This window comes from Microtus oregoni, unplaced genomic scaffold (genome assembly GCF_018167655.1).
Source record: "Microtus oregoni isolate MIOR12 unplaced genomic scaffold, Mior012 000006F_ref0000085, whole genome shotgun sequence".
NCBI lineage: Eukaryota > Metazoa > Chordata > Mammalia > Rodentia > Cricetidae > Microtus > Microtus oregoni.
In genome coordinates, this window is record NW_024543065.1 from 59,204,455 (window position 1) to 59,267,538 (window position 63,084).

A 63,084-nucleotide genomic window follows, 5' to 3' on the forward strand; every position below is an offset into this window, starting at 1 on the left:
CCAGTAGGACATAAGAAATTTATGTTCTGGCAGACTTCTATAAATGATCAGAGACCAAAGCTAAGAGTATGTATAAATGGCATTTTTATTGAAGGATTATTAGACATTGGGAATGGATGTAAGTATCATTACTCTAGAATCGTGGCATCTGAATTGGCCTCTTCAAGATGTAGATGTTCAATTTCTGGGAAGTGGAACACTATCTCAGGAAAAAAAAAGCATGAGTTGGGTTGAATGTATAGGGACAGAAGGGCAAATAGGAAGACTGTGACCATATATAGCAAATATTGCAGTGAATTTGTGGGGCCATGACCTATTGCAGCAATGGAATATGCAGATTAACATTCCTGCAGCCCCCAAAACTTATGTTTCTGAGGAAAATATTAGAAGGTATTATAGATGATGAACACCAGCCATTCGGGCTGTACAAGAACACAAAGCAATTGATAAACCTTTAGAGATACCAACAGCCATACCTATAAAATGTTTAACTGAGAAACCAACATGGGTTAAGCAGTGGCCTCTAGCTGAGAAAAAAATTGCAGGCTTTAGAACAACTGGTACAAGAGCAACTAGATGCTCAACATATTGAAGAATCTACCAGCCCTTGGAATTCTCCTGTATTTGCTGTTAAAAAGAAATATGGAAAATGGAGGATGGTGAAAGATCTTAGAGGTATCAACAAGGTTATTCAACCTATGAGACCTCTACAATCTGGAATTCCTCTGCTTTCTCTGTTACCAAAGGGATGGCCTCTCATAGTTATTGATTTAAGGGATTGTTTCTTCACTATATCTTTACAAGAAAAGGATAGAGAAAAGTTTGCCTTCACAGTGTCTACTAATAACAATTCTCAGCCTACTAGGAGATATCAATGGACTATCCTCCCACATGGAATGCTCAATAGCCCCACCCTATGCCAATACTTTGTCAGCCAGCCTTTGGAAATAATATGTAAGCAATTTCCTAAGTCTATAATCTACTATTACATGGATGACATTTTGTTATCTGATTCAAATATAGATACTTTGGAAAGGATGTTTGAAGAAGTAAAGATAGTCTTGCCTCAATAGGGACTACAAATTGCTCCTGATAAGATTCAAAGAGGAGATTCTGTTAATTACCTAGGTTACAGAATAAGTTTACAGAAAATTAGGGCACAAAAGGCACAAATTTGAAGAGACTAGTTGTGGACTCTTAATGACTTTCAAAGATTATTAGGAGACAATTCCAGTCTGGAATAACACCTAATCTAATAATTGATTTAAACAAAACTTTAGATGGTGATAAAGACTTGAATAGTCCCAAAGAATTAACTGAAGTGGAAAAAAATTGATGATTGTTGAGGAGAAATTAAGGAGGCACATGTGGATAGGGTGAATCCAAATCTTAATTGTATTCTAGTTATTGCCTTCCAGAATTTCTCCTACATGAATTTTAAAGCAGATAGATGATATTATCTTAGAATAAGCTTTTTACCACATAAACCAAGTAAAAAATTAAAAACTTATGTGGAAAAGGTCTCCAAATTAATTATAAAAGGTAAATTGAGACTTTGTCAATTAGCAGGTATAGACCCAGCAGAAATTATAGTGCCTTTTACTGCTGAAGAAATTTTTAAAAAAAGTTATGGGAAGACAATGAACCCTGGAAAGGGGCTTATGCTAAATTTTTTTGGAAAAATTAATAGCAATTATCCCAAAAGTGATAGACTTAACCTTATAAAGAGAACTACTTGGATTATTCCCTGAATTGTACTTGATGCACCAATAACTAGAGCCCATACATTTTATACTGATGCAAATAAATCAAGAAAGCAGGTTATAAATCAGAAGAATTAAGTAAGGTGGAACAAAGCCCTTAAAATTCTGTCCAGAAGGCAGAATTATATACTATTCCTAAGGTACTAAAGGATTTTAAAGAACCTCTCAATATAGTTGCTGATTCACAATATGCATAAAGAGTTGTCTTGCAATTGAAACTGCTGAATTTATACCAGATGGTACAGAATTGTCTTGTTTATTCATCCACATGCAAGACATAATCAGGAATAGGATTTGTCCTATATGCAAAACACACATCTGATCCCATATGGGTCTCCCAGGTACTCTAGCACAAGGTCATGCAGAAATTGATCAAATATTGATTGGAAGTGTGTTGCAGGTCTCTGAATTTCATAAAAACATCACATCAACAGCAAATGTTTAAAGAAAGAATTTTCTATTACATGCCAACCTGGTAAAAAGATTAGAAAGAGATGTCCTACTTGCTCTTTCTATAACCAAACACCATTGCCTGCAGGGAGTAACCCTAAGGGTACTCAAAGGAATGAAATCTGGCAGATGGATGTGTTCTGCTTTGCAAAGTTTAGTAAATTAAAATATGTACACTACACCATAGACACATACTCAGGTTTTCAATGGAAAACTGCCTTGAGCTCAGAAAAGCCTGATTCAGTAATCACACATTTATTGTAAGTTATGGCCATCATGGGTATACCTGCACAAATAAGATGAACAATGGTCCAGCATATGTATCTAAAAAAAATGAAATGCCTTTTTGCCTATTACAATATAAAACACATTACAAGTATACCAAATAATCCTACAGGTCAGGGTGTTATAGTAGGGTCAAATCATACTATAAAGGATATGCTGAACAAACAGAAAGGGATGGAAAATACCCCCAGAAATAGATTGCATGATGCTTGAATTTTCTTAATGCTAATGAGAAAGGAACAATAGCAGCAGAGAGGCATTGGATAATGAAAAAAAACTTCTGAATTGAATCAACCAATGTATTTCAAGGATGTGTTGACCTCACATTGGAAAACAAGAGATGTACTATGTTGGGAAAGGGGTTTTGTTCTTGTTTCCACAGGAAAAAATATGGATACCATGAAAATTAATAAAGATTTGCTTTAAAAAGAAGAAATATCTTAAAAAAGAGAAATGACAGCTCATCCACAATGGTGACAATCATACAGGTGATAAGCAAAGCTCATAAGGGTTAGAGCAGGGTTTTGCTCTTATCTTTACAAGAAAATACACATCATCAAAAATTCAAGAGACCCTGGATGTTTGAATTCTTACAGAAGGAAAAAATAACTATCCACTGAGGAGCATCTAGGAAACAGAATATGGTTTATGAATCCAGGTGTGGGTTACACTTACATTTACACACACACACATATTAATATATTCAGCTGGTTTTGGAGTTGGACAATAGCTCTGTACTTCTCTAAATCCAAGCTTGTTGTTAAAAGGAACATTCAGAGTTTCTGTCTCATATTGGGAGCCATCTGGTATGGGACAGAAGAAAAACTTTAGGAAAAATTTTACTTTCTCCATGCTTATTTTGTCTATATCATATTCTTCATTGAATGTATGTTTATATGAATGATTTTTAAGTTTTTCATGATAATCATAGATTTTCCTAGAGATCTTTTTCCTGCAGTAATCTTTGAAGTTTCCAGGAAGAAGATGGGGCTCCACAGCAACAACTCCACCTAGTTGAGATGATATTGTGGTACAGACAGTGCTATTATAAGACTGCTTTTTTAGGTACCAGCTGCTGAAATGGTGCACCTTCTCATATTCTGGCCAGAAACTCCAAATAAGAACTTTAAAAAACAAAACAAATAAAACCTATGGACTGCTTAGAAATTGTTTGCAACTACACTAGACAGTAATTTTGAAACTTAATCACCTCTTAATTTTTTAGGATGCCATTAAAATAAAATTGCCCCCATGACAGCTGGAAGCAATTCTAGAAGACAACGCCCCATCACAAAAAAAAGCTTGCCCATAGGGTTGTAAACACTGTTTAGTTGTTGTTGATTATTACTTGTACTAGATAGAGGGTTGAGATGAAAACAATGTTTCTTAAAAAAAAGCGGGAGAAGAGATAGTAATAGTGGGTAATAGAATAAATACTTGTAAGCTATTTATGGATAATTTACATTGGTATAATTTTGTATATCAATACAAGTTCAAATTATATCTGTTACTTTTGTTTATATTTGTACATGTATGCAAAGTTATTTTCTCAGATTGTATTTATGTATGTTTCTACCTCGGTTTACAATATTTTGTATATTGATACAACTTTTAAGATATATTTTCATATTGTATTATATATTAATCCTATCTCTAATCAAAATACTTATAGATTATTTACATTTTGAGGTCACTGTCCTCATTTGTTGCACACTTATTTACAGATTACTTAATATTCTGACATGAAGTTTTAGTTTTTAAGTTATACAGGTGTTAATTATTATAGGTCAATATTTGTTCAGGTTTTTTGTACATACAGTCAGATCACTTAGGTTCTTTAGATATATAGAGATTGTATTCTGTCTAGATAGGAAATCTTTTTTTATTCCTTTTTTTTTTAAATTTTTATTGAGAAAAAGAAAAAAAAGATTACCGCCTCCCCCCAGCCTCCCATTTCCCTCCCCCTCCTCCCACCCTTCTCCCCCTCCCTCCACTCCTCTCCCCCTCCCTCTCCAGTCCAAAGAGCAGTCAGGGTTCCCTGCCTGTGGAAAGTCCAAGATCCTCCCCCCTCCGTCCATGTCTAGGAAGGTGAACATCCAAACTGGCTAGGCTCCCACAAAGCCAGAACATGAAGTAGGATCAAAACCCCGTGCCATTGTCCTTGGCTTCTCATCAGCCCTCATTGTTCGCCCTGTTCAGAAAGTCCGGTTTTATCCCATGCTTTTTCAGTCACAGTCCAGCTGGGCTTGGTGAGCTCCCAATAGATCAGCCCCATTGTCTCAGTGGGTGGGTGCACCCCTCGTGGTCCTGACTTCCTTGCTCATCTTCTCCCTCCTTCTGCTCCTCATTGGGACCTTGGGAGCTCAGTCCAGTGCTCCAGTGTGGGTCTCTGTCTCTAGCTCCATCCATCACCAGATGAAGGTTCTATGGTGATATGCAAGATATTTGTCAGTATTGCTATAGGATAGGGTCATTTCAGGTTCCCTATCCTCAGCTGCCCAAGGAACTAACTGGGGACATCGCCTTGGGCTCCTGGGAGCCACTCTTAGATAGGAAATCTTTAACCACTTCAAGGATCTATACAACGTGGCATTTAAATAACTTAGGGTTTTGTTGATATGAGACATGATTGCTTCTGACTTCACTGCTATTCCTGAGAGAATGTTGAGCACTGAAGACACTCCACTTGGAGCTTGTTTTCTTCTTGGCAAAACTGGCATTTGGGCAAGGAACTGACAATGCCTCAACCACAAACAAGTGACATAATATCCAGAAATGGATAAGCAGGACCGTCAAATCTTGCCAAGACAGGGTAAGATGATTTTGAAATTTTTCCTGCCTCTGAAAATGGTCTGTCAGTTATACTAGGCCTTAGCCAATGTTGGTTGCTTCAATGTTGCAAAATGAGACTTTGGGCGATTGCTCAGGTAGCTAATTTTCTCCATCATATATTCCTTGCTTTGAAAGCTACTTGATTGTACTTCCTGCCTGCTGAAGTATTATTATTGCCCTTCTCAGGCCTTTGATGGGGTTAAAGATTAGATATTAGTAGTTACTGTACTCTGATCTAGCCAAGCCATTTCCTTTACAAGACTTAGACTCCATAGGATAGAATGTTTATTAAAACATTTAGCATATGTTCCTTGCTTAATATTGTTTATGCTGGTTGTAATTCTAATTATACTTGATATCTGTTCCTAATGTATATAGTTTTGTATTGGGTTTGGAACACTCTTATTTAAACAAAAGGGGGAGGTGCTGTGGGAGTACATTCTGCTCCTTCAGCCAATAGCCTTTAAGATACCAGCATGGTCTCTTTTGCTTTAAAAAGCAGCAGCAGCTGTGTGCTCAATCTCTTACTTCTGGCTCCCACTTCCAGATGCTAGAATGTGTTCCTGGTCATTCTGGGGGCTGTTGTCTAAGACAGTGATCTGTAAGTTTTTCCCCTTAAATAAATAACCCTTTTATTAATCATAATTCCAAACTGGTGTGGGATTGTTTTGTGACTCATGCCTTCACCTCTGGCTTTTAAAAAATCTTTATTCAATATATAAATAGCTGAGTAATATTACTATAGGCCATATTTACAATTTTACTCCCGAGTTGATCAGCATACTTCCTCTTTACTATGATCTGAATGCTCCTTCCAGCTGCAGTGTCGAGGTCCACTTATGGGCACTATTTTTCAGCACCAGCTGGCCTGTTCAAACAAGTGAGAAAAGGGGAATGAGGATTGAGAAACAGACATCAGAGAGAAGACATAATCAGGAGGGCTTCCAGTGAATACTGTAACAGCTTTGAGTTTATTTCTTATAGTTCTTACATACCCAAAACCACAGGGGAGGGCAAAAGGCTTGCTTACCAATGACACAAGGAATAAACAAGTGTAATTACCTCTTTAATACTCAAAACATCTAGTCATCACAGCCTTAGTTGAACATTTTGTTATTTGGCCTCAAGGAGCAAAGCATCCAGTGACCATGCCTTTGGCCAAACATCCTGTTATTTGGCTTTGACTACTTTAAACTCTAACACATATTCGGTCAAGATGGAAATGGGTTGTGGCTTTTCCTGGCCCCTCTCCTCGGGCTGCTGACATGCTATCAGCAGCAACTGTCCTCAGTAGTCATGATGTGTACTGCCTGTGTTCTCTGCTCAGACATGCTATGCCGTAGCAGCCAGCCTCACACTTCACCATCATTGTCAGCAGATTTTTTGAGACACTTGATAATATCTTAGAGGGGGAAATTAGTTTAAAATAAGAGAGAGATTTTCCCCATGTTAAAAAAGGGAAATGCTATTAGGATGGAGAGAGTAAGGTTCCTATATGATTTCAAAATGGATAGTTTAAAAATGGAACAATTAAATGAGGGGATAATTAACTTAGATGGGAATTACATAATGTCAATTATAAACATTATGGGTTTGATAATTCTTGTTTTAACCCTTAAAGTGTTGGTTGATATATGTGCCAAGACACAGACCTTAGAAATTTTGCTAGTGATAAAAACAAGTTCTACAACTAATGAATTACTAAAGAAAATAGTGAAATTATAATTGACAAGTTACAAGTCTTAGAAAATCTTATTAAAATGGGCAATACAGATATTCAAACACAGACAGAGGAATTTAAAGGAGAACCAACTGCACCATTACATTATAAAATTAGAGAAGAACAGTCCAAGGTTGTCAAACAACCAACCTTAATTTATTAAGTCACCTTATGGGAACAACTGCCAAATGACAGTATCCCCAAAGCTATGAAAGAACTGATTAGATTCCTGTGGAAATGTTAGAGTTGAGGAAATTTAAGGAAATGATAGTCGAAAATGGTATGTATTCAGCTTTTGTGCAGCACATGTTAAATTCATGGTCAGTTCTACCAGAATTGTCCCACGAAATGGTAAATACTTGATTACAACAGTTTTGGAACCTGTTCCTCAATTACAGTGGAAAACCTAGTGAAAAGATGAGACTAGCACCATTGAACACTGAAGAAGGGCTAGATGTGCTGAAATCTCCAAAGAGCAATATATACTTAAGATGTCTGTGAGTCTTCTTTCTATGGGCACATGTGAACCCAATGCCTATGCTGACAAAACTGAGCCATTTACTAAAGTTTTACAGAGCCCAAAACAAAGCTTTACTAGTTTTATACAAAAAATGACTTCAGCAGTAATAGAATGAGACCAAATTCAGAAACTAGAAAAAAAATAATTGAATCTTTGGGCTTTAAAAATGCTAATTCATGGTCAGGCAGTGGTTGTACACTCTTAATCCCAGGATTTTGGATGCAGGAGCATGTGAGTCTCAGTGATTTTTAGGCTAGTTTGATCTACAAACCAAATTCCCAGACAGCCAGGACAGTTACATAATAAAACCCTGTCTTGAAAACCAAAAAAAGAAAAGCATGCTAACTCACAATGTAGAAGGATAATTAGATCTTTTAAAGGCATTATCAACACCCATACAGGAATGGATCTGAGATACAGTCAATATTGAATCTCATAACCATGATGATATTCAGAAAGGAGAGGTAATTTCCAGAGATTTGAAGAAAAAAACAACACATCAAAAGTTTATTTGTGGTAAACAAGGTCACTTAAAAAGGGGGTATAGGCAGTAATTCCTAGAAACAATGTATTTTCTAGAAATAATCCAAACAGAAGTCTCCTCCCTTCTGGAGTATGCAGAAGGTGCAACAAAGACCAATATTGGACCAATGTATGCAGATCAACAAGAGACAGACATGGTAACCCTCTGCTATTGGAAAATGTTTTTTGGGGATCTCTCACAGACCCCGTGTCAAGTTTGATTCAGTTATTCCCTGTTACTATAGAAAAAACTCCTCCCCAGAGCAATTAAAAGACCTAATGCCTACTATAAAAACAAAACAATATCAACAACAACAACAACAACAAAAAACGTACTGACTGGATGATAGAACACCATTAGAAGATAAAACAAAAATTTCAGAAGAAACCATAAAGCAAATATTTTAAGCAAACTTCTATAATTGACCAAAGATCAAAGATAAAATGCAAGTAAGCAATATTATAATGGAGGGTCTTATAGACACAGGGGAAGATGCAACAAAAATTGCATCAGAATCTTGACATCCAAATTGGCCTCTTCAGTATGTAAATGTTCAGCTTTTAGGGCTGGAACTTTATCTCAAGTAAAACAAGCATGAGATGGATTGAATGTATAGAGTCAAAAGGATACAGACAAAAATTAAAGTCAAATGTGGTTATTATAGCAATGACTTAATGGGGACATGATTTGTTACAGCAGTGAAATGCACAGATTAACATTCCTCCAACCTCAGAAACAAACCATGAACTAACATATGTTTTGGGTAAAATATTAAAAGGTCTAATAAACAATAGTCATCAAATATTTAGGTTGTATAAAGCAGGGCACAACAGCTGCTGATCTTTCAAAAGTATCAACAGCTCTACCTTTAAAATGGTTAACTGACAAACCTGCCTGGGTGGAACAATGCCCTTGACATCAGGAAATTCACAGACCTTAGAACAGATGGTCCAGGAGCAGGTAAATGCTCAACATATCAAAGAATTGACCACTCCTTGGAATCCCCCTATATTTGTTCTTAAAAGGAAATCTGGAAAATGGAGAATGGTAACAGATCTAAGAGCTATTAATAAGGTGATTCAGCCAATGGGTATTTTACAACTTGGAATTCCCGTCTTCTCTATTACATAAAGGATGGTCTTTATAATTATTGATTTAAAAGACTACTTTTTTGTTGATCATTTATAAGAAAAAGATAGAGAAAAAATTGCCTTCACAAAACCTACCTATAATAATTCTCAGCTTGATAAGAGAATTCAGTGGAAACTTTTCCCACAAGGATGTTACACAGCCCCACCCAGTGCCAATATTTAGTATGACATCCATTGGAAGTGATTTGTGTACAGTTTCCTCAATCTGTAATTTACCATTATGTGAATGATATCTTACTAGCTGATTCAAATGTAGATATTTTAGAGAAAAAGTGTGAAGAAGAAAATTTTGCCTTGTTAACGATTACAAATTGCTCCTAAAATAATACATAGAGGACATCCTGCTAATTACCTAGAATATATAAGAGATTTACAAAAAAAATTCATCCCACAAGGTATAAATCAGAAGAGATCAATTGTGGACTCTTAATGACTTTCAAAAATTGCTGAGAGACACTAACTGGCTATGGTCCACAATTGAATTAACAACTCAAGAACAGAGTAATTTGTTTCAAAACCTACAATGTGACAAGGACTTCAGTAGTCCAAGAAAATTATCAACTGAAGCTTAGAAAGAATTAACTTTGGTTAAAAAAAAGAAATTCCAGCATGTACATGTGCATTGTTTTGACCCTGAACTTGATCATATTCTGGTTATTTTATCTTCTATTCATTCCCTATAGGAATTTTAATTCAGAAAAAAGATATTATCTTAGAATGGATGGATTATCTTTACCACACAAACAGAATAAAAAAAATAAAGATATATGTAGAAAGGTTTCTGAGTTGATTCTAAAAGGAAAATTGAAACTTTGGCAATTAACAGGAATAGACCCAGTATAAATTGTACTAACTTTTACTAATACTGAAATTTCCTCTTTATAGGCTGGAACTAATATTTTGTGAGAGATTAACAACAAGTATCCCAAAAGCAAGAGAATCCATTTAGTAAAGAGAACTAACTGGATCCTTTCTCACATTGCATGAGGAATACCAATTTCAGGAGTTCCTACATTCTATACCTATGTAAGCAAATCAGGAAAGGCAGGATATAAATCAGGAAATTTGAATAAAATGGCTCAAAGGCCTTATGATTCTGTCCAAAAGTCAGAATTATATGATATTTTCATGATTTTATTAGATTTTTCAGAACCTCTTAATATAGTTACTGACTCTCAATTTACAGAAAGAGTTGTTTCACATATTGACAGTGAGGCATTTATTTCAGATGATTCAAAATTAATTTTGGCCAGGCGGTGGTGGCGCACGCCTTTAATCCCAGCACTCCGGAGGCAGAGGCAGGCGGATCTCTGTGAGTTCCAGACCAGCCTGGCCTACAAGAGCTAGTTCCAGGACAGGCTCCAAAAACCACAGAGAAACCCTGTCTCGAAAAACCAAAAATAATAATAATAATAATTTTGTTATTTATTCAGTTACAAGAAATTATCAGAAATAGAAATAATCCCTCATATATAACAGATATTAGATCCCATATAGGTCTACCAGGTCCTCTAGCACAAGGTAATAATCAAATTGACAGACTGTTGGTAGGAAATGTTCTAGGAACCTCAACATTTTATAAAAAATAAAACCCAGTATGTCAAAGGAGGGTTTGTAAAAAAAAAAAAAATTCCAGCACTTAGCAACAATTCAAGGAAATTATAAAATGTCCTCCTTGTTTCTTGTATAACCAGACTCCACTACCTGCAGGAATTAATCCAAAGGGTACTTAAAGAAATTAAATTTGGCAAATGGATGTGTTTCATTTTGCCGAACTTGGAAAATTAAAATATGTACACCACATAGATACATATTCAGTATTCCAATGGGCAACTACTCTGAGTTCTGAAAAGACTGCTTTTGTAATCATAAATGTGTTATAAGTTATGACCATTATGGATATACCTGTACAAATTAAGACTAAATGATTCAGACTATGTCTCTATTAAAGTTTTTTGTATATTTCTTAGTAATTAATATTACAGGTAGCCACACAATCCTATAGGAAAAGCAGTTATAGAAAGACCTAATTGGCTGGGTGGTGGTGTAACTCACCTTTAACCCCAACAGCAGCAGCAGGCAGATATTTTTGAGTTTGAAGCCAGCCTGGTCTGCCCAGTGAGATCCAGAAATCTAGGCTTGTTCCACAGAGAAAACCTTTCTTGGAAAACCAAATAAATAAATAAATAAAAAAGTAAGATCAACTCAAACTCTAAAAGATATGCTTGATAAACAGAAATGGATGATAAAATCTCCAGAAATAGATTGTGTAATGCTTTATTAGCATTAAATTTTCTAAATGTTAATGAAAAAGGAAGGATAACTGCAGAGAGACATTGGATAATAGAAAAAAACTACTGAATTAAATCAGCCTTTATACTTTAAAAATGTGTTGACATCAGAATGGAAACCAGGTTATGTGTTGAACTGAGAAAAGGTTTTGCTTTTGTTTCCACAGGAAAAGAAAATCTATGGATAGCATCAACATTGGTAAAGATTAGATTTGAACAAGCAAGACATCTTGATTAGAAGAGGTGGTACTTCATTAACCAGTGTGACCATTCAATTTAAACTAACCTATAAGACAAACAAATGCTTTTCCTCTGATCAGGAATAACTTGCCAAAAGAGGAAGTCCCCAAAGAAAGGGTTGGGGATGGGTTTTTGTCATTGTTGTTTATTTGTTGGTTGGTTTTCTTCTCTTTCCAGGAGAATGAAGGCATCTGACTAAGGAATCTGAAGACCACTGGAAAAAAGAGACATCTGAAAGAAAAGGACAAATTAACAAGAGAAAATGTTCCAAGAAAAGGAGTAAATTGGCCTACTGGTATATGACATTTACAAAAGGACAACATTTTATAAATCATCCCAAATGTTTCTTTCTGCTGTTCTCTACAAACATCAAATGCAAATGGTTTTTCTGTAGTTCCAATTCAATCAACTGAACCTGAATTTGGAGTAGGAGCATGGCTCCCTCTAAGCATGCTTGCTGAAGGAAAATCCAAAATCTGTCTCATGTCAGAACAGCCACCTACTATGGGGGAGAAGAAAAGCCAAAATTAAAAAAGTATTTATTGCCACTAATCTCATAATTATTTTATTTTCAAGACTTTTCTTCAGATATACCTATTATTTCAAAATGCATATGTGTGTGTGTATGTTGATTGAAGTTTTGTAGGGTAAAAGGGGCAACTGGAACAGGTAAACCAACCAATCATTCAGCAACCTGACTCTGAACTCAGAGTCAGTGAAAGAAACAGACCCTGGATCTGAGACCTGAGCCAGGGAAAGAAACATTTTTATTCCTAAGTTCAGGACCAAAGAAACATGCCCTGACTCTGAAACCAGTGTCAAATAAACACACTTTGTCCCTAGAATCAGAATCAGTGAAAGACATATGCTCTGGTCCTAAGATTAGAGTCAAAAGGCTACAATGAACCAATGAAAGAAACACAGTTTGGCCATGAATCAGAGCCTTCTATGCTCCTGAGCAGGGAAAACTAGCCAATCCCTGAGCAGGGAAAACTAACCAATCCCTCTTCTCCCTGGGAAAACTCTGTCCTTAAGAAGCCCCATATAAGCTTCTCTGCCTGTTTATTTTGAGGCTGCTGTTTATCTCTCCCTGGCAGAGGCAAGCACCCTCCTGGACTCCTCCTTCCCAATAAATCTCTTTCACAAGAGTCTTGGGTGACAATCTTCATTTGGCATAGAATAGGAGAGCCTGGCTGGGACATCCCTTAAGGGAATGAGCTGAAAACTGTTGCTGAGATGCTCCCCTAGGGGGCCTGAGCAGGTGTGAACAGGACAGAAGAACAGAACCTTGCCAAGATGCTCCCTAAGGGGGTCTGGGCAAGGCTAAGGAGAAAAAGGAACAACTTTTCAAGGAGCCAGAGGAGATTTCTACATTTCTACAGGGCCTTCCACTTTAGTAGAGTATTAGCAAAAGAAGTCACATCTTGTCCAGAGAAGAAGCAGAGAGCTCTGCTAGGACTTTCCCTTAAGGGAACAGAGCAGATCTCATCTGTTGTGGCTCTCCAGGAGAAAAACAGGATTGCTATGTCCTGTGGGGAGACCATCTCCCATTACACATCAGCTTAAGGTACCTTGGCTTCCTGATAAGTCTGGATGCATTTTCTCCAGGACTGAGATGTCCAATTGCAGCTCCAGCCTCCAGAGCTGTCCTATTGCAGCTCTAAGTAGCCTGGCTTCCTGATAGTAAGGATATTTTTCCTCTAGGACGGAGCTGTCCTATTGCGGCTCCAGCCTGCAGAGCTGAAGCCCCATGCCTCTCCTTAATGTGCCAGTTTTTTTTTTTTATAACAGAGACAGTGCCTAACGCAGAGGTCAATATCTCTGTCTCCTAAAGGTTAACTCAGTTCACATCTATCCTTTATCAAGGATGGCCAGAACACTACTCTCAATTGCAGGGAGAAGCTCTGGCCTGTAAATAAAAGAACTAATTGTGAAATGACCTAAGCTTCCCAAGCATCTGAGAAAATAAATCACTGTGAATGAATGATTCTTGATCTGCTGAGAAAGCTGCTCATAGTCTGTTCTCATTCTCCTAGACTTATAACTTTATATTTCTTTATTTTTACATTCTTATTTTTGGAATCTACACTTTTATTTTTTTTATTTTTGGACTCTTCAGTTTTATCCCTCCTGAGGTGTCCTATTGTGACTCTACCCCTCCAGAGCTGTCCTGTTGTGGTTCCCCCTCCAGAGCTGTCCTATTGTCTCTCTACCCCTCCAGAGCTGCCTATTGTCTCTCTACCCCTCCAGAGCTGTCCTGTTGTGGTTCCCCCTCCAGAGCTGCCTATTGTCAATCTAAGTATAGTCTGGCTTCCCAAAAAGTCACGATATCTGCAACTCCACACCTGTAACATATTCCCCTACAAATTTATGCTCCAAATTGTCTTACAATCATTCAGTTCCTAAATAAATACACAGAGGCTTATATTAATTATAAATTCTTTGGTCTGTTGCACAGGCTTATTGCTAACTAGCTCTTACAACTCAAATTAACCCATAATTCTTATCTGTGTTTAGCCACAAGTCTTGGTACTTTACTCAGTAAGGCATTCTCTGAAAGACCCTCAGAGAGGACCTTTCCTCTCTGATGAAGACCCCAGAACCAGGACACTCCGAGACCAGGCCACAGGATGCAATTAGCAAGAGGTTTATTGAGTAAACACAGGTACCTGCGGGCAGCAAGTCTTTCGGAGGACTTGCGCGCCTGCAGACTGGGGGGAGGTCTTTTTATAGGGAAGAGCAAAAAGCAAGTTTACAGAAGCAAAAGCGTGGTTATCGGTTGACCGGAATGAGGCGGGGGCATGAATGGTTTCCTCTCTCAGCAAGGGTGTCAGCAAAAAGCAAGCTTACAGAAGCAAAAGCGTGGTTATCGGAATGAGGCGGGGACATGAATGGTTTCCTCTCTCAGCATGGATGCCTGGCAACAGTCATCCTGTTCCTATCTTATAGCTAACCTGCTTTGTTGATATCCTATCTTATTGACATCTTGCCTTGCAGTCTTCCTATCTCTATCTCCTGCTCTCTCAGGCACATGGGATGTTCTTACGAGAGCAGGCTGGCTGCTGATCCGGAGAGTTTTTTTAAAGCAAACAGGACGTTTCCCCCGGGAGCATGCTAGCTGCGGGTTTTGAGGAGGGGGTCTGTAGGGTCTTTCATCTCAGCTTGTTTCATCAGCATCTGGCTGGTAATTACATCTCTGCCTTTCCTCTTTGCAGAATTCCCCTAGTCTGCTTACCCTGCCTATACTTCCTCCCTGCTACTGGCCTATCAGTGTTTTATTAAACTAATATGAGTCACAAATCTTTACTGTGTACAAGGGCATTTTAACACAGCATATATATAATATTTTATGCTACTAATGGTCATATAGACTACTAAATGATTATAGAAAATGGCTTCCCCTACCTTCCTTTACATGATTTCTGTTTTGAGTCTCTCTGATGTAACTAGGAATTAAGTTTTTGTACTCTGATGTACATAACAGATTATGTTCCTTTAACCTCTTAAAATATGCTGTATATGGCATTTTAAATGTTTAAGTTTTCTGCAGTGACCCATGACCATGTCTAACACTGACCTTTGAAGTCTAAAAATGTGGATGGGGCCCCACAATGACGATTCCACCTTGACTAAAGTAGTGTCACTAAGGTGACAAACACCACCCAAAGATCAGCTTTGGACTACCAAAGTCCAAATACAAACACCAGAGAAGTGATACTGGACAGAAACAATATGAGTGCTGTGCATGTGGGAAACTCTCACCCACAAGTCCAGCCTTCTTAAACACCAAAGAATCCACACGAAATGAAACCTTAAGTCAATGGCTCCCCCTTTTGGTACTAGAAAACTCACTTTGAAGAAAGGCTTTGGAGTTCAGGAAGTACCCTGGTGTGTACTCATGTGTTATCACAAGAGGGCTGCAGGCATAGAATGACCCCGTTACAGTCTGCCACAAATACAACCATACCCTGGGTTTGATCAATAAAAGCAGGGGGCAGCAAATCCAAGAATGTCAGCATCTAAATGTGCTTCTGGAATGTTCTGCTCACTGTAGCTGTGAGAGGTGTGGGTACACAGGCTGTCTCAGGCCTTCCCTGGTTGTTTCTCTGTAGATACGAAGCACAATCGTAAATGACCAAATGTTGCTGGATTGCCTGGGCTATGTAGGAGAGAAAGTGGAGAAAGGAAAGAGATGCCCGTCCATGTGTGTGACCTAGGACTAAAGTCAATCTTTATTGCTCATGATGCTCTGTGTCCATCGATGTAGGCCTCTCTCCCAAAGAGGATAGGACAAGAGTGCATTTGCCAAACTTTCTGGTTTTTCAGTAGAGATAAAATCCTTATTTTTGTGCTTTTAACCATTCCATTTGTACTGAACCAGTTCTTTTATTAAAGTTCTGTTGAGCTTGAATAGATGTGCCCCATGCTGTGTGTAATTAAAGTGTAATTTAATGTCCAAACCCCTGAACTCTCCACTGCAGTCATGATGATGAGCATCTTCACTGCTCCTAATGTTCTTTCCTCTCCCCACTGCCCATCCCAGTGTTCACTGATTGAGTTTTACTATACATTTGTTTTCCTCTTTCAGAAGTTCATGGAAATAAAATTACTGCGGTGCAGGTATTATACAGTGAGAGAGAGTACAGCTGACAGTCTCTAGGCTAACACTCAACTTGCAAAGCTTTGGTGACCTGCCTTTGAATGGTCACTGTCATTTCTGTAAAAAACAAACAAACAAAAAAAAAAAAAAACCCTTGTCAACCCATAGTACTCACTTCTCCAAGGTGGAACTCCTCCACAGAAAACCTCAGTACTGTAATTAATCAAATATTGGGCATAACTCTGCCATGTACGGTTATACTGGATGACCTTTCGTTAGCCATATGATCTTGATATACTGGATATATACTGAGTGACTTGAATTCTAGAAAAGGCCACAGAGAAAGGAAATTCCTATCACTCATGCAAAAATGGGCAAAAATTCCAACACAGATCCAGTGCGATACTTCTCCTCCCACAGCCTACGCTGGCTTCCACAGATGCTGGCTTCCCAGTCACCACTGGAACGGAAGAGCTCAGAGACTGCACAGCACTGCCATGACTTTTTTTTCTTTACTCTTTTTCTATATTTACTAATTACAAACTTCGATCTTACATAAGCACACAAATGTATTTAACACACAAAGCCCCTCCCTCTCTCCCCTCCTAAAAAACATAGGCCCTTTCCTCTACTTACCAGTTTCAGATGTGTCCAGGCATTCACAGCCACGCCCCCTCTGAGACATATGCAAAGTAATAGCACCTGCTTTGTCAGGCTCATCTGATTTCTTTCTTTCTTTTTATTTATTTATTTATTTACTTATTTATTTATTTAGCTTTACGAGATAGGGTTTCTCTGTATAGCTTTACAGTCTGTCCTGAAACTCACTCTTTAGACCAGACTGGCCTCAAACTCACGGGGATCCACCTGCCTCTTCCTTCTGAGTGCTGGGATTAAAGGCATGTGCCACCACCACCTGGCAGACTTCTCCGTTTTTGTTGCCCTGGGAAATGCATGCCTGGTATCCTTGCTATGGCCAAAGAATTGTTAATTGTGTCTGTGCAGGTATATAACTGCAAACCTTAGAAACCTTGTGGGATTGAAGACCATACAGAGAACATCAAGAGAGCATAGGGGAGAACACTGGAAGAATAAATGGGCCCTGAGAAGACGAGTATAAGCTGATTGTTTGCCCTCAGAACCCATTTTAGTCAGTTTTCTCATGATGTACTGTTCCTTCTGATTCTGAGAGGTTTAAGGGGATGGCACCGCAATAAACTTCCGTGTAAAATAAGCATCGTTCCTGCATGATCCTAAAGATTTCTCCATTAGAATATAAGTGCTTGATTGTTGTGTTGTGAGGCACTTTTCTCTGGCATCATTAGTTCATCTGTTAAGGGACAATTAGATCCCTCGAGTTTGGACTGTTCCAAACGAAGCTGCTATGCACATTTCCCTCTTAGTGACTCCGGTGGATTAACATCCAGGCATCAAAGGCCTGGGTGTCTCATTTTACCCGTGAGGATTTCCCTTAGAGACATGATAGATAGCACAGGAAGCTCAGCAGTGAGAGAACATAGTACTTACATGTTCCCATAGCAGGGCCTACACCATGCCACACGGCCTCATGAGATGCAGGTGTTGATCAGGAGCCCTCATCCTTTGATTGGGATTCCACAGGCAGAGTAAACAGTCCTAGGATTTCCTGCTCTGAATAATCCCAACAGGTTTCAGATTATAGCCATGCCTGGTCCTGAGGTGTTGGTTTGGAAAAACACTAGCTTAGGTGCTGAAAGAATAAACCAGTCTGTGCACGCGGGAGTCGCTGGTTTCCACATGAGAGCTGTGTTCTTGGAGAGGCCCTGTGGTCTTCTAAGACAGACCAGCCTTCCTTAGGAAGCATTCAAGCAGTCACATAGGGAAACAGATGCACACGGCCCTCTGGTCAAAGGCTACATGCATGTTTATCTTACACACTGACAATCTGTGTCCTGTCCATGTGACTCAGTCCCTCACATGCTCACCAACATTGCTCTGCTCAGTTGCTCTTCTCAATATTTGCCGCTCTCATTAATTGTGCTATTATTTTGTTTCTCCCTAATCACTAGTGTTGTTCATGATGCATGGTTTTACCTCTTGCCATTCCTCTCCTTTTTGTTGTCTGGATGTTTTGTTTGTGCGTGTATGAGAGAGAACATACATGCACCTGCCACAGTGTGCATATGGGGGTCAAAGGACAATCTTGGGTGTCACTCCTCACCTACCTTATCTAAGACGGGTCTTTGTGGTTGTCTGGACTCCAGAATTCTGGGCATTCTCCTGTCTCCTCTCATCTTCTGACAAGACAACTGGAATTACGGACATATGTTTTCAAGTCTGACTTTAGATGGGTTCTGGGATTTGAACTCATGTCACCAGAGATGCACGGAAGCACTCTACCTATTGAACCTTCTTCCCAGCCTTCTCTCTGCTCTTTAGTTGCGCAACTATTCAACTCTCCTCATTCGAGTTTTTGGCTTATTATTAATTTTTGTTTTTGTTATTGAGGCAGGGTCTCTCTTTGTAGCCCTGGCTGTCCTGGAACTTACTATATTTACCAAGATAGACAAATGATGACCTTTCTTGCAGTCCAAGAGAATCTGATAAGCACACCCAAGTCATCTCCTGAGTCACAGCACTGTTATGGTCTGACCAATAAGGAGTGAGTTGACGTGTGATAAACCCAGAGGCATCTCGTTCGTATCCTGGCAGCGTGAGATGAAACCTGTGGCTGATTTCATGCCCTTTAGTCTCAGACAGCTCCTGTCTTACAGACTCACAAAGCTGCAGTGAGCCTTGTGTGGTGGGGGCCAATGCCTTTAATCACAGCATTTGGGAGGCAGAGATGGGTGGATCTCTGTGAGCTTGAGGCCAGCCTTGTCTCCACAGCAAAAAGACTGCAAGGTCTTCCGATGATACTTAGTCAGTCAGTGGCAGTAGCCCTGCTTTGAGTGTCTACTCAAGTCCTTTTTCTGTCTCTTAGAACTGAACACATCACATGGCGCCTGTACAACACACAGACATGGGACCCAGAGCAGAGCTTCAGGTGTTTATTGAACCAGTTTAACAGACTGAGCAAGGAGGGGACAGGTGTCTGGATTCCAACTTCAGGATGGAAAGTGGACAGGGCGGCAAGGTGGCTCTCAGATCAGCCATCATTTTTCAAGTAAGTTAAGTTTGGAAAGGAGCGCCTTAAATTTGTCTTTGGTGTCTTGGGTATAGTATTCTTTACATTCTGGGCTGAAGACAAGGGCTCCCTGGAAAACCAAACGACAGAAAGAGGCAAAGGTGGTTACAATCAAGGAGCAAAACCCCAGCAGGGCTCCCCAGTCACCCATGATGAGGATGCTCCTTCTGCACAGGGAAGAAAATTCCCTGCAGTGATTCAGGGCTCCAGCAACAGACTTTGCCCCAGGGAGCTGCAGTTCCTCCACAGCTGTCACGAGGACTCTGAAAAGCCACCCTAGCCAGGCAGGGATGAAGGGAGAAGGTCCCTAAGGCATGATGGGGGCTAGGTTGGAAAAAGGTCAAGAAGGCTGAGTTCTAGCTTCGATAATATCTTATACCTGAGGACATCTGTCAGCACATTGGCTGTATGGCGGGGTTAGAAATACGTCCCTGTGTGGATGTGCTGGAAGAAATTCCTTCTTGGAGAGTGCAGTGGTTTTGCAGGACCTGACACCCAAACTAAAAGTACTTTGGAAACAGAGAGTGAGGGATGCAATATTCTAAACATGCATCTCTGTAATCCAGTTGTGCTTAAATAAGACACTAAGAGAGACCAGGAGCATCTGGGGTGAGGAGCTTCAGGCACTCTCTGAGGTGGTGGGTGTGGCATCTAAGCCATTGAGGGAGGTTCTGGCTGTGGCTCTGAGGAAGCCGGTGGAAGGAGGGCTCCATCTGAGACAGGAGAGAAGAGTTAAGGGAGGCTCCAGAGAACGTGAGCCTGGCCAGTAGACAGGAGTTTCAGGCACCTTAGAGTAGAGCTGAGGGTGTCCTCCCTGTGCAGATCCACACCAAGGACTCTCCTGTGCCCCTGCCCTGCTGTGGTGAGAACGTGGTGGTCACCCATCATTGGAGAGTGCTCTGCAGGAACTTACATAGACAGACTGGATGCCACCAGCATGCTGCATGGACACGTGCTAGGGTGGGCAAGGGTTGGGTGCTCTGGTGTCAATTTCCTGACACACGTGACTATTGCCTGCATCATTTCTACACAGCATTCTACCATATGGTGCAGGAAGAATCAGGGTGGGGAGGAAGTTACCAAAACTTTGGCTTTCAGGATTTTGCCTTCCACTCCTGCATAATTGAAGCAATCCATGACTTTTTCAAAAGCCTTCCTTTCCCCGTCAGTAGGGTCAAACTTGTTAAGGACGGCATTCAATAGTTTCGTGTTACCAATGGAGACTGCAGCATAGGCTTCAAAGAAAGGAATGCATGCTTGCGCTGCAAACACAGACAGAAGAACATCATTAAGGAGCCCCAGGCTGGCAGAAATGGAGGCTCAGGGTTTCTCGACACTTCTACATAAATCTTAACTGACCTTCCACACAGTCCAGCCCTCCCAAAGGTTGCTGCCTCCTAGATACAGCACACAGTTTCCATAGAAACACACACAGCAGAAGAGGCGTGTATGAGTGTACCTGCCTGCACATCTGACCTTCACATAAATCCCACACATGACCCAACTTTAGCTGTACATGCAGCTAAGGGCCGATCATCACCACCTCACCTCGGTCTCCCCATTCCACCCATCCCAACTGTCACAATCCTGAACAGAGAGCATCAAGGGTCTTCTGCAGCACTCCTGGCTATTAACCTCCCGGGGACCCCTAGATCTCCAAACAGATCCATAAGGAAGGAGATGGAGTGAGCAAGGGTCAGAAAGGCCATCTGTTCCCGTTCTCACTTGTCTGGAAGCCCAGCTCCCCAGTCACCAGCAAGGCCAGCAGAAGCAGCGTCCCCTTCATGGTGTAGGATGCTAACTGCTCTTCTCACAGCAGATCCTGCTACCTTATAAACTGTTGTCTCCCTGAGCCCAGTCCCGCCCATCCCACCTCTATACCTGCCTCCCAGGAACTACTAATGACTTTGGGCAAGAACCTGGCACCTATGGATCCCCTTCCCATTAGCATGGGTGAGAGAGCTTAGGAGCCCCTCCCACTTTGAAAAACAAGTGATTGGAGACATCCTGTGTGCTCACTTTATGTACAGAAGTGGCTGTACCTTTGGCAGAAGATGGTTAGAGTTGACCTTTGTAAGCAGCCACATACTGAGACAAATGCTCTGTTGTCCTAGCTCAGCTGTCACCTGGGCTTCCTCTCCTGGCTCCAAGCATGTCCTGCTCAAGTTTGGAGGTGGAAACCACAGGGGTCAAGGATGGTTTCTGTCACTGTAGGCAGCCAACTTCCCAGAACACTGCATCTGCCTGAGTTCAAGATCTGAGCAGAAGTGTGTGTATCTGAGGGGCCTGGGGACACTTGCCACCTTAGCTGCTGCAACCTTTGGTCTAGACCTCTGAGGGCATAAGGGAACCATCTGCGGCTTTTAGTGACTGCCAGCCAGGATAGTCCCAGTGTGTTTGGTCATGTTGGATCCTCAGGGGCCAGTGATAATTTTGTTCTACCAGCTGCATTTGCTGCAAATTCCCCTCCCTGCCACGGGCGCTCATTCCTGTCTTCCTACTCTTGTCTGTCTCACGCCCACCAGTAAGCAGGCCTCAAAGAGGTCTAAACAGTAGAGTCAATGCGGTTACAGCAGATAGTAGTAGAGGGAGGGATTCCTCTCTGTGCCATGAACTCTCCATTGTCCACAGCCCCACAGGCCACTGTGGACTGGCCATGTATAAACTAGAGCGCTCCACTGTCCCTCGGCAGTGCTGTGTGTGTGGACTCTCTCAAGTTCAATTCAACCTACTACCCTCAGAAAGAGGTTTGCGGCTCAAATGACATTGTTCGCTGGGAATAGAGTTAATCATTCCTAGAGACAGGAGGTTTACTGTATGTGATTGCTAATCTTGATGGTCATCCTGACTGGGTTTACAATCACTATGGAATCAAAACTATCAATGAGGAGTGTAGAAACTAGGTTAAGTGATGTCTGACGTTATGTGTCCAGCGTGGACTAGGATAATGGACAAAGTGGAAAGGAGAAAGCAAGCTGGGTATTCACATCTCTCTACTTCCTGACTGTAGATGTGATCAGCCATGTGGAGTTCCTGCACCATGCCTGCCCCGCTGTCATAAACTGTTTCCCTGCAAACTGTAAGCAGAAAGCTGCTTCTTATCTGGGTTTTGTCACAAATTCACTAACACAGTAGTAGAGCGTTTCTTAGCATGTGCAAAGCGCTGAGGTTAATCCACTGCTCCACACACAAAAAGGGAGTGGCTAAGGAGATGGCTCAGTGGACAAGTGCTCATTATGCAAGCCTAAGGATGTGAGTTCAGATCCCCAGGACGCTGTAAAGAGCTGAGTGTGGTGGCTCCACCAATGCCATGGGAGCTCCAGGTTCAATAACAGACCTCGTCTCAAACAGTAGGGTGGGAGGCAGTTGAGATAGCTCAGTGATTAAAGGTGCTTGCTGCTAAGCCTGCTGACCTGGGTTCAAATCTCAGAACCCACATGGTTGGAGAAGAGAAATAACTCCTGCAATCGTCCTCTGACATACATACACACACACATACACAGAAGCACACAAACACACAGAAGTGCATGAATGCACACATGTGAATACTTTGAGAACTGGCACAGGGGAGTCTAAACGAGCTCCTAATGGTCAATATCCAATAATTTGAACCACAAACTAAGTAACACCCTACTGGATTATACTAGAATTGTGAAATAACATGAGTCCATGCTGGCATGCATGGTTGGATGAGCAGATAAATAGAATGAAAGACAGTGTTGTTCCAGAAGAAATCATGACTATTTCTAGATGTTCCTGTCCTCTGGGCAGGGGAATTACTTCCTTCAGTCCTTCAGAGTGAGCACATTTCCAAAGACAGAAGCAAGATGGCCAGGGGCATGGATCTGTCAGGGAAGTGCTTGCTGTGAAAGCATGAATACTTGAATTTCAATCTCCAGAACCCAATAGGAAAGCCAGGCACAATAGCATACCTTGTGTCCCAGCCCAAGGGAGTCCACCCCTGGAGGACAATGGCCAGGCAATCTTTTCAAAATTAGCAAACTCCAAGTTCAGTAAGAGAACCTGTCTCAAAAACTATAAGGTGGTCAGCTGTTAAGAGGACCAAGTACCCACATGACAGCTCCCAACCATCTGTCACTCCAGTCCAGAGGATCCAACACCCTCCTCCGACCTCAACAGGCACTGGACACAGATCATATGATATTCATGCAGAAAAAAATCTCCAGGCACATAATCAAAACTAAAAACACACACACATATACACACACATAGACATTGATAAGTTGGAGAGCTACTGAAGGCACCTGACTGTCTATCTCTGACTGCCATTTGCATACACATATGTATGCCATGTGCCTTAGATTAGATGGCTTTTTCTCAGCTGGTCCTGGTGGTGTATGCCTTTGATCCAGCACTCAGGATGCAGAGGCAGGTGGTTCTCTGTGAGTTCAAGGACATCATGATCTACAAAGAGAGTTCCATGATAGAAGTTACTACATAAAGAAACCCTATCAGAAATAATAAATTAATAAATAAATAAATGAGTAGATTGCTATTGCTGTGATTAAACACCATAACCAAAAGCTAATTGTGGGGGATAGGGTTTATTTGACTTATCCTTGCAGAACCATTCAACCTCGAAGTCAGGACACTCAAGCAGGGCAGGAGCCTGGAGGCAGGAGCTGATGCAGAGGCCCAGGATGGGTGCTGCTTACTGGTTTGTTTCCCATGGCTTGCTCAGCCTGCTTTCTTATAGAACCCAGGGCCACCTGCTCAGTGATGGCCCCATTAACAATAGCCTGTCCATCCTCCATTAATCAATAATCAAGAAAATGCCTGGCCAGGTGTTGGTGGTGCATGCCTTTAACCCCAGCCCTAGGAAGGCACAGGCAGGCAAATCTCTGAGTTTGAGGATAGCCTGGTCTACAGAGTGATTTCCAAGATAGCCTGGGCTACACAGAGAAAATCTGTCTGAGGTGTGGGGGAGAGAAAATGCCTCACAGGCATCTCTACAGTCAAAACTTATGGAGGCATTTTTCTTTTTATTTTATTTTCTTTTTCTTTTTTTTCTTTTCTTTTTTGGTGTTTCAAAACAGGGTATCTGTGCAGCCCTGACCATCATGGAACTCTCTGTAGATCAGACTGCCTCAAAATCAAAGAAATCCTTGCCTTTGGTTCCCAAATACTGGGACTAAAGGCATGTGCCAGCACTACCATGAGGAGGCAATTTCTTAATTGAGGGTCCTTCCTCCCCAATGACTTTAACTTTTGTCAAGGTGACTTAAAAATAGCCTGCATACCATGTATCCACACACACAAATGAAGATTTGTGTGAGTTCACACACACACACACACACACACACACACGCACACAAATAGGAAACTGTGAGGAGCTAGGAAAACAGTAGAGACATCTAGTAAGAGAATATTAATGGTTTGAGTGAGCAGTTCCAATCACTGGGGAAATGTGTACATATCTTGTGACCTCTGACATGTGGGGTCAAGGGTCATAACCTCTGTGACATCTACAAAAAGCCTGATGCCAGCTCTGACAGGTAGCAGGGGGCTACAGGTGTCAGCCAGCAGCAGACACATCTTAGCCACAGTCTGCCCTCGTCTCCATTCCTAATACTTCCTAGAGAGAGAAGGCCTCAGCTGGGCAGGGATATTGTGCAGGCCTCAGAAGCCCTCGGAACTACAAGGTCATATGCACAAGGAAGACAGGACAGAGTAAACAGCTAATAAGTGGAACTTGGCGCTTGGCACCTCTTTTCCAAAACAGTTACTGGATGCAAATCCTGTTTGGCTTGGCTAACCAGTAAGTCAGAAGGTTCTTGGTTCTCTGAGTCTTTGGAAAACTTCATCTGTCATCACTGATGGAGAAAAAGTGACAGCCATGAGCCTTTGACAACAAACTACTTAGTTCTGACTTAAGAGACACTTAGACTCTTTACTTTCAAAAATTAATACCAGACAAATTCTATAAGCACTTGTAAATTTTAAACAGGGAAGTGGAGCCAGAAGGCTGAGAGTTTGAAGCCAGCCTAGGCTCTGTGGGAAGATACTGTTTGTGTCATGGCTTTTTGGTTTTGGTTTGGTTTGGTTTTTCAAGACAAGGTTTCTCAGTGAAACAGTCTTCTCTGTCCTGGAACTCATTCTGTAGAACATACTAGCTTTGAACTCAACAGAGATCAGCCCGTCTCCCTCCCAAGTGCTAGAATTGAAGGTTTGTGTCACCACTGCCTGGTTGTTGGTTTCATGTCTTAAGAAAGGTCTTGTTTATGGACTTAAGAGAAGTGAACTAGACCTTTGACCCATATACCCAGCATCTGTGGAGAACTCCTATGTGCTGTCCCTGGGAAAGAGTGGCACATGCCTTGCTCTCCTGTGATGTTAGTCACCTAAGGGACACCAAAATCAGACAATGCAAGGGGACTTAGGGAAAAGACAACAGGGTTTAGAGCCCAGTGCTCTGGTGGAAGCTTGGTGTGTTCTAAGATAAGAGGGGTCCAGGTGCACTGAGGTGTATAATCCATGTTTCATTGCTATGACAAAACACCCATGAAAGAGACACAGGAAAGAAGTTAACTTGGTTCATGGTCTGGAGTCTTGAAAGTCCAAGACAGAGCAGCCACATCCACCCACTGCCTTGCCCTGTCTGAGCTCCTGGTGCAGAGCAGAAGGGGCAGCGAGGGGTGGGGGAGGTGGGGCTGGCAGAAGACAGTAGGAGAGCAGAGGCTGCACATGCTTTACAGCCACACACCGTGCACTGCCTCTCACCTGCCACACTGGGACCAGGGCGCAAGGTGGGGTTTGGTGCGGCCTAGCCATGTGGACGCCATAGCAGGCTGTCCTCTGATTTGGTGTTTTGGATGCAGTGTGGGGAAGGAAGCATCGAATCTCCCAGCCAGGTGAAGGGCAAGCACATCAGACACGAGGGCTGAGCATATGGACGTCCGGGCTCTCCCTGGGGTCATGCTTATGGTGACATGGTGACGTGCCTGGTACAGAGATGTTCCGGATGACAAACAGACCAGGGTAATGGAGTTCTGGTTTCCAGGCACAGAGTGGTCAGGGGACTGGCAGAGTCCAGAGAAATGAGGGGAAGACTGGGGCTTCCCACATGGAATCCCCGTTTGCTTGTGGGAGACTGAGGCAGATGTGTCCCGAGTTAACTGTCCGGGATCCCTTTGCTCACAAAGGTAGAAATGGGTGCAGGAAGGGGCACTCTCCAGCTGCTGCACTGGGCAGCTTTCATTGCCCTCCATGTGTCCCAGCAGGAGCAGAAGCAGCTGGCAGGTGGGAGCAGCAGCAGGAGGAACCCTCTAGTAAACAGGCCTCACACCAGCATTGGACCCAGAGCCTCATGGGTAGGAAGTCAGACCTCCTTGGCACTCAGCAGTGCTGTGGCTCTTGGCCCTTGTGAGGCTCTTGTGTCTAAAGACACCACAGCTCCCTGGACCTCTTTGTCAAACAGGTCCTGAAGTTTCTGTCCTGTGGGTCTGTCCCCTTTGATCTTCCTCAGACTCTGCTCCCTGCACTCTTGCTGTGACCTTTCCTTTCCTGCCCTGTCCCTGTCCAATGCTTCAGCCTGCACACATCAAGCTGCTTGCCTGCTGACTCAACTGTCATTCCCCTGCCTCAGCCTTTGCTTCACTGCCCCCTTCTCCACTGCTGTCCATTCAGCCCACAATGCTGAAAGTGGTGCAGGAAAAAGACAGAATCCTCTCATGAGGCCTACAATGTCAGTCCCGGGGAGAGAGTGCGAGCATGTCTCCCAGGACAGGGCATGGGTCTGAGCTGCCCCCCTCCATAGGCCAGAGGGGCACTGGAGCCTACCACAGCCTGCCTCTTAGCAGCCCCCTCTGCTGGGCCATTGAGAGACAGGGCGCTTCCTGTCTGACCTAGGTAGAAGTGGTTGATGGGTCATCTAGAATTCTGTGATAGTGAAAATCTGCTAGACACTCTGAACCAGCCAGATTGAAGCTGTGTCTTCAGAATCTGGGGTAACCGGCTGAGATTGCCCTCTAATTTCCTCAAGGAATCTATGGAGTATTCAAAGTCGCTGGTGCTGCCATCAAGGCCGTCATGCTGGGTTCTTGGTGGAAAGTCAAAGCAACTGGAGCAGGAAGATAGTCAGGCTGTGACAAATTAGGGGGTCAGATTGCTCCAAATCAGGCATCTTTGCTTAGTTATGAGAAAATGAACATGAGCCATTTGCAGTATGAACTTCAAGTGTATTTCTGGCTGGCCTGGAACTCCCTGTGGGACTCAGACTGTTCCACCTGCCTCTGGCTCCTTAGTGTTAGCATTGAAAGTATTGGACACAGCACCAGGCAGTTGTTATTAAATATTAACAATGCTTCCGACCAGGCCCAGGGAAAGCAGAATTCGCCATACATAGACATACCACACACACACACACACAGAGACACACACCCTCCATTCTCAGGGTTATGAACTCAAGACTACCCTGGGCAAGAATCTGTCTCCAAAAAAACCAGAAACATTAGCAAAGTATATAATAGGTCAAGTTTAGCTGGATACTGCATGCTTTTGATACCAGTACTCAGGAGGCAGAAGCAGGTGAATCTCTGTGAGTTTAAGACCAGCCTGGCAACAGAGTGAGTTCCAGGACAGCCAGAGCTATGTAGAGACCTAACATAAAGCACAGCAAGCAAAACAAACAGAATAATAACAACAGAAAGATGGAGTTGAAGGACGACTCCGACAGCAGGAGGACTTCAGGGTTAGAGTCAGCTTCAGTGGAGCCGTGAAGCAAGTGAAAGATGGGGGCAGGGGCGGAAACAGTCAGAGCAGGGTCCCCAAGTGGTCAGCAGTCTGGTCTACCCCAGACATTGACTACTAGGGAGGCTTTTTAATAACCGTTGTGTTCCCTGGAGTGATGGAGTGACAGAGACCTCACTCTGGAGGCCTATGGGAGCAACCTTGTCTTCTCCCTGCTCATCACTTCCTGGGTCTTCACATGACATGTGACCTTAAGCAGAACACTAAGGAGGGGACCAGGCTGAACCTGGGCCCTTTGTTGACCAGGATCTTACTCTCTTGCCAAAACACACATCTCCCCCTGACACAGCCCCAGGGAGGTTCAAGCAGGATTCTGGGAGGAGCCTGGAGAGCTCAGACCCAGCCCCTCCCCACTCCCTGAGCAGAACAGGGCAGTTACAAAAGGGGCCCCAATCTGGGTAGGAGCACCTGCTGCCATTACCATGAAGCTCACTGGTGCTCTCGTGTTGCTTGGGGCTGCCCTGCTCCTGACCTCTGGGGGAAGTAGGTACTAGGATGTGGGTGACCTCAGGGTAAAGTGGTTACTAGGCTTTGGTGGCGGGGATGCAGGGTCTCCAGGGCTCTCACAGCCTCACTCCCCAGGAAGGACATCTGTGTTCTGATGCAAGGATTTCACCTCTTCTTTGTGTTCCAGATTGTGGCATTTGCCCAGCTATAAATAAGGACCTTGATCTTTTTCTTGGCGGATCTGTGTCTGACTATGTGGATTACGTGAGCCAGTACATTAACGAATCTGCCGTATTGAAAACTGCTGAATTTCTGAAGATATGTGTTGATAGCAACTTGACAGAGGACGACAAGGCGAATGCAAAGAGTTTGGTGGTGAGTTCTCTGTGTGTCTGGATCAGAGCCTGTGGCCCACCTGCTCACCCCAGCTTAGGGATGGATGTGTGTTCCTCCCCAGCACTGCAGCCCCTCTGTGAATCCAGAAAGATGTCAGGAGGAAGGGGCAAGAAGGACACTGGCTGTACAGCTCAGTCAAGCCAGACCAGACCCCCAGGATCCCTGTGCCCACAGTACCACCTGGCCTCCTCAGGCTTTCTGGCTCAACCTCCCAAGTCCAGCAACATCAGTGCCTGACACCCCTTCTCCAGTCTGGATTTTTTATCCTTACTGTTCAAGTCTACCACACACCCCCAAACACTCATCTTTTTTCTTGTTCTCTGGATCTCCGAGGTCACTGTGGGGAATCCAGCCCTGGATGCTCAGCTGCAGAATCGTATCCCTAGAACTAGTCATTGTCACCACCCCAGCTGCATGCCTCTGAGGTCATCATGTGACAGGAATCAGTTGGAGTCCTGCCAGGCCCTCCCCAGCTGCTTCTCCATTCTGCCCCACATGTGCCCATGGTGTGCCGAGGGCAGGTGGCTCTTCCCATCAGGCTGGATTGGAGGCTGTTTACAAGGCTCGCCCTGGTGTGGTGTGCTGGAGACAGAATCGAGAGGAGACTCCCTGGGCAAGTTAGACCCAGGAGCTGTTGCAGAGTGCAGGTCCCTCCCAAGTAGTGTCCCGTGTGTGACTGCTGAGATCTCCTTCACCTCTGATGCTTTGCTGCCTTTTTCTTTACAGGAAAAAATAGAAGCTAACCCTCTCTGTTGATGATTCCATCTTTGCCAGAAAACTCAGAAAGCCACTTGTCTGCTCACCTGCATAGATGCGCCAAGCCCTACCCCTACCCTCCAGGTGTCTAAAAACAGGGTTCCAACAATAAAAACCTTGCAATTCACAGGGGAGCCTTGACTGTTTGGATTTGGGGATGGGCATTAAGTGGGTTGTGACATGGCAGGGACAACCAGTGGGACTTTGAACTGTCACTACTGAATTGCAGCGCTGCCAAAGTGCCCCTGCAGAATGCATTAGGGGACCACAGTCACTACAGCCAGAGTGTCTGTCACTTTCAGGGGCCATGGTCCATAGGGCACATACATGACATCCCCAAATGAAGTCCCCAGGAACATGGAACAGTGAAGGGCCAGAGAGGCCGAGTGTCTGCTGAGGATCACACAGGCTCCAGACAGCAAAATCTCTTCCTTCTTTTCCACTGCTTGGGAAAATGGCCAATTGTGTATGTATAGTGTTCATGAGTTAAGATGCCCCTCTAGGCCTCTGGGTCCCATCTGTTAAACCCGACCACAGCTGGGATGTGGGCGCTGTCTCAGGCCTCTGGGACCATGACTTACTTTGTTATTATATTTGTTTGGGGAAGGGGAATAAGTAATAGTGTGTGTGTGTGTGTGTGTGTGTGTCCATTTGTGTGTATGTGCATTTGTGTGTGTATATATAGAGGTCAAATTGCTCTCCTGCCTTGCAGGTCCCGGGGCTTGAACTCCTGTTGCCAGGGTAGGGAGCAAGTGCCTTTACCTGTTGAGCCATCTCCCCAGCCCCACAACTGACTTTATAAAGAGTCAGTTCACACACATCTGAATAGAAATAAGGGAATACTATTAACTCAAAGGTCATCAGGTGAACACAATTCTTGGGTCACACAAATCTGGTTGCCTGTGTAATCTGATTTTGTAGCATTGGAGAATATCTGAAATAAGGACTCTCTACGCTTCTGTGATTCCCTGCAATCCTTTTCATGGCGATCACAGAACGACGCCCCCTGTTGCAGGAGCGAGACCAGAACAGTAGCGATGCTGCTGGCCAAGTGTCTGTGCATACCCATGTTCCAACTTTAGGGTGTTCTCCCATGAAGGGTCATGGCTTGAGGATACTACATTACCCAGAAGCCTCAGCGCTTTGCGTCAAAGGAGGCACTTCCGGCTTCGCTTTATAGGCAATCTGAGAGTCTGAGTTCGTGCTGCCTCCTTGGTTAAGTAACTCAGAGATTCGAGAATATGCCGCCTAGATGACGCCGGTACCGGACAGCACGGGCCAGCGGAACTTCGCTGGGTCCCAGCCCGGAGCAGCTTCGCTCAGCCCCGAGTCTGCAGGTGGCGGCCGCCCTGACTAACTCGGCCAGGGATGGTGCCGAGGCCCCGGGCGGAGCTTGCAGACTGCCCTGCGATCATCTGAGGTCAGAGGCAGCCCCTGCCCAGGTCTTTTCAGCCTCACCAGGCTGATGCGGACTGGGCAGCCTGGTTGTGGGAGGTCCCGGCCTGTCACTCAGTGCCACGGAGGCTCAAGAAGTTTTCTCTACAGCAAGACTCACGTGTTGAGAGGCGTGCAGATGCGCTTCGGGAGAGATGGGAGAGTGAGCGGATGAGCCCAGGGCGCCGGTGGCATGGTGAGACGAAGATACTCTTATTTGTATATATGTATGTGTGTTTTGCTCGAATGTATGTCTGTGCAAGTAGCGTTCAGCTCCCAGGGAGACCGGAAAACGGCTTCAGTAGCTGGAGACTGAAGGTTTAGACCATAGAGCTGTCATGTGTGTGCTGGGAATCGAACTGGAATCCATGAAAGAGCAACCAATCTCTTAACCATCAAGCCATCTCCAGCCTTTTATACCTACAAACCAAGGAGAGTCGTGAGTCAATGGAAGGAAGGAAGTGCTGTCAGATGAAGAGGAAAGGTTGGCGGGATAATTTTTTTTGAAAGAATGTTACGAAGAAGGTTTGGGCCAAGCAATGGTGGTACTGAAAGACCTGGATAAATCCAAACCCCCCCCCCCTTGCAGGAAAAAATAGAGCCAAAAATCTAAGCAGGGAGAAAAGAATCAGAAATCTAGGATTAGCCGGTTCAGTGACTGTGTTTTAGGAACTAGCTGAAGATAAAGTTAGATTGTAATCTTCAGAATAATCTTTTTTTTTTTTTTTTTTTTTTTTTTGAGAAACAGGGAGTTGCCCCCTTGTGATCAACACTGGTATTTTCAGAATTTTCTGTGACACCCTCCCGGCCCCTCTCGGATTATTGGGCTGTGGTTTCTTCCTATAAAAACCCCTTCTCGGGCTTCTGGGTGCTGCCGCTGCCGCCGCTGTTGCTCCCGCCGCAGCCGCCTCCGCCGCCTCCGCCGCCTTGGAACCCGGGCCTGGGGGGGCGGTGGGGCATCACATGGAGCCCCCGCCCCCGGGAGCTGCCGCCGCCGCCACCGCCGCGCCACACGCAGGTCCGTCTGGAATGGCGTGAGCACTTCCCTAGCGATGGACCCGTCTGTGACGCTGTGGCAGTTTCTGCTGCAGCTTCTGAGAGAACAAGGTAACGGCCACATCATCTCTTGGACCTCACGGGATGGCGGTGAATTTAAGTTGGTGGACGCAGAGGAGGTGGCCCGTCTGTGGGGGCTGCGCAAGAACAAGACCAACATGAATTACGACAAGCTCAGCCGGGCGTTGCGGTACTACTACGACAAGAATATCATCCGCAAGGTGAGCGGTCAGAAGTTTGTCTACAAGTTTGTATCCTACCCAGAGGTTGCAGGGTGCTCCACTGAAGACTGCCCACCCCAGCCTGAGGTGTCTGTAGCCTCGACTGTAGCAATGGCCCCTGCTGCTATCCATGCAGCCCCAGGGGACACTGCCAGTGGAAAGCCAGGAACACCCAAGGGTGCAGGAATGGCAGGCCAAGGTGGTTTAGCACGAAGCAGCCGAAACGAATACATGCGCTCGGGCCTCTACTCCACCTTCACAATCCAGTCCCTGCAGCCACAGCCACCACCACCTCTGCATCCTCGGCCTGCCTCAGTGCTCCCCAACACTACCCCTGCAGGAGTACCAGCACCTCTCTCGGGGAGCAGGAGCACCAGTCCAAACCCCATAGAAGCCTGTTTGGAGGCTGAAGAGGCTGGTCTGCCCCTGCAGGTTATCCTGACCCCACCCGAGGCCACAAACCAGAAATCAGAAGAGTTGGGTCTGGAGCCAGGTTTTGGCCGTCCACTGCCCCCAGAAGTGAAAGTGGAGGGACCTAGGGAAGAACTGCAAGTAGTAGGGGCTGCAGGCTTTGGTTCAGAAACTGTCAAAACTGAACCAGAAGTCTCACCCTCAGAAGGCCTTCTGGCTCGGCTCCCAGCTGTCATAACGGAAAATACAGCACAGGTTTGTGGCCTCTCTGCCTCTGCCACTGAGATCGCCCAACCCCAGAAGGGCCGGAAGCCCCGGGACCTGGAACTTCCACTTAGCCCAAGCCTGCTGGGTAGCCCAGGACCTGAACGGACTCCTGGATCAGGAACAGGCTCTGGGCTGCAGGCACCAGGGCCAGCACTGACGCCATCCCTGCTACCCACACATACCTTGACCCCGGTGCTGCTGACACCCAGCTCACTGCCCCCCAGCATTCATTTCTGGAGCACTCTGAGTCCAATTGCACCCCGTAGTCCAGCCAAGCTCTCCTTCCAGTTTCCGTCCAGTGGCAGCGCACAGGTGCACATCCCTTCCATCAGCGTGGATGGCCTCTCGACCCCCGTGGTGCTCTCCCCAGGGCCCCAGAAGCCATGACTCCACCACCACTCCCTTTCTGGAGTCCCTCCATCCGTGCTCCTCAACTCTCCAACTAGCCATCTCAAGGAGAAACAGTTCAACTGACAGACTCATGCTCTGCTCGTGGTGGGGTGGATATCCTGGGAAAGAGAGAATCTTTCACTAAACTTCCACCCAAAATAGACAACTTCTTTCTTTTTTGCCAGGCTCCCAGTGGCCGCCTTTACACGTCTCCTACTTGAATGGTAGAGGCGGTTTATTTATTTATTTTTTGAAGGCCACTGGGAAGAATCTGGCCTAACCCTTTTAGGAGAGTAGGTAAGACATCTCCCCCATTTCTTCCCCAATTTTCTCCCTAAAACAAGACAATCAGGGTATGGCTTGAGAAGGACCTTTATTTATTTCTCAGCCTGCCCTTGGGGAGATGAGGGTGCCCTGTCTTTATTTTGCAATATGGGTTGAAGAGCTAGTTTGTTTTGTTTTATTATTCCTGGCCATATCTGAGTCCAGGAAGCACTTGTATGATTTAATGGTTTGGGAGTGGTAGCCAAGGAAGAATCACACTGTTCACATAGGAATTGCTACCTCCCCAACCTTCTCAGTCAGCTTGTTCTTTCTCAAGTAAGCTTTCAGCCAGGGAAGAATACTCCTCTTGTTCTTCCCCTGAGAAGCCATTCCTTTGTCTCCAAATTCCCTGGGGGCCTGCCTATTACCTCCCAATGGAGGGTTTTTTTTGGGGTGGTGGTCCCCGTCTGGGGGGCCCCTCCAGCCAGTACTCCAGGGCTCTCTGTCTCCCATCTTCTTCCATTTTGATAGTATAATCTATTTTTAAATGGGGCTTTTCAATAGGGGAGAGGGAAGCATCCCTTCCTATATCTGATGGGTGGGTAGGCGGGTGGGTGGGAAGTAAGGGATTTGGAGGTGGTCTTCCTGCCAACCCCAAGTGTTTATTTTTGATACCAAATGTGTATTTTCAGCTCCCTCCCTCCCAGCCCCCCAATTTCCTGCGGGCAGGTGCAAAGGACCCTTTTAAGTGTCCCTGGAGTTGGGAGGGAGGAATGGGGAACATGAAGCCTGTCTTGTATCAATTCTAGGCTGGAAGGAATGGATTCAAAAAACTCCCAGGCTCACCTCCTGTCAGCACTGGCCCAGACCAGGCCTGAAGACCTGGGGGCTGGTGATTTGGGGGACGGTGCTACACTCGTCTCCACTATTTGTTTTACTTCCCCAAAATGGACCTTTTTTTCTAAGAGTCCCAGAGAATGGGGAATTGTTCTGTAAATATATATTTTTAAAGGTGAAAAAAAAAAAACCCTTCTCCCGGTCACTCGGGGTCGAACTCCTTCCCTGCGTGGGTTATGAGTCTTGGCCCCAGTGCACTGGTACCTGTCAATAAACCTCGTGTGATTGCAGCAAGGACAGTCTCTTCGTGAGTTACTGGAGGTTGGGGGGGGGGGGGGTCGTGTTATCCTGAGACTTGAGTGAGGGTCTCTCCACACCGGGGGTCTTTCATTATCCACCTTTTAATTCCAGCACTGAGTAGCCAAAACAGTTGGATCTCTGAGTTTGATGCCATCCTACAGAGTGAGCTGCAGAACAGCCAGGACTATGCTGAGAAACCCTGTCTTGAAAAAAAAAATAAACAAACAACAAAAAAGAAGTAGGTTTAGGGCCATGCTGATCTGAGCTTGTCTAGAGAACTCTGTGTGAAGGTATTGAGTGTACGTCTGGAGTTCTGGACAGAGATTCCTATTGGAGACACCCCATTTAGGTGACCTATATGTACATAGATGTAGAAATTAGCTCTATTAAAAAAAAAGTTCAGGGCATGGTGTGAGCATTGCTAGGAGCAAGGCAGGTGGTTAGGGATCAGCTTAGGAGCACTGGACTCATCTCTCAGATTGAGATGGGATCACAAAGACAGACAAAGTTAAGTCATGTTCATGGGTTAGAACTGTTTCGCAGGGGAGTCACCTCATGTCTCTCTGGCTTTCCCTTTCTTCCCCAATCCTTCTGAGCAAGTCTGGAATTTTCCTATAGCAGTCTCTACAGCAAATGTCCACAAGTCCCAAACTCCACAGGCGCTTGGCTCCAAATGCCTGTTTTTAGCCCCTCAGCACCAAGCAGCTCTGCCTTCAGGTAGCTCTGTGCTTTCTCTTCCTGCCACCCACATGGCTGATTTCATAGTTTCCCTTGCAGGTTGCTGGCTGCTTGACTCCTTTTCTCCCCACAAGTGTGGGCCTTCCCTGGAGCCCCTCGTCAGGCTGCGGACACAGGGTCAGGAAAGCTGTTCTCAGCCAGGATGGACACCGCCTGCTTTTCAGCTCAGACAGGCTAAGCAGAGGCAGCCGGCCCCAGACTTTACCGTTATCATCAGCAGATTTGGTAAGACAATTGGGAACTGTTAAAGGGGGGATTAGTTCAAAAAACAAACGGAGAGTTGTTTTGTCCACATCCAAAAATGGGAAACACTGTTAGGATGGAGAGACTTAGGGGATAATTAACTTAGAAGGGATTATATAATGTCAATTATAAATATTATTGGTTTGATACATCTTGTTTGATCCCTAAACAAGTTGGTTGATATGACTGCCAAGAGATAAAGGCCTTAGAAAAGGTGACTACTGACAATATGCAAGCCCTACAACTAATTACTAAAGAAAATAATGGAATTTCATCTGATAAGTTATAAGACTTAAGACAATTCATTAAAACAGATAATGAAGATACTCAGATATAGAAAGAGGAATTTAAAGGAGAACCAATGACACCATTACATCATAAACTTAGAGAGGAACAGTCCAAGGCTGTCAGACAATCAGCCTTAATTTATTTAGTCACCTGGAAATAACTATCAAATGGCAGTACCCCAAGGCTGTGTCAGAGCTGGCTGGGTTCCTGTGGAAAGGTTAGATTTGAGGAGATTTAAGGAAGCTGTAGTTTCATATGGCATGCATTCACCTTTTGTTCAGTAGATGTTAAATTCATGGTCAACTGGTAATAGAATTGTCCCAAATGACTGGAAAGACTTGGTTACATTAGCATATTGGAACCTGGTCCACAGTTACAGTGGAGGACATGGTAAGAAGTTGAGGCTAGGACCACTGAACAACAAAGTGGGCTAGAAGTCTTGAAATCTCCCAAGACCAACGTCTTCAAGAGGGCAATTATGCTGATGTACAAAGTCAGTCTCTACATGATGACTATGACCACACCCTGACTCTGTGCCATGCAGCAACTTTGAATGCTTGGGACAAAAGAAATCAGAAAGAGGACTCAGTCATTTACTAAAGTTATACAGGACCCAAAAGAAACCTTCACTGATTTTTTTCCACAAAGATTGACTTCAGCTGTGAATAGAATGACACCAAATTCAGAAGCCAGAAAATAATTGAATCTTTGGCTTTTAAAAAAGTTAATTCATAAAGCAAATGATAATTAGGCCTTTAAAGGCAAGATCTGCTATAGAAGAATGCTCTTTTACACTGTAAATATTTGTCACTGCTATTGGTTTAATTAGATGTTGATTTCCAGTAGCCAGGCAGGATGTAGAGATGGGGCAACTAGACTAGGAGAATTCTCGGAAGAGGAAAGGCAGAATCAATCGCCAGCCAGACACAGAGAAAGCAAGATGAGAATACCTCACTGGGAAAAGGTACCAAGCCACATAGACAAGAATAATGGGTTAATTTAAGTTGTATGAGCTAGTTAATATAATCCTGAATTAATTAATAGTTTATAATTAATAAACTAATTAATAGTATATGAACAGTGTATAATTAATATAAGCCTCTGGGTGTTTCTCTTTTGGACTGAACGACTGTGGGAATGAATTGGACAGAAACTTCCATTGACAAAGGTCAGCACCCATACAGGAATGGATCTGAGATACAGTCAATATTGAAATCATAACCATGAAGATACTTGCATAGGAGAGGGGATTTTCAGAGGGTTAAAGAAAAAACAAAATGTCAGATGTTTTCATTGTAGTAAACAAGGTCATCTAAAAAGGAATTTTTCTAGACTGGGCATTTTTAAAAGCAATGTTTCTTCTAGGACTAATCCAAACAGAACACCCCTGCCTTCTAGAGTAGGCAGAAGATGAGGCAAGGCCCACAAGGACCAATGTATGCAGATCAACAAAGGACAGACAGGGTAACCCTTTGCCATCAGGAAATGCCTGGGGGACCTCTCTCAGAGGTCCTTGTCAAATTTAGTTGAAGGAAACTTCATCCCAGAACAATTATAGGACCTAATGTCTTTTTTTAAAAACCATATTGGGGGCTAGAGAGATGGCTCAGTACTTAAGATTACTGAATTCTCTTTCAGAGATCCTGAAATCAATTCCCAGGTCCCACATGGTGGCTATTAACCATCTATAGTGGGCTCTGATGCCGTCTTCTGGTACATGCAGATAGAGTGTGTGTGTGTATATATGTATATATATATATATATGTATGTATATGTATGTATGTATATATGTATGTATATGTATATATTACATAACTTTTAAAAAAAAGAAAGAAATAGGGACCCTAAGAGAGACATAAAAGGATCTATATAGGAAAGAGAAAAAGACAAAATCCCCCAAGTAAATTGGGAGTTGGGGGGAAGTACAGGAGAGGCTAGAAAGGGAGGGGAGCAGAGAAAGATGTATCACCCAATTAAAAAAAGAAATAGATACTAAAAACCATACTGCTCTAGATGATACATCAATTTTAGAAAACAAAAATTTCAGGAGAAACCATCAAATATTTTGGCAGACTTTTGTGATCAGAGACCAAAACTAAAAAGAAAAACAAATGACATTGTAATTGAGTGTCGTATAGACACAAGGGAGGATGTAACAATAGTTGTACCAGAATCTTGACATCCAAATTGGCCTCTTCAGGAAGTAAATGTTCAACTTTTAGGGATTAGAACTTTTTCTCTGGTGAAGGGAGAGCATAAGATGGGTTGAATGTGTAGGGCCAGAAAAACAGAGAGAAAATTAAAGCCATGTGTGGCTAACATAGCAATGAATTTGTGGATACGTGAATGGCTACAACAGAGGAAAACCTCCAATCTCAGAAAGAAACCATAAACTGGCATATGTTTCTGAGAAAAATATTAAAAGGTATTATAAAGAACAGTCAGTGACCATTCAGGTTGTACAAAAACAGGGCACAACAGCTGCTGATCTTTCAAAAGTACCAACAGCTCTACCTTTAAAATGGTTAACTGACAAATCCATTTGGGTGGAACAATGCCCTTTGACATCAGGAAATTCACAGGCCTTAGAACAGATGGTACAGGAGCAGGTAAATGCTCAACATATCGAAGAATAGACCAATCCTTGGAATTGTCCTGTATTTGTTCTTAAAAGGAAATCTGGAAAATGGAGAATGGTAACAGATCTAAGATCCATTACTAAGGTGATTCAGCCAATGGGCTCTTTACAGCCTGTAATTCCTCTGCCCTCTCGATTACATAAAAGATGGCCCATTATAATTATTGATTTAAAGACTGCTGTTTGTTCATTGTTTACAAGAAAAGGGTAGAGAAAAATTTGCCTTTACAATGCCTACTTATAATAATTCTCAGGCTGATAAGAGATATCAGTGAAAACTTTTCCCACAAGGGAAGTTACACAGCCCCACCCAGTGCCAATATTTAGTATGACAGCCATTAGAAATGATTTGTGTACAGTTTCCTCAATCTGTAATTTCCCATTATGTGGATGATATCTTGCAGGCTGATTCAAATGTAGATACTTTAGAAAAGACGATTGAGGAAGTAAAGAAAATTTTGCCTTGTTTGGAATTGTAAATTGCTCTTGAAAAATTACAAAGTGAAGATTGTGTTAATTACCTAAGATATATGATACATTTACAAAAAAAATCAACCTCAAAAGATACAAATCAAGAAAAATCAATTGCAGCCTGTTAAAGACTTTCAGGAATGTCTGGGAGACATCAACTGGCTACAGCCCACAGCTGGATTAACAACTCAAGAACTGAGGGATTTATTTCAAACTTAAAAGGTGACAATGTCTTAAATAGTCCAAGAAAATTTTCAGCTAAAGCCGAGGGAGAATTCGCTTTTGTAGAAAAGAAATTGCAGGATGCACATGTGGATTGTTTATATCCAGAGCTTGATCCCTTTCTGGTTATTTTACCTTCTACACACTCCCCACAAGAATTTTAATGCAGAGAGAAGATACTATCCTAGAATTTTATCTTTACCACACAAACAGAGGTAAAAAAATTAAAAACATATCAACAAATATACATAAAACAAGAGAATTCAGTTTAAAAAGAGAACTAACTGGTGCCTTCCTCACATTGTGCAGGGAGCACCAATTTCTGGAGGCCCTACATTCTATACTGATTCAAACAAATCAGGAAAAGCAGGTTATAAATCAGGAAATTTGAATAAAGTGACTCAAAGACTTCATGATTCTGTTCAAAAGTCAGAATTATATGCTATTCTCATGGTAGTATTAGATTTTCTATAATATAGTTACTGACTTTCAATATACAGAGAGTTGTTTTACATATTAAAATGGCTGAATTTATTCCAATTGATTCAGAATTGACCTTGTTATCTATTCAGTTACAATAACTAATCAGAATTAGAAATCATCCCTGATATATAACATGTATTAGATCCCATAGGGGTCTGCCAGGCCCTCTAACATATGGTAATGCTGAAACTGATAGACTGTTGGTAGTAAATGTGCCAGCAGCCTCAGAATTTCATTTAAAACACAATGTCACTAGCAAGGGATTGAAAAAAGAATTTTCCATCACTTGCCTATAAGCCAAGGAAATGATAAGAAAGTGTCCTACTTGTTACTTGTATAACCAAACTCCACTGCTTGCAGAAGTAACCCAAAGGGTACTCAAAGAAATGAAATTTGGCAGATGGATGTCTTTCATTTTGCCGAATTTGAAAAATTAAAATATGTACCCCACACCATTGGTACATATTTAGGATTTTGATGGGCAACTGCTTTCATTTCTGAAATGACTGATTCTGCAATCACACATTCATTAGAAGTTACGGACATCTTGGGCATACCTGTAAAAATCAAGACTGACAATGCTTCAGCATATATCTCTAGTAAGAATGAAAGTTTTTGCATATTACAACATAAAGCATATTACAGGTATACCACACAATCCTACAGGACAAGCAGGTATAGAAAGATCAAATTGAAGTCTAAAAAATATGCTACATAAATAGAAAGGGATGATAAAGACCCCAAGAGATAGATTTCATAATGCTTTATTAGTTTTAAATTTTCTAAATGCTAATGAGAAAGGACATCTACGAAGAAATGTTAGATGATAGAAAAAAAACTCCTGAATTAAATCAGCCTATATACTTTGATGATGTGTTGACCTCAAAATGGAAGCCAGGATATGTGTTACGTTAGGAAAGAGGTTTTGCTTTTGTTTCCATGGGAGAAGAAATGCTGGGGATTCCCTCAAAATTGATAAAGATGAGATTTGAACAAGAGAGACCTTTGATTAGAAGAGTTCATCAGCCAGTGTGACCATTCAATTTAAACTAACTCATTAGACTAACAAATGCTTTTCATTTGGTTGGCTAAAACTTGCCAAAAGGGAAATTCCCCAAAGTTGGGGTTGGAGCAGGGATTTGGTTTTGTTTGTAAAGGAGAATGAAGGCGTCCAATTAGGGAATCTGAAGACCACTGGACAAATGACACATTCAAAGTAAAAGGACAAATCATCCAGAGAAAATGTCCCAAGACAAAGACTAAATTGGCCTGTATGTGTATCACATTTCCAACAGGACAGCATTTCATAAATCATCCCAAATGTTTGTTTCTGCTGTTCTCTACAGACATATAGTACAAATGGTCTTTTTGTAGTTCTACTCCAATTAAAAATTAAACCTGGCTTTGGAATGGGTGAGTGGGTCTCTCCTTCTCTTACAACAAGCATGCTTGTTAAAGGACAATCCAAAATCTCTGTCTCATGTCAGAAGATTTACCTGATATGAAATGGAAGAAAAACCAAAATTAAGGGACTGTTCTTTGCCAATATTCTCATAATCCTTTGTTTTATTTTTACTCTTTAACATGTTTCTTAAAGTATAAATATTATCTCAAAATGTATAAAGTTCGCCGGGCGGTGGTGGCGCACGCCTTTAATCCCAGCACTCGGGAGGCAGAGGCAGGCGGATCTCTGTGAGTTCGAGACCAGCCTGGTCTACAAGAGCTAGTTCCAGGACAGGCTCCAAAACCACAGAGAAACCCTGACTCGAAAAACCAAAAAAAAAAAAATGTATAAAGTTCAATATCTGTATTTTTCACTTTGTCATGATATTAATGGTCTTCCAGAATACTAATTCTAGAAAAAGGTTTCCTCTACCTTCCTGTACATGATTTCAGGTTGGAGTCTCCATCAGGTAGCTAGGAATTAAGTTTTTACACTCTGGATGTACATAACAAATTATGGCTCTTTAACCTCTAAGAGATCTGCTACATGTGACATTAGAATGTTCAAGTTCTGCAGTCACCCTTGACCATGCCCATCAGTGACATTCGAAGACTCCAAAAGGAGGATGGGGCCCACAACGATGATTATGCCTAGATTATCATAATTCCACTGAGCTGACAAACACCCAAAGGTTGGTTTAGAACTCCAAACTGCTCAGGACAGTTTCAAGGTGGCTAGCTGAGTTGGTCCAGCCTTACAGACTACTGTAGTCAGGACTTGAAGTAAGCCCTGCATTTTCCCATTACAAGGAGACTGAACAACAAATGATACAGCTAGCTCTCCCAAGACATGACAATTATCCCAGTTTTTTTCAGGGTCCCCAAGAGATGCCATCAACCCCGGACAACAGGAAGTAATTTTAAGAACATGACACCCACATTCCTAAGAGGTGCAGTGGTTGGGTTTTGGTCATTCTGTAGGTTATGGATATTTGTCATCATTTAGAGGGATCGTTATTGATATTGTTATTGATAATGATCAGGAAAAATGCTGAACAAAGGAGATTAGATTCAGGGATCTCATTCTAAAAAGAAAAAGGTGGGATGTAGAAATAGGATAAAAGGGAAGATTATTAAATCTACTTTTAAACCAAAAATTGTAACTACTACTTTTAAATAGTTTACATTTGGTTTGAATTTTTATATATTTGAATTCATTTTTGTAAAATTTGAGTTTATTTTTGTAATACTGTATATATGTTTCTACTCTTAAGATATTTTTATATTAATACAAATTTAAGGTTATTTTTGTTAGAACATACTGTATATAGTTTTCTACTGTTGTTCAATAATTGTACCTATATAGCTCATTTAAACATGTAAATTTCTTAAAAGTTATTATTACAAGCTATTTAGGATAATATAAAAATGCACGTTAATAGTCAGTCACCTATGACATTCAAATTTGTAGTCATGTTAGGTATGTTATCAAGATCAAATGATATATTTTAGATAGACAGGCCATCTTCAAACACTTCATAGATTTACAGAATATGGCATTTAAGATGTTTTAATTATATAAGGTTTTTTTTAAGACAATGAAACATGTTTCTGCTGTCAGCACCAATCTACTTCAGAGAAGATGGTTAGCAACAAAGAAACTCCACATGATGTTTACTTTTTTGTGGCAAAGCTAGCCACTGGTCAAGATACTGCCCTTTCCTCAACTGCTGCCAGTATACTGTCCAAATTGAACAAGCAGGAAACAAAAGAAAATGACAGCTGAACTTTGCCAAGATGAGGTGGGGGCAGTTCTTCAAAAATCCTGCTTCACAGAGAAGTCTGTCAGATATGCTAGACCTGTAGGCAAGAGTTGGAAGCCCCAAGGTTGCAGAGAAACCTTGGGGGACTGTCCAGGCAGCCAGCTGTTTCTGTCATGTCTTAGTTTTGTGAAGTTCTTTGCTCTGCCCTTCCTGTTTACTCAGGTAATTTATATCTTTCTCAGGGAGTTGAAGCCTGCACAGTTATTCTGATTTTCATTGTTACCAAACTCAGAAAAAATTCTCACAAAAAATGGGTAAAATGTATGAGATTCCGAACAAAAATTGATAGTTTTGGATTGGTAATACAAGTTATGATAGAAAGTATATTAGGTACAACACTTTGGACTTACCAAGATAGGGTAGATAATGGAGTATTTTCTCTGAATTTGTCAAATGCTAATGGACTAGACATTGTTAATACAATTACTGCCTTATATATTTCTTTATTGTTATTGTACTAACTGCATATACTTTTTATATGTTACTTAAAACTTTTGATTTTTACTTAGACAAAATTGAGTAAATGATGTGTGATATTTTGTGTTCTGACAAATAAACCTTGCTTGGAGTCAGAGGTTGGAACTACTCACTAGTTAATCATAGAGGTCTGGAGGTCTGTACAGGAAGGAAATGGGAAGTGAGCAGGTGGGGCAGAGACAGGATCTCAGCCTTGTTGGTTGCAGGAATGGAAGAGGTAGGAAGTCACTGGTGCTGTTCCTTTGCTTCTCTGGTCTTTCAGGTTTTTACCATGATATCTGATTTGTGGTTTTTATTGATAAGATTTTTCTGATTTCAAGTGGAGACTGAGGCATATTTTCAAAGAGGATCAAAAGTCAAGGTTACCACAGCTGATTCAGTCTTCCAGAAAATCTACCCTGTGGGATATGTGGCATAGTCATGAAACATCTTGTTCTGTAGGCTGAACAGCAGGGTTACATTCCCCACAAACTGCATACGTGTGGACATGGGGAAGGCAATTCTCCTTCAGGGTAAGCACCTCCCAACACCAGCACAGTGGAAGGAAAGGTTTCAGTGACGACGAGGACAAGGATCCCTGTGTAAGAACCACACAGTCTCCAGTGCAGAAACCCCTTAGATATGTGAAGACGGTAGGGAAAACTCAGGCCTTCTCCAGCATGAGACCAGAAGGAGCTTACCCATAAGCTCTGGATGCTGGGGGCCCCTCAGTGGAGGTGGACATTGCAGATGCAGGGAATGCGGGGAACATTCAGCCACAAAAATGCTTCCCAAGGACCAGCATATCCAGACTGCAGAACGGCCCTATAAGTGCCCTGAATGTGAGAAACGTTCATCAAATGGTCCCATCGTGTCAGGTGATGTGGGAGTGATTTCTTTCTAATCTGTTGCTTTCATTGGTTAATTAATAAAGAAACTGCCTTGGCCCATTTGATAGGCCAACCCTTAGGTGGGTAGAGTAAACAGAACAGAATGCTGGGAGAAAGAAGCCAAGTCAGGCAGTCGCCATGATTCTCCCACTCCAGACAGATACAGGTTAAGATCTTTCCTGGTAAGCCAGCTCGTGGTGCTACACAGAATATTAGAAGTGGGTTAGATCAATATGTAAGAGCTAGCCAATAAGAGGCTGGAACAATGGGCCAAGCAGTGTTTAAAAGAATACAGTTTCCGTGTAATTATTTTAGGGTATAAAGCTAGCCGTGCGGGCAGCCGGGTGCCAGGAACATAGCCTGCCGCTCCTATTACTACAGTCAGGGATAAGAAAGCTCACACTGGAGAAAGGCTCTCTGCGTGTCATGAATGTGGGAAAACCTTCAGCCAAAGATAATACCTTGTTCAGCATGAACAGTTCCACCCTGGGAACAGCCCATATTCCTGCAGCAGATGTGGAAAAGTCAGGATGAATCAGGTTATTCAGTGCTTAGAGAACCCTGGCTTGTACAACCTCATGTGTTATCCCTGGAGGATAGCAGGCAAGGAGTAGGCCTATTACAGTCTGCCACAAATACATCCATTCCCTGGGTTTGATTAGTAAACATGGAGGGCAGTAAATCCAAGAATGTCAGCATCTAAGTGTGCTTCTGGAATGTTCTGCTCACTGTCACTGTGAGAGGTGAGGGTGCACACACAGTCTCAGACCTTCCCTGGTTGTTTCTCTCTTGATACTCAGAGCAATGGCAGATATTCAAATGTTGCTGGATTCCCTGGAAACGTGGGCCAGAATGAGGAGAAAGGAAAGAAATACAAGTCCATGTGTGTGACCTGGGACTCAAAGCCAATCTCTATTGCCCATGATGTTCTGTGTCCTTCAAAGTAAACCTCTCTCCCAAAGAGGGTGAGACCAGTGTATATTTGCCAAAATTTCTGGATTTTCAGTAAAGAGGAAATCTCTATTTTTGTGCTTTTCACCAACCATTCCATTTGTACTGCACCATTCCTTTTATTAAAGCTCTATTGAGGGTGAATTGACGTGCCCTGTGCTGTGCGTAGTTAAAGTATAAAATATGGTAGGTTATATGAACTCATCACTGTAGTCACAGTGTTGAGTGTCTTCATTGCTCCTAATGTTCCTTCCTCCCACTTTATAGCTCTTGTTTTATTATTTTAATTAATTTATTAATTTTAAAGATATACTAGTGCTCTGTGTGCATGTACACCTGCATACCAGAAGAGAGCATCAGATTCCGTTAAAGATGGCTATGTGTCACCAAGAGGTTACTGGGAATTGAACTCAGACCTTCTGGAAAATCAGCCAGTGCTCCTATCCACTGAGCCATCTCTCCAGCCCCTTCTCCCTTTATAATCACTCTCTCCTTACTGCCCATCCCAGTGTTCACTGACGGATTTTACTCAGGTGTCATTCCTCACCTACCTTGTCTAAGACAGGTCTCTGTTGCTGTCTGGATTCCAGACAGACTTCTTTGTATTCACCTGTCTCCTCTCATCTCTCAACAAGAGCACTGAATTACAGATATATGCTGCCAAGTCTGGCCTTAGATGGGTTCTGGGATTCGAACTCATGTCACCAGTAAAGCACAGAAGCACTCTACCCATTGAACCTTCTTCCCAGACCTTCTCTCTTCTCCTTAGTTGAGCTTCTACTCTAATAGTTTTCCCCATTTGAATTTTTGGTTTATTATTAACTTTTGTTTTTATTTTTGAGGCAGGGTCTCTCTATGAAGTCCTGGCTGTCCTGGAACTTTCTATGTATATCGGGCTATGGCAAATGATGACCTTTCTTGCAGACCAGGAGAGTCTCCCCAGTCATCTTCAGAGTCACGGCACTGTTATAGACTGACCTATAAGGAGCCAGCTGCCCTGTGATGAACCCCAGAGGCAACATATGAGGTGAGGAGTTATGCACCTCGTTTCTATCCTGACAGCCTGAGATGAAACCTGTGGCTGCTTCCATGCTCTTTGTCCTCAGACAGTTCCTGTCTTACAGACTCACAAAGCTGTGCTGAGCCTTGGGTGGTGGGGGCCAATGCTTTTAACCCCAGCACTTGGGAGGCAGAGATGGGTGGATGTCTGTGAGTTTGCGGCCAGCCTGGTCTACAGAGCAACAAAAAAGGCTGCAATGGCTTTCCCATGATACCTAGTCAGTCAGTGGCAGTCGCCCTGCTCTGAGTGTCTACCCGACTCCTTTCTCTGTCTCCTAGATCTGAAGACATCACTTGACGCCTGCACTACACACAGACATGGTACCCAGAGCAGAGCTGCAGGTGTTTATTGAACCAGCTTAACAGACTGAGCAAGGAGGGGACAGGTTTCGAGATTCCAGCTTCAGGATGGAAAGTGAACAGGGCAGCCAGGTGATTCTCAGATCAGTCATCATTTTCCAAATAAGTAAACTTTGGAAAGGATTCCCTGAAATTGGTCGCTGATGTCTTGGGTATAGTATTCTCTACATTCTGGGCTGAAGATGATGGCATCCTGAAAAACCCAAAGATAGAAAGGGGCAGAAGTAGTTACAGGCAAACTGCAGAACCCCAGCAGGGCTCCCCAGTCACCCATGATGAGGCTGCTCCTCTGCACAGGGAAGAAAATTCCCTGCAGTGATTCAGGGCTCCAGCAACAGACTCTGCCCCAGGGAGCTGCAGCTCCTCCACAGCTGTCACGAGGACTCTGAAAAGCCACCCTAGCCAGGCGGGGATGAAGGGAGAAGTTCCCTAAGGCATGATGGGGGCTAGGTTGGAAAAAGGTCAAGATGGCTGAGTTCTAGCTTCGATAATATCTTATACCTGAGGACATCCATCAGCACATTGGCTGTATGGTGGGGTTAGAAATATGTCCCTGTGTGGATGTGCCGGAAGACATTCCTTCTTGGAGAGTGCAGTGGTTTTGGAGGACCTGACACCCAAACTAAAAGTACTTTGGAAACAGAGAGTGAGGGATGCAATATTCTAAACATGCATCTCTGTAATCCAGTTGTGCTTAAATAAGAGACTAAGAGAGGCCAAAAGTGCCTGGGGTGAGTAGCCACAAGCACTCTCTGGTGGGAATGGTGGTGGCTTCTAAGCCATGGAGGGAGGTTCTGGCTGTGGCTCTGAGGAAGCCGGTGGAAGGGGGGCTCCATCTGAGACAGGAGAGAAGAGTTAAGGGAGGCTCCAGAGAAGGTGAGCCTGGCCAGTAGACAGGAGTTTCAGGCACCTTAGAGTAGAGCTGAGGGTGTCCTCCCTGTGCAGATCCACACCAAGGACTCTCCTGTGCCCCTGCCCTGCTGTGGTGAGAACGTGGTGGTCACCCATCGTTGGAGAGTGCTTTGCAGGACCTTGCATAGACAGACTGGATGTGGACCAGCATGCTGCATGGACACGTGCTAGGGTGGGCAGGGATTCGGTGCTCTGGTGTCCATTCCCTGACACATGTTACTGGCTGCCTGCACCATTTGAACAGAGAGTTCTACCATATGCTGCAGGGAGATCAGGGTGGGGAGGACGTTACCATGAATTTGGTTTTCAGGATTTTGCCTTCCACTCCTTCATCATTCAAGCATTCCATGATTTTTTCGAAACCCAGCCTTTCCCCATCAGTAGGCTCAAACTTGTCAAGGACGGCATTCAATATTTTCTTGTTTCCGATGGAGATTCCAGCAAAGGCTTCAAAGAAAGGAATGCATGCTTCCACTGCAAACACAGACAGAAGAACATCATTAACAGAGTCCCAGGCTGGCGGTAGTGGAGCATCAGGGTTTCTTTGATCTTCTACAAATTTCCTACCTGACCTTCCACACAGTCCAGCCCTCCCAAAGGCTACCGCCTCCCAGATACTACAGCACACAGTTTTCATAGACACACACACAGCAGAAGAGGCATGTATGAGTGTACCTGCCTGCACATCTGACCTTCACATAAATCCCACATATGATTCAGCTTCAGCTGGATATGGAACTAAGGGTGCATAATCAACACCTCACCCCTGTCTCCCTATCCAGCCCATCCCAACTGTCACAATCCTGAAGAGAATATTTCAAGGGTCTTCTGGAGGACTCCTGGCTAGTGACCTCCCAGGGACCCCTAGATCTGCAAACAGATCCATAAGGAAGGAGATGGAATGAGCAAGGGTCAGAAAGGCCATCGGTTCCCGTTCTCACTTGTCTGGAAGCCCAGCTCCCCGGTCACCAGCAAGGCCAGCAGAAGCAGCGTCCCCTTCATGGTGTAGAGTGAGTGCTAAATGCTCTTCTCAGAGCAGATCATGCTACCTTCTAAACTGTTGTCTTCCTGAGCCCAGTCCTGCCCACCCCCATCCCACCTCACGCCCGACCCTGCCTCCGAGCAGTTCCAAATACCTTTGGGCAAGAACCTGGCACCTATGGATCCGCTTCCCACTTGCATGGGGGAGTGAGCTTAGGAGCTCCTCCCACTCAGAAGAACCAATGGCTAGAGACATCCTGTGTGATCACTTTATGTACAGAAGTGGCTGTACCTTTGGCAGAAGATGGTTAGAGCTGACCTTTGTAGTCAGTCACATGCTGAGCCAAATGCTCTGTTGTCCTGGTTCAATCTCACCTCTGCTTCCTCTTCTGGCTCCAAGCATGTCCTGCTCAAGCTTGGAGGTGGAAACCACGGGGGTCAAGGATGGTTTCTGTCACTGTAGGCAGCCAACTTCCCAGAACACTGCATCTGCCTGAGTTCAAGATCAGAGCAGAAGTGTGTGTATCTGAGGGGCCTGGGGACACTTGACATCTTAGCTGCTGCAACCTTTGGACTAGACCTCTGAGGGCATGAGGGAACCATCTGTGGCTTTTTGTGACTGCCAGCCAGGATAGTCCCAGTGTGTTTGGTCATGTTGGATCCTCAGGGGCCGGTGATGATTTTGTTCTACCAGCTGCATTTGCTGCAAATTCCCCTCCCTGCCACGGACGCTCATTCCTGTCTTCCTACTCTTGTCTGTCTCACGCCCACCAGTAAGCAGGCCTCAAAGAGGTCTAAACAGTAGAGTCATTGCGGTTACAGCAGCTCACAGTAGAGGGAGGAATTCAACTATGTATCATGATTTCTCTGTTGTCCACAGCCCCACAGGCCACTGTGGACTGGCCCAGGCAGTGCTGTGTGTGTGGACTCTCTCAAGTTCAACTCAACCTACTACCCTCAGAATGACGTTTGCGGCACAAATACATTGTCAACTGGGTTCGTGTTAATCATTCTTGAAGACAGGAGGCTTACTGTGTGTGATGGCTAATCTGATGCTCATCCTGACTGTGTTACAATCACCATGGAAACAAAGCTGTCTGTGTGAGACTGTTTATGCTAAGATAAGTGATGTCTGACTTTATGTGTCCAGCGTGGACTAGTGTCATGGATGGAGTGGAAAGGAGAAATCAAGCTGGGCCTTCATTTCTCTCTACTTCCTGACTGTAGATGTGATCAATCACTTCGAGTTTCTGCTCCAAGCCTACCCCACCATGCCTGCCCCACCTTCATGGACTGTATCCCTCAAACTGTAAGCAGAAAGCTGCTTCTTATCTGGGTTTTGTCACAAATTCACTAACACAGTAGTAGAGCGTTTCTTAGCATGTGCAAAGCGCTGAGGTTAATCCACTGCTCCACACACAAAAATGGAGTGACTAAGGAGATGGCTCAGTGGACAAGTGCTCATTATGCAAGCCTAAGGATGTGAGTTCAGATCCCCAGGACGCTGTAAAGAGCTGAGTGTGGTGGCTCCACCAATGCCACGGGAGCTCCAGGTTCAATAACAGACCTCGTCTCAAACAGTAGGGTGGGAGGCAGTTGAGATAGCTCAGTGATTAAAGGTGCTTGCTGCTAAGCCTGCTGACCTGGGTTCAAATCTCAGAACCCACATGGTTGGAGAAGAGAACTAACTCCTGAAATTTGTCCTCTGACATTCACACACACAAACACACACACACACACACCACATATACCTTGATACATTGGAGAGCAACCGAAGGCACCTGACTGTCTATCTCTGGCTATCATGTGCATACACATGTGTATGCTATGTACTTTAGTTAAGATAACTATTGCTCAGCTGGTCATGGGGTGCAGGACTTTAATCCAGCACTCAGGATGCAGAGGCAGGAGGATCTCTCTGAGTTTAGGCCATCGTGGTCTACAAAGCGAGTTCCAGGATAGGAGTTGCTTCATGGAGAAACCTGATCTTGAAAAACAAAATAAATAAAAAGTTTGCTATTGCTGTGATAAAACACCACGACCAAAAGCAATTTAAGGATGATACGGTTTATTTGTCTTATACTGGCAGAACCATTCAACCTCAAAGTCAGGACACTTGAGCAGGGCAGGAGCCTGGAGGCAAAAACTGATGCAGAGACCATGGAGGGAGCTGCTTACTGGTTTGTTTCCCATGGCTTGCTCAGCCTGCTCTGTTATAGAACCCAGAGCCACCTGCCTAGAGATGACCGCACTATCAACGGCCTGAGCCATCCCCCATTAATCACTAATAGAGAAAATGCCTGGTCAGGGGGTGGTGGTGCACACCTTTATTTCCAGCCATTGGGAGGCAGAGGCAGGCGAATCTCTGAGTTCAAGGAAAGCCTGGTCTACAGAATAAGTTCCACGATAGCCGGGGCTACACAGAGGAAATCTGTCTGAGGTGTGGGGGAGAGAAAATGCCTTACAGGCTTCCCTGCAGTCCAAACTTATGGAGGCATTTTTCTTTTTATTTTATTTTATTTTTTGGTGTTTCAAGACAGGGTTTCTGTGTAGCCCTGGCCATCCTGGAACTCTCTGTAGACCAGGATGGCCTCAAAATGAAAGAAATCCTTGTCTCTGGTTCCCAAATACTGGGACTAAAGGCGTGTGCCAGCACTACAATGGGGAGGCATGTTCTTAATTGAGGTTCCCTCCTCTCTGATGACTTTAGCTTGTGGCAAATTGACTTAAAACTCGCCAGCATACCGTGTAACCACAACACTAATGAAGATTTGTGTGAGTTCACAGACACACACACACACATGCACACAAATAGGAAACCGTGAGGAGTTGGGAAAACAGTAGAGACATCTTGTCAGAGAATACTAATGGTTGTAGTGAACAGTTGCAATCACTGGGGAAATGTGTACATGTCTTGTGTCCTCTGACATGTGGGGTCAAGGGTCTTAACCTCTGTGAAATCTACAAAAAGCCTGATGCCAGCTCTGACAGGTAGCAGAGGGCTACAGGTGTCACCCAGCAGCAGACACATCTTAGCCACAGTCTGCCCTCGTCTCCATTCCTAATACTTCCTAGAGTGAGAAGGCCTCAGCTGGTCATATTGTGCTTGCCTGAGCAGCCCTCGGGACCTGCAAAGACCACAGGACAGAGTGGACAGCTCATAAGTGGGTCTTGGTGCTTGGCACCTCTTTTCCAAAACAGTTACTGGATGCAAATCCTGTTTGACTCGGCTAACAGGTAAGTCAGAAGGTTCTTGGTTCTCTGAGTCTTTGGAAAACTTCGTCTGTCATCACTGATGGAGAAAAAGTGACAGCCATGAGCCTTTGACAACAAACTACTTAGTTCTGACTTAAGAGACACTTAGACTCTTTACTTTCAAAAATTAATACCAATATGGACGGAAGGGGGAGGACCTAGGACTTACCACAGGGCAGGGAACCCGGACTGCTCTGTAGACTGGAGAGGGAGGGGGAGAGGAGTGGGGGGAGGGGGAGAAGGGTGGGAGGAGGGGGAGAAGGGTGGGAGGAGGGGGAGGGAAATGGGAGGCTGGGAGGAGGTGGAAACTTGTTTTTTGAATTATTTTTTTTAAATTAAATAAAAAAAAAGGAAAAAATTAATACCAGACAAGTTACATAAGCACTTGTAAAATTTAAACAGGGAAGGGGTACAGGAGGCTGAGAGTTTGAAGCCAGCCTAGGATATGTGGGAAGATACTGTTTGTTTTATGGTTTTTTGTTTTGGTTTTTTTTTTTCAGACAGGGTTTATCACTCAAACAATCTTGGCTGTTATGGAACACACTCTGTAGACCATGCTGGCTTCGAATTCAACAGAGATCAGCCTGTCTCCCTCCCAAGTGCTGGGATTGAAGGTGTACATCACCGCCTGGCTGTTGGTTTCATGTCTTAAGAAAGGTCTTGTTTATGGACTTGAGAGAAGTGAACTAGACCTTCGACCCATATACCCAGCATCTGTGGAGACCTCCTATGTGCTGTCCCTGGAATAGAGTGGCACATGCCTTGCTCTCCTGTGATGTTAGTCACCTAAGGGACACCAAAACCAGACAATGCAAGGGGACTTAGGGAAAAGACAACAGGGTTTAGAGCCCAGTGCTCTGGTGGAAGCTTGGTGTGTTCTAAGATAAGAGGGGTCCAGGTGCACTGAGGTGTATAATCCATGTTTCATTGCTATGACAAAACACCCATGAAAGAGACACAGGAAAGAAGTTAACTTGGTTCATGGTCTGGAGTCTTGAAAGTCCAAGACAGAGCAGCCACATCCACCCAGTGCCTTGCCCTGTCTGAGCTCCTGGTGCAGAGCAGAAGGGCAGCGAGGGGTGGGGAAGGTGGGGCTGGGAGAAGACAGTAGGAGAGCAGAGGCTGCACATGCTTTACAGCCACACACCGTGCACTGCCTCTCACCTGCCACACTGGGACCAGGGCGCAAGGTGGGGTTTGGTGTGGCCTAGCCATGTGGACGCCATAGCAGGCTGCCCTTCTGATTTGGTGTTTTGGATGCAGTGTGGGGAATGAAGCATCGAATCTCCCAGCCAGGTGAAGGGCAAGCACATCAGACATGAGGGCAGAGCATTTGGAGGCCGGGTTCTCCCTGGGGTCATGCTTATGGGGAAGTGGTGCCGTACCTGGTACAGAGATGCTCTGGATGACAAACAGACCAGGGTAATGGAGTTCTGGTTTCCAGGCACAGAGTGGTCAGGGGACTGGCAGAGTCCAGAGACATGAGGGGAAGACTGGTGCTTCCCACATGGAATCCCCGTTTGCTTGTGGGAGGCTGAGGCAGGTGTGTCCCGAGTTAACTGTCCGGGATCCCTTTGCTCACAAAGGTAGAAATGGGTGCAGGAAGGGGCACTCTCCAGCTGCTGCATTGTGCAGCTTTCATTGCCCTCCATGTGTCCCAGCAGGAGCAGAAGCAGCTGGCAGGTGGGAGCAGCAGCAGGAGGAACCCTCTAGTGAACAGGCCTCACACCAGCATTGGACCCAAAGCCTCATGGGTAGGAAGTCAGACCTCCTTGGCACTCAGCAGTGCTGTAGCTCTTGGCCCTTGTGAGGCTCTTGTGTCTAAAGACGCCACAGCTCCCTGGACCTCTTTGTCAAACAGGTCCTGAAGTTTCTGTCCTGTGGGTCTGTCCCCTTTGATCTTCCTCAGACTCTGCTCCCTGCACTCTTGCTGTGACCTTTCCTTTCCTGCCCTGTCCCTGTCCAATGCTTCAGCCTGCACACATCAAGCTGCTTGCCTCATGACCACTCAACTGTCATTCTCCTGCCTCAGCCTTTGCCCCACTGCCTACTGCCTCCTTCTTCATCACTGTCCATTCAGAAAATGACCATGAGCCACTTGCAGTATGAACTTATAGTGTATTTCCTGCTGGCTTGGAACTCCCTGTTGGGACCAGGCTGACCTCCAACTCACACTGGTTCAACTGCCTCTGGCTCCATAATGTTAGGATTGAAAGTATTAAACACCACACCAGGCAGTTGTTAATGAATATTAACAATGCTTCCTACCAGGCCCAGGGAAAGGAGAATTCGCCATACATAGACATACCACACACACACTCCATTTTCCCGGTTATGAGCTCAAGATGAAGCTGGGTAAGAACCTGTCTGCAAAAAAAAAAAAAAAAAAAAAACAAAAACAAAAAACAGAAACATCAGTAAAGAGTGTAAGAGGTCAAGTTTAGCTGGATACTGCATATTTTTATCCCAGTACTTGGGAGGCAGAGGCAGATGAATCTCTGCAAGTTTAATATCAGCCTGTCTACAGATTGAGTTCCAGGACAGCCAGAACTATGTATAGAGACCTAACATAAAACACAGCAAGCAAAACAAACAGAATAACAACAACAGAAAGATGGAGTTGAAGGACGACTTCGACAGCAGGAGGACTTCAGGGTTAGAGTCAGCTTCAGTGGAGCCGTGAAGCAAGTGAAAGATGGGGGCAGTGACAGAAAGTCAGAGCAGGGTCCCCAAGATGTCCGTGGTCTCTGAACTGGCCAGACATACACATGACCCCTTGAGCTTGTAAATAAACAACAAGTTCCCCAGGGTGACGGGGTGACAGAGACCTCACTCTGGAGGCCTGATAAAGGGACCTGGCCCTCTCCTTACTCATCACTTCCTTGGTCTTCACATGACATGTGACCTTAAGCACAGCAGTAAGAAAGCGACCAGGCTGAGTCAGGGCTACTTGTTGACCAGGATCTTATCCTCTTGCCAAAACACACATATCCCCCCCAAGGGAGGTTCAAACAGTGTTCAGGGAGGGGCCTGGAGAGCTCAGACCCAGCCCCTCCCTGCCCCCTGAGCAGCCCAGGGCAGTTACAAAAAGGGGCCCGAGGTGGGTAGGAGCACCTGCCGCCATTACCATGAAGCTCACTGGTGCTCTCCTGTTGCTTGGGGCTGCCCTGCTTCTGACTTCAGGGGGAAGTAGGTACTAGGGTGTGGGTGACCTCAGGGAACTGGGTACTATGGTGTGGGTGTCAGGGATGCAGGGTCTCCAGGGCTCTCACAGCCTCACTCCCCAGGAAGGACATCTGTGTTCTGATGCAAGGTTTTCAAAGAAGGATCACCTTTGTATTCTAGATTGTGGCTTTTGCCCAGATTTGAAGGAGGAGCTTGCTCTTTTTCTTGGCTCATCTGTGTCTGACTATGTGGAATTCGTGAGCCAGTACAGGAACGAATCTGCCACAGTGGAAGTTCTTCAAAATCTGAAGATGTGTGCTGATAACAAGATGACAGAGGAAGACAAGGAAAATGTGCAGAGTTTGGTGGTGAGTTCTCTGTGTGTCTGGATCAGAGCCTGTGTGCCCACCTGCTCACCACAGCTAAGGAATGGAGTGTGTGTCTCTCCCCAACACTGCAGCTCCTCTGTGAATCCAGAAAGATGTCAGGAGGAAGGGGCAGGAAGGACTCTGGCTGTACAGCTCAGTCAAGCCAGACCAGACCTCCAGGACCCCCGTCCCCATGGTACCGTTGGCCTTCATCAGGCTTTCTGGCCCGCCTCCCAAGTCCAGCTACATCGGTGCCTGGCACCCCTTCTCCAGCCCAGATCTATTATCCTAACTTTTCAAGTCTACCACCGCACCCCCAAACACTCATCTTTTTTCTTGTCCCCTGGATCTCCGATAGAGATCCAAGCCTGGGACACACAGCTGCAGAATCTAATTGAATCCCATCTTGTCCTTAGAACTGTCAGGATTGTCACCGCCCCAGCTGCATGTCTCTGAGGTCATCATGTGACCGGGATCAGTTCATTGTGGGGCCACAGCTGCCCGCAGGCTCACCTGAAGTCCTGCCAGGCCCTCCCCAGCTGCTTCTCCATTCTGCCCCACATGTGCCCATGGTGTCCCGAGGGCAGGTGGCTCTTCCCATCAGGCTGGATTGGAGGCTGTTTACAAGGCTCACCCTGGTGTGGTGTGCTGGAGACAGAATGGAGTGGAGACTCCCTGGGCCAAGTCAGACCCAGGAGCTGTTGCAGACAGAGTGCAGGTCCCTCCCAAGTGGTGTCCCGTGTATGACTGCTGAGATCTCCCTCACCTCTGAGGCTTTGCCACCTTTCTCTTTGCCGGCGAAAATAGACGCTAACCTTCTCTGTTGATGATTCCATCTTTGCCAGAAAACCTGCATAGATGCGGCAAGCCCTACCCCTACTCTCCAGGTGTCTAAAAACAGGGTTCCAACAATAAAAGCCTTATAATTCACAGGGGAGCCTGCACCGTTTGGTTTTGAGATTGGGCATTGAGTCAGTTGGGACATATCAAGGACAACCAGTTGGACTTTGAACTGTTCCTGCTGAATTGCAGCGCTGCCAAAATGCCCCTGCAGAACACATTAGGGGATGTAGGAGACCACAGTCACCAGAGTGTCTGTCACTCTCATGGACCATGGTCCATAGGGCACATACATGACATCCTGGAATGAATTCCCCAGAAACATGGAACAGTGAAGGGCCAGAGAGGCCGAGTGTCTGCTGAGGATCACACAGGCTCCAGACAGCAAAATCTCTTCCTTCTTCCCACTACTTGGGTCAATGGCCAATTGTGTATGTATCGTGTGTGTAAGTTAAAATGCTCCTCTGGGCGTCTGGAACCATCTATAAAACCTGACTACAGCTGGGATGTGGGCGCTGTCTCAGGCTTCTGGGACCATGACTTACTTTGTTATTATATTTGTTTGGGGAAAGGGGATAAGTAATAGTGTGTGTGTGTGTGTGTGTGTGTGTGTGTGTGTGTGTGTTAAGGTCAAAGTGCTCTTTTGCCTTGCAGGTCCCGGGGCTTGAAATCCGGTTGCCAGGGTAGGGAGCAAATGCCTTTACCTGTTGAGCCATCTCCCCAGCCCCACAACTGACTTTGTAAAGGGTCAGTTCACACACATCTGAATAGAAATAAGGGAATACTATTAATGCCAATGTTATCAGGTGAACACAATCTTGGTTGCCTGTGTAATCTGATTTTGTAGCTTTGGAGAATATCTGAAATAAGGACTTTCTACACTTCTGTGATTGGCTACAGTCTTTTCCACGGCAATCACGGTACGACATCCCTTGTTGCAGGAGCTAGACCAGGACATCCGGCCACCAGCGAGGCTGCTTGCCAAGTGTCTGTTCATACCCATGTTCCAACTTTAGGGTGTTCTTCCAAGAAGAGGGTCATGGCTTGAGGATACTACATTACCCAGAAGGCTCAGCACTTTGCGTCCTAGGAGGCACTTCCGGCGCCTCTCCTAACAGGTATCTGTTTAGGCAATCTGAGAGTTTGAGTTTGTGCTGCCTCCTCAGGTCAGGTAACTCAGAGACTCAAGGAGACTCGAGAATACACCACCTAGATGACACCAGTACTGGACAGCACGGGCCAGCGGAACTTTGCTGGGTCTCAGCCCGAGCGGCTTCGCTCAGCTCCGAGTCTGCAGGTGACGGCCGCCCTGGCTCGGCCAGGGATGGTGCTGTGGACCCAGGCGGAGCTTGCAGACCGCCCTGTGCTCATCTGAGGTCAGAGGCAGCCCCTGCCCAGGTCTTTTCAGCCTCACCAGGCGGCATGGACTGGGCCGCCTGTTTGAGGGAGGTCCCAGGCTGTCACCCAGTGCAAGGGAGGCTCCAGAAGTTTTCTCTACAGAGAGACCCACGTGTTGAGAGGCATGGAAATGAGCTTCGGAAGAGATAGAGACGCAGAGGTTGAGCCCAGGGACTTTGATTCTGAGGGCGCTGGTGCCATGGAGAGCTAGAGATTATTATTTGTGTATGTGTGTGTGTTTAGCTCGAATGTATGTCTGTGCAGGTAACGTTGAGCGCCTCGGGAAACCGGAAAAAGGCTTATGTTCCTGGAGACTGAAGTTATGGACGATTGTGGGCTGCCATGTGAGTGCTGGGAATCGAAATGGAGCCCCTGAAAGAGGAACCAAACTCTTAACCACCGAGCCAACTCCACTCTTTTATACCTACAAACGAAAAGGAGTCTTAAGTCAATGGAAGGAAGGAAATGCTGTCAGGTGAAGTGGAAAGGTTGGCTGGATAATTTATTGAAAGTAATGTTAAGAGATAGGTTTGGGCCGTGCCCTGGTGATGCACACCTTTTAATCCCAGAGCTAGTGAGGCAGAAACATGCGAACTTCTGAATTTGAGACATGAGACCAGCCTTGTCTACAGAGGGTGATGGGGAAAGAGGGGGGTAAGAAAAGGGAAAAAAGTAAGAAAAGTAAAGAGAAAAGAAGTAGATTTGGGGCGTGTTAATTTCTGAACTGGTCTAGAGAACTCTGTGTGAAGGCATTGAGTGTATGTCCAGAGTTCAGGACAGAATGTCTGACTGGAGACTCCTATTTTGGTGACCTATATGTAGACAGAAGTAGAATTTAGTTCTATTTAGGAAAGGAATAATGTGGACCGTGGCAGCATTGCTGGGAGCAAGGGATATCCTCCCCCATTGGATTAGGAACCCTGAACTCATCTCTCAGACTGAGATGGGCATCACAAAGACAGACAAGGTGAAGTCATGTTCATGGAGTAGAACTGTCATTGGCAGGGGACCAACGCTGCCAAGAGACTGGCTATGAGATGGGTAGGAAAGCAGAATAGTAAAGGTGACAGTGAGGCAGGGACCTGTATCTGTGACCACGCCCCACACTTTTGTGGCAACCCTGCTGGGTCCTGGAAATCTTCACTTGGGCTGGTGGGTAAATGAGAGGGTTAGGGATAACTACAAGACCAGCAAAGCAGGATTTTGATGGCTGAGATAATGGGGGACAGCCTGTGAGCAAGGCAAAGTTCCCCCAACTACTGTGCACCAGGACGGGTCTGATACAGGATGGCATCCAAGTTACACAGGCCATGTGTGCAGGATGCCTTAACCTTAGGTGTGAGCCGCAGGGTAGTGTATCAAAGGAGATGAAAAAAAGTGGGAAAGAGTTGATCAACAGAGTGATGTTCTTGAAGGGGGTGTAAACTGTTATTCCCAGAACCAGGAGAGGAAAGGAAGCCTGGATTTGTGCAGGTAAGGGCAAGCAGATTGTGGAATGTAGACAGTCAAGCAGTAGGCTGAGACCTTCATATCATACCCACTGTTTAGATGGTATTTATCTGCTCCAGTGGCGACAGGATGACCAATGAGAGAAGGAAGTTAGGGCAGCTCTGGCCCCCACCTTCTCTTCTCCTACGAGGGTATGCATCGTCACAGTGGCATAGGTAGCTGCTTTGCAGTTGTTGGATAAACCGAGAGTAGAGATTCTGTTTAAGGGAATTTCTCTCATCACCACAGTAGGGCAGTGTGAGCTTTCAGGATGTGACCCTGGACTTTCCTAGAACGAATGGAAGCTTCTGGATGAGACACAGAGGGGATAACTTTGCCTTGCAGCCAGACTGGGTCAATTCTCTGCACTTCCTCCACCTCCTGGCCTGGGCTCTTTCCCTTTTTCCCAGGAGCTACTCTGCTTCTCATGGTCATCTGTAAATCCTACTTCCTTCTTGGTTTTCTTGCATAGGTGCTGTGGGTGGCAAATGGGCTGAGTATTTGCTTATCTTATTCAGCTACTCTGGATAGGAGTCTTCAAAGACCCAGAGATCCACCAGGCAGTTCTTCCTTCACCCTGGCAGAACCACTGACTGAAACTGTTCCTCCTGCCCGCATCTGCCACTCCCCGCCTGCTGACATTTTTGTCTTACCTGATTTCAGAGACCAATGGGCTCTCCCTCATTTTCTCTCTCTCCAGTACATGCTAGGCAAGTGTTCTACTGCTGAGCTGCATCCCCAGCCTTTAAAGATGCCTTCTCATTGCTGGTTTCCTGTCTAACGCTATGTAGGAGCAGGGTCACCTGTTCTGTACTGTCTACTTTACCTTCATTATCCTCTGAATAGGACCTGTGCCTTCCAGGATTCAAGTACTTGTCCAGCTGGAGGAACAAGCCTGGGTGACTGAAGGGGCAGATGTGACCCCAGGTCTATCAAGACAGCCCTGGAGGAGGGCTAGCTCTGGAAAGAAAAGAGTGAGGGTGGTTGTGTGTCAGGGCTGGCTTGTGATTGGTACCAGGAACCTCCCCTCTGCATTAGCCAGTTTAATGAGTAATAGCAGAGATAAGTCTGAAGGGAGCCTTCGTGATACAGCCATCAACCACAGGCTCACAGCCATCTGGACATCCACACTGGAGACGTGAGCTGTGGGTGACAGGTATGTGAGAGCATCAGTAGCTCCATTGCACTTTTAATCCAGACAAAGCCCTTTACACAGTTACATCACTATTGGTACTTATGGCTGAAGCTATCCCACCGCTAAAAGTCAGCATGAATCAGGTTATTCAATACTTAGAGAACCCTGGCATGTTCTACCACATATGTTATCTCTGGAGGATAGCAGACAAGGAGTAAGCCCATTACAGTCTGCCACAAATACATTCATACTCTGGTTTTGATTAATAAAGGCGGAGGGCAGCAAATCCAAGAATATCAGCATCTAAGTGTGCTTCTAGAATGCTCTGCTCACTGTAGCTGTGAGAGGTGAGGGTGCACACACAGTCTCAGGCCTTCCCTGGTTGTTTCTTTTGATACTCAGAGCAATAGCAGATATTCAAATGAACTGGATTCCCTGGACTATGTGGGCCAGAACGAGGAGAAAATAAAGAGATGCTGGTCCATGTATGTAACCTGGGACTCAAAGCCAATATCTATTGCCCATGATGTTCTGTGTCCTTCAAAGTAGGCCTCTCTCCCAAAGAGGGTAGGACAATAGTGCATTTCCCAAACTTTCTTGTGTTTCAGTAGAGAGGGAATCCATATTTTTTTGTGCTTTTAATCATTCTGTTTGTACTAAACCTTTTCTTTTATTAAAGTTCACTTCAGGTTGAATGGATGTTCCCTGTGCTGTGTGTAGTTAAAGTATAAAATGAGTTTTATGAACTCATCCTGCAATCTCGATGATGAATATCTTCATAGCTCCTAATATTCCTTCCTTTTACTTCTTAGCACATGTTTTTTTTTTCTTTTTTCTTTTTTTGGTTTTTCGAGACAGGGTTTCTCTTGGTTTTGGAGCCTGTCCTAGAACTAGCTCTTGTAGACCAGGCTGGTCTCGAACTCACAGAGATCCGCCTACCTCTGCCTCCCGAGTGCTGGGATTAAAGGCGTGCGCCACCACCGCCCGGCTTAGCACATGTTTTAATTTTTAGTTAACTTATTAATTTTTAAAAAATATAATAGTACTTTGCATGTACACCTGCATACCAGAAGAGGGCATCAGATTCCATTAAAGATGGCTATGAATCACCATGTGGTTGCTGGTAATTGAACTCAGACCTTCTGGAAGATCAGCCAGCACTCTTATCCACTGAGCCATTTCTCCAACCCCTTCTCCACCTTTATAATCTGTTGGAGCCCGTGTGGGTCCAATACAGATTCCCTAACTGGACTGGAATGGAGTTATGAGGAATAAATCAGACATAGCTTAGACAGTCATCATGGAAGGACAAGATTGCTCCTTTATTCTCCCAACACCTTATATATCATCACATCAACTGAGCGGGAAAACACATTAGGCTGTCTCCCTGGCAACCAGGTGAATGGGCTCAAGTCACATCCGCATCTGCCTGTATGCTAGCAGTCACGTAGGCCATGAATTAGCATCTCTATAAGACATTTTCAAAGGGAGGGTGCCACACCAACTCCAAATTTCAAAGGGAGGGTGCCACACCAACTCCAGTGTCGTCTGTGTGACATGACATATGTCATTATGCCGGACGGGAGCTACGTGTCCCATGGGACTAGGCTTCCTGGAGGTCAATGGCAGACAGCCTGGTATTAGCCACAGCTGAGGCATAGACGGGTTTCTCGATTAGCTGGCTATGCGGGATAGGGAAGCACAGTATGGGAATGTATAAGACTACAGCAGAGCCTTTGTCATACACAGGGTGTATGATGAGCAAGGGAATAGATGGGTTAATGTTGATGGACAAAGACTGTTATATTATACTTTAAACTTTATGGATAGGCTTGCTAGACCCCAACCCCCATGATGTCTGCTGCATAAGAAGGTACTAAAAAGTATAGTTCAACAGGTGCAGAGAACTGATTAGGCATATTTGGTCACTAGATGAAATAAAGGGTTAGGAAGAGGAAGGGCCATGATAGCGATAATAAGACAGAAACTTTCTATTCATAAGATGAAACCACTTGCCTGAGGTTTATGTTCTCAAGGACAAGATTTCCTCTTCTAAGGATGTTTTATGTCTAAAACCTGTTCCTGATAATGTACTTTTCTTAAATATTGCTGATGTGACTAAAAGAAGCTTTCATACTGTGCCAACTAATGATATATGACCTTCTGATTTGTTCTTTGTTTGAATACTATATAATGAAAACATAAATTCAGTAAAATCGCAGCAGATTCCAACTACTCTCTTGTGTGTTCTGTCTGTCTGTCTGTCATTCGCCGAACTTGTGCCTTCCTGTTACCAGGACCCTGCTTCTCCCACGGTCTAAGTGGCTCCCCTGAGCCGGTCCGTGGCAGGAGGGAGCACCAAACCTCTTAACTCTTAAGTCATCAGCT

The 63,084-nt window shown here is 44.4% G+C and overlaps 5 protein-coding genes across 12 annotated transcripts; 3 read left to right on the forward strand and 2 right to left on the reverse strand.

Annotated features, from left to right (window-relative positions):
• Positions 1-19,389: 19,389 nt before the first annotated feature.
• LOC121449615 (androgen-binding protein homolog) lies at positions 19,390-21,336 on the reverse strand. The gene is made up of 3 exons (XM_041654178.1): positions 21,267-21,336; positions 20,622-20,803; positions 19,390-19,611 (listed from the first exon to the last, which is right to left on the reverse strand). The coding sequence occupies exons 1-3, from the start codon at positions 21,325-21,327 to the stop codon at positions 19,510-19,512; spliced, it is 345 nt and encodes a 114-aa protein (XP_041510112.1). The 5' UTR covers positions 21,328-21,336; the 3' UTR covers positions 19,390-19,509.
• Positions 21,337-28,708: 7,372 nt separating this feature from the next.
• On the forward strand, positions 28,709-30,036 carry LOC121449998 (major allergen I polypeptide chain 1-like). Its single transcript, XM_041654656.1, has 3 exons — positions 28,709-28,793; positions 28,945-29,132; positions 29,880-30,036. Exons 1-3 carry the CDS (start codon positions 28,733-28,735, stop codon positions 29,907-29,909), a joined length of 279 nt encoding a protein of 92 aa, XP_041510590.1. The 5' UTR covers positions 28,709-28,732; the 3' UTR covers positions 29,910-30,036.
• A 1,036-nt stretch (positions 30,037-31,072) lies between these two features.
• On the forward strand, positions 31,073-52,484 carry LOC121449131 (ETS domain-containing protein Elk-1). 8 transcript variants are annotated; one of them, XR_005974489.1, is made up of 6 exons: positions 31,073-31,539; positions 35,867-36,052; positions 46,660-46,762; positions 47,074-47,226; positions 48,100-50,356; positions 52,123-52,484. XR_005974489.1 is itself a non-coding variant. In XM_041653359.1 (3 exons), exon 3 carries the CDS (start codon positions 32,396-32,398, stop codon positions 33,683-33,685), a length of 1,290 nt encoding a protein of 429 aa, XP_041509293.1. In that variant the 5' UTR covers positions 31,073-31,329; positions 31,455-31,539; positions 32,092-32,395; the 3' UTR covers positions 33,686-35,065. The 8 variants fall into 8 exon arrangements, 2 of the variants coding, with proteins under 2 accessions (XP_041509293.1, XP_041509292.1); XR_005974492.1 differs by lacking the exon at positions 52,123-52,484 and having other exon boundaries at positions 48,100-49,076; positions 49,928-51,399; XR_005974488.1 differs by lacking the exon at positions 52,123-52,484 and having other exon boundaries at positions 48,100-51,399.
• LOC121449132 (androgen-binding protein homolog) lies at positions 47,127-49,151 on the reverse strand. The gene is made up of 3 exons (XM_041653360.1): positions 49,008-49,151; positions 48,359-48,540; positions 47,127-47,347 (listed from the first exon to the last, which is right to left on the reverse strand). Exons 1-3 carry the CDS (start codon positions 49,066-49,068, stop codon positions 47,246-47,248), a joined length of 345 nt encoding a protein of 114 aa, XP_041509294.1. The 5' UTR covers positions 49,069-49,151; the 3' UTR covers positions 47,127-47,245.
• Positions 52,485-55,430: 2,946 nt separating the features above from the next.
• On the forward strand, positions 55,431-60,501 carry LOC121449133 (major allergen I polypeptide chain 1-like). Its single transcript, XM_041653361.1, has 3 exons — positions 55,431-55,491; positions 55,648-55,835; positions 57,692-60,501. Exons 1-3 carry the CDS (start codon positions 55,431-55,433, stop codon positions 57,788-57,790), a joined length of 348 nt encoding a protein of 115 aa, XP_041509295.1. The 3' UTR covers positions 57,791-60,501.
• The last annotated feature ends 2,583 nt before the right edge of the window (positions 60,502-63,084 follow it).

What these genes read in the sequence shown, in the direction of transcription:
- LOC121449615 (XM_041654178.1), bottom strand. Translation starts at nt 21,327, where the DNA reads ATGAAGGGGACGCTGCTTCTGCTGGCCTTGCTGGTGACTGGGGAGCTG. An exon ending in GGAGCTGGGCTTCCAGACAA is followed by an intron (nt 20,804 to 21,266) that starts GTGAGAACGGGA and finishes CTGTGTTTGCAG; the next exon opens with CGCAAGCATGCATTCCTTTC. An exon ending in TCCTGAAAGCCAAAGTTTTG is followed by an intron (nt 19,612 to 20,621) that starts GTAACTTCCTCC and finishes TTGGTTTTCCAG; the next exon opens with GGAGCCCTTGTCTTCAGCCC.
- LOC121449998 (XM_041654656.1), top strand. Translation starts at nt 28,733, where the DNA reads ATGAAGCTCACTGGTGCTCTCGTGTTGCTTGGGGCTGCCCTGCTCCTG. An exon ending in GCTCCTGACCTCTGGGGGAA is followed by an intron (nt 28,794 to 28,944) that starts GTAGGTACTAGG and finishes TTTGTGTTCCAG; the next exon opens with ATTGTGGCATTTGCCCAGCT. An exon ending in CGAATGCAAAGAGTTTGGTG is followed by an intron (nt 29,133 to 29,879) that starts GTGAGTTCTCTG and finishes TTTTCTTTACAG; the next exon opens with GAAAAAATAGAAGCTAACCC.
- LOC121449131 (XM_041653358.1), top strand. Translation starts at nt 32,396, where the DNA reads ATGGACCCGTCTGTGACGCTGTGGCAGTTTCTGCTGCAGCTTCTGAGA.
- LOC121449132 (XM_041653360.1), bottom strand. Translation starts at nt 49,068, where the DNA reads ATGAAGGGGACGCTGCTTCTGCTGGCCTTGCTGGTGACCGGGGAGCTG. An exon ending in GGAGCTGGGCTTCCAGACAA is followed by an intron (nt 48,541 to 49,007) that starts GTGAGAACGGGA and finishes CTGTGTTTGCAG; the next exon opens with TGGAAGCATGCATTCCTTTC. An exon ending in TCCTGAAAACCAAATTCATG is followed by an intron (nt 47,348 to 48,358) that starts GTAACGTCCTCC and finishes TGGGTTTTTCAG; the next exon opens with GATGCCATCATCTTCAGCCC.
- LOC121449133 (XM_041653361.1), top strand. Translation starts at nt 55,431, where the DNA reads ATGAAGCTCACTGGTGCTCTCCTGTTGCTTGGGGCTGCCCTGCTTCTG. An exon ending in GCTTCTGACTTCAGGGGGAA is followed by an intron (nt 55,492 to 55,647) that starts GTAGGTACTAGG and finishes TTTGTATTCTAG; the next exon opens with ATTGTGGCTTTTGCCCAGAT. An exon ending in AAAATGTGCAGAGTTTGGTG is followed by an intron (nt 55,836 to 57,691) that starts GTGAGTTCTCTG and finishes TTCCAACTTTAG; the next exon opens with GGTGTTCTTCCAAGAAGAGG.